The sequence below is a fragment of the Acomys minous genome, assembly GCF_964271855.1.
Source record: "Acomys minous genome assembly, chromosome: 4".
In the NCBI taxonomy this organism is placed as follows: domain Eukaryota; kingdom Metazoa; phylum Chordata; class Mammalia; order Rodentia; family Muridae; genus Acomys; species Acomys minous.
Window position 1 is genome coordinate 40,107,662 of NC_140486.1, and position 60,948 is coordinate 40,168,609.

General features: G+C 42.4%; 1 protein-coding gene across 2 annotated transcripts; it reads left to right on the forward strand.

The window, feature by feature from the left end:
• The first annotated feature begins 32,650 nt into the window (after window positions 1-32,650).
• On the forward strand, window positions 32,651-60,718 carry CCDC112 (coiled-coil domain containing 112). Of its 2 annotated transcripts, none has more exons than XM_084779961.1 (10): window positions 32,651-32,879; window positions 42,136-42,260; window positions 44,763-44,884; window positions 48,836-48,925; window positions 51,373-51,448; window positions 51,822-52,212; window positions 56,200-56,610; window positions 58,426-58,521; window positions 59,456-59,574; window positions 60,005-60,718. In XM_084779961.1, exons 1-10 carry the CDS (start codon window positions 32,763-32,765, stop codon window positions 60,033-60,035), a joined length of 1,578 nt encoding a protein of 525 aa, XP_084636087.1. In that variant the 5' UTR covers window positions 32,651-32,762; the 3' UTR covers window positions 60,036-60,718. The 2 variants fall into 2 exon arrangements, with proteins under 2 accessions (XP_084636087.1, XP_084636088.1); XM_084779962.1 differs by having other exon boundaries at window positions 42,184-42,260.
• The last annotated feature ends 230 nt before the right edge of the window (window positions 60,719-60,948 follow it).

Genomic DNA, 60,948 nt, shown 5'->3' on the forward strand with positions numbered 1-60,948 from the left:
GGTGGTGGTGGTGGTGGTGGTGGTGGTGGTGGTGAGTGTGTGTGCTTCATTCCCCTTGGTGCCAGGACACCTGGCTGTCAGCTCTGGGGTCACAGCCTGTCCACAGCCTGTGGTTGTACACAGGGAAAATGGCAGCATGCTGCTGGCTTTAGACGCTGGGCGTTTTGTGGCTTCTGCTTGAAGATCTGATGGCCTTTGTACCTGGGGTTTTTAGTCATGGCTGCTGCTGCATGTCTCAGACCAATATTGGGAGTCTTTCTAGTCTTCTGGCCAGCCACTGGGAGCCTGTCTGGACCACTATGGTTAGGAGGCAGGACCTTCTGTCGTGACGAGGTCATAAGGACACAATTATCTTTAGTGCATGATTTCCCCAATCCCTTCCCCAACATGGGCTGGGAAGATGGCTCAGCAGTTAAGATCCCTGACTGTTCTTCCAAAGGACTCTGGGATCAATTCCTAGCTCCTATATGGTGGCTAACAACAGTTGGTAACTCTGGCCTCAGGAGGTTTGTCGCCCTCTTCTGGCCTATATGTGCACTGCATATGGATGATGCACTTAAGTGCAGTCAAAACATCCACACACATAAAATAACAATCAATCTAAAAATATTTTTAAAACTATTCTAAGAGCTCCTTTCCAACTTCTGTGAAGGTTTTGGGAACAGAATATGTGTAGGAAGTAGTTTTCACCAGACAGCAACTTGCCAGTGCCTTCAGTTTCAGGCTTCCTTAGAGCAGTCTGGGAAGCCATCTTCTGTTGTGTGTTGTTTGTAAGCCACATTTTGCTTTAAAAAAACAAACAACAACAACAAACAAACAAACAAAACCTGAGTGAAATAAGAGTGCAGGAGGGTTTATGTTTCTCCCTTGGAGCATTTGACTAATACCTGCATGGCTGTATGACTTACAGTCTGTATAATGTGGGGTTACATCCTGGACCCACCTGTATGTACTTCTGATGAGCACTCATTTTCCATGCTCCACTCATACTGAAGTGCTCCTCATAGAGGCGTGACACAGTGCAATTCCCAGAACCCCTCTCTCAGCTGCAACAACGTGCTGCCTTTCTCAGCTTAGATGAAATGTACATTTGAGGCTTAAGAGAATAAAGAGAAATGGGGGTTGGAGTTCCCATGCATGAAGAAAGAGAATATAGAAAAAGAAGAAAAAGAAGAAGAAGAAGAAGAAGAAGAAGAAGAAGAGAGTCTCATCTGGAAAGCTGTTTTTGTTTGTGAGTTGTGTTTGTTTGTTTGTTTTAAGCTGTGTAACAGCACTAGCTTTTGGTAATGCACACGTATTAGAGTCAGCACTTTGCTTCGTCATACCTAGTGTGTGTGTGTGTGTGTGTAAGTTGCGTGGTACATTCTTCCTTGAAAATAGATACTGATGCCTACCTCATAGGATCTACGGGAAGAGAAAATGCCTAAACGGTGCTCCTAGGATGTCCAGTGCGGAGTTCCAAGTCCAGCTGCCAGGCTTGCTGACAGAGCTTTAGCGCTGACAGTCTTGGTGATCAGCCTCCTGTATGTGGCAAGCCTACTGCTCACCAGGGTGCTAGAGGGTTCTAGATGCCAAGTGGCGCCACAGGGTCTCTCTGACTAAGATGTCAGTCTATCCCCCGACCTCTGTGGAGCTGCATGTCTATGCAGGAGATGCCTCCAGGTGCACTTATCTGATTAATGAGATTGGATACTCATCCTGGTTCTCATTAGCACCTCAACGAAGAGATGTAATATTTAAGTAAGCCATCCAACAAAAGTCCCCAGTTAGCTCTGTGCCCGCCACACGTCACACTCCCACTAGCATCTCTCGTTCTCATCCCTGCTCTACTCATGAAGAACACGGTTTTTGTCCAAGTGGTTGTTAAGCTGTTACCTGTGAGGAGGGGGCTGAAAAGGAACACCTACTTTAACAAATTTTTACACTCTTTGAATTTCCTTGACTGTGCTGGCCAGGGGTGGCGCATGACTTTAATCCCAACACTTGGGAGGCAAGAGGCAGGGGCATCTGTGTGGGTTTGCGGCCAGCCTGGTCTACAGATTGAGTTCCCCCAGGACAATCAAATGTACACAGAGAAACTGTCTAGAAAAAAACCGAACAAATAACCAAACAAAAAAATTCCTTGACCACAAGAGGAAGCTTATCCCCAGGGTTTCCAAAGCTAACAAGATGGCTTAGCAACTAAGGGTACCAGCATCCAGCCACATGCTGTCTTCTGACCTGCGCATGCCCACTGTGGTATGCATGCCTTTCAAGCCCCCTCCTTTGCCATACGCACATACACACAACATAAATAAACAATAATAAATGTTTTTTAAAAAGGAAATGTAAGGTCCTCAAGCTCCCCCCATAACATTTCTGAGTAAGTGAATCTGGGTGATGCCTTGTAATCTGCGTTTTATTTTTTCTCCCCACCCCACAATTGGCACTTTAAAGTAACTCTCCATGAAGTTTCCTGATGTGGATGACACAGGGGCAACGCTTTGACAAATGCTGACTTAATTACTTCTATTTCTTGTCTTCCTTTTTCATGATACAATTTTGCTTTTTTAAATGAGATAGAGGATCCCAGCTGTGAGTGTGTGGGTGCGGGTGGGGCAGCAACTTGCCTTCCTGTCGGAATTCTTGCTTAGGTACCACCTGTGTGCAGAGCTGACACAGCCAATTAGAGAGGCATCCTCCTGTGATTGAGGACACTCTAATTTGGGTTGAGAGAAGAACAGGAAAGGAATTTCATGATTCAAAGTTCCCAGGAATATAGAAAATAAAAATCTAGCTCCAAATAGTGATTAAGACTTTTTCACCAAAAAAAAAAAAAAAAAAAAAAAAAAAAAAAAGCAAGCCCCAAAACAAACAAAAGCAAAACAATGACAATGATCTATGATATTCATGATGTTCATGAGCTTTTAATTATCTTACATGGTTCTATTTTCAGGAATGAACATTGAGATTTTGGTTCTAATTGTGGTAACTATAGTATCAGTACCTCTTGGACGCGGTCAGAGAAGCCTCCTATGCACATAAAAATTGATACCTCCCCATCTCTGTATGAGATCCCACTGCGCACGGAAGTGCCTGGTGTAGAATACTCAGAAGTCACTCAACCTTTTCTGTCAAGCTTGCCCACACATCTATCTAACTTCCTGTCCCACTGTCCAAAGTCATCAGTGGAAAGTGACGGATTTCAGAAAGCAGTGGTCACATCATCAAGATGCGCTGCTATCACTGCGTGACTTGGTGGAAAGCAGCGGGTTTGAGAGCGCTCAGCAGCGGTGCCTCATCAATGCCTGACAGGAGCTTGCCGTGAAGTACGCTCCCAGGGGGTGTGCTGTTGCAGCCTAGTCCTGCCAGGTACAGCTAAGAAATGAACCATTTCTGCACTAGAGAGTCTGTGTTCTTGCGGGAAGTTCCCTCTTCCTTATGCAAATCCCTGAGCGGTCCTGGAATAGGCTCAGCAACAGACCTGGTCAGGCTTTAGGATGATGGGGCAGGAACAGCTTTGGAAGGCTGAATGCTCATCTAGCTCATAATATTGAGAGTGTTGGAAAGTAGCTGTGAACTAGGTTCCAAGCTGCTGTACCATTTATTGAAGAAGAGAACAGTAGCAGCCTTTAACTCACGCATCTCTCAAAGGTTTAATGAGTGTGATTTGCTCCTAGTTTAAGCCTGGCTTCAAACAAGCTCGTGCAATTAACCTGGCGCTATTTAAAGGTGGGGGAAATTGGCAGATCTGCCAAGAAGGCAACACTCAGAACACAAAGCTGAAAACAGAGGAGTTCTTTCTAGAGTCTGCTTTTGAGAGAAGCGACCAGAAAGCCGGAAGTCTCCGGAGCATCCTAACTGGACAATGAACATGGGAACAAGGATACGGAATTGATGACTCCCTGGACCAGGAAGATGGCAGGTCTGCAGTCAGAGAGGGGGAGATAAAACCTTTCTGCCTGATGCTGTGTGGACAACCCCACACTCTCCTGGATCCTCTCAGGTGACAAAAGCCTTCCTCCACAGCTTATGGTAATTCTCTCACTGAAGACAGTTCACACGAGATGTTGATTGACAGTACCTTACAATAATTTTAAACGAAGAAAGCCCATTTTACTAATCAGTTCTAACCTGGGAAACAACTGTGAGAATCTCTGCATGCCTCTTTGCCTTTGCCTTTTGGAGACATACCTGCGCAGTCATCTGTCCACGACTCCCTCATCTTCAGAGAATATGCTCCAAGCCCTTCTTACAGGGGCTGCTTACACATCAGCTGCCAATCCTCTCTATCCAAAATAAGCTAAGGAAGCAGACAGCTTTGATGCTATCCCCAAACGCACCACAGTTCCTCTGTGGCTTTGGAAAAACCCAGATGTAAAGCAGCTAGCATGTTAGGAATGCTCATCACAACGCTTGGCCTCATTCTAAACTGTTTAACCTTCGCACCAAGCCTGTATCTGCTGTGCCCATTTTACAGAGGAATAAGTACAGCAGGAAGGGCAACTTAATTAACGGCATAGTTGCAAGCCTAAAGTCTAAGTCCTTAGCCATGCCCTAGTCTAGATTAACTGAGCATATACTGGACTCCCTCCTTCTATGGAGACCTTACATGGACCATGTGCCAGGAAGAAAAGTGAGGAAGAATGCAGCCTGTTGGTGATGCCAGGTGGCAGGACAGCCTCCAAGGTCATCACCACCTGAGAGCCATCAGCAGCTGACTCTGTGTCACAAGAGTTCCCCTTGACCTAGGCTTTGTGAAATTAGCGTCATTCTGTGCTAAGGAGATCTGTTCCTAAGGTGAAAAAGAAATAGTTTAATTTTCCTTGTAGGTATAAAGACCTCCATCCTGTGGTCAGTGGGAAAGGGCCAATTACCTTCTATCCTGGTTTTTGGGTGCCTAAATCAGAAGTGGGTGCCAGAGCCTCACCTCTGATTGGGAAGGATGCCTTCTGAGCTATGAGGTGAGACAGGGAGATTCTCCTCCTATCCTCAAGTGCAGGACAGACACCCTGCCGGGAGACATCTGCATGACTCTTGAATGCTTGCTCACTAGTCATACGCATTGCCATAGAGTATTGCAGTGAAGAGACACTGTGACCAAGACCACTTATAAAAGAAAGCACTTAGTTGGGGGCTGGCTTACTGTCCAGAGCATTAGTCCACGATCATCATGGTGGGGGGCATGTGTCAAGCAGGCTGGCATGGATCACTAGCTGAGAGCTCACATCCAACCCAAAAGTTGCAGAAAGAGTAGAGAGAGAAGGAGAGCATGATTGAGCCTGGCACGGGATTTTTGAAAACTGAAAGCCCACCCCCAGTGAAACGCCTCCTCCAAGGCCACATCTCCTAATCTTTCCTAAACAGTTCACCAACTGGGAACAAAATACTCACCTCTATGAGCCTATGGAGGCCGTTGTCACTCAAACTGCCACACTCGCTCTCACCCCAAGGGCCACTTGCTATGGATCTCTATATTGTTTAAGTTGCTATAATAAACATTTTATTGTTTTTTTTAACAGAACATTTTAAAAGGAAAAACAAAAATGAGATTTCTACCTCAAGGAAGATGGAATTGATACATTTCACCCTATTCGACCCAGAGGCGGGCGGGCAGATCGCTGTGCATTCGAGGCTAGCCTGGTCTACAAAGTGAGTCCAGGACAGCCAAGGCTAACACAGAGAGACCCTGTCTCGAAAAACCAAAAAAAAAAAAAAAAAAAAGAAAAGAAAAAGAAAAGAAATATAACTAAAGGGAAGAGAGTCATGCTATCTAGACACTGCGAGATCACAACAAACAACTTGGCATTGAATTGCTTGTGTTTTCATCAGGCCTCATTTATCACAGACTTGGAGCAAAAGAAGCCAGACACTCTCAGAAACAAACAGGTGCAGACGCAAAGATGCCTAACACGAGTCTGCTCTCTCTAGCAAACGAAAAGGATAGCACACACCATGTGCAGGCGAACTGCACAGAAACACTGTGGCCTCATTCCATCAAATGTGGAGGAGACAGCCTATACTTCTAACCTCAGTGTGCTATAATACGGTAGTGCAAAAAACAAAAAACAAACAAACAAACAAAACAAAAACCAAGAAGAAAACCACCACTTCATCTTTACCAGGCGGGAATGAGCCTTTCCACCCATAGTGTCAGCTAAGGCATGTGGGAAGCTTCCATTTCTAAGCTGTATGGACAAAGACATCACTCCCGTTTCCACTGAGGTCATGCCAGAGAGAGACCTGCTGCTTGGTGTAAACTCATCAGTCTCACCACCATCCAGGAGCCATACAGGCAATCCCTCCACCTGGGTGAGTGGAGCTGTAGCAAGGGGACTGACAAGTTCACCAGCTGCTGAGGCATCAGGTGGAGGGCTGATGGGAACCTACAACTTCTACCTCTATCCAGGCAGAATGAGGAACACCTGCAGAGACCAACAAGGCCTCACTGGAGAACATGAGTATAATCTGTAACCCTCCCAGCAACAACATCTGTAATCTGTAACCCTCCCAGCAACAACATCTGTAATCTGTAACCCGCCCAGCAACAACATCTGTAATCTGTAACCCGCCCAGCAACAATATCTGTAATCTGTAACCCACCCAGCAGTAACACTGTAGCACACACTCCTCACATTTCTGTCAATGTCAGGGATCCCAGATAAAACAGATGGTGGGCTTATAGGAAACAGTCCAAATGCCCCAGTCGCCACTCAACCAGGAACATTTTAAGTTCAGGTTTTTAAAAGTTAACACAGGGACAATGGGGATGTTTTTTGAGTGAGCTAAGAATAGTTTGAATTATCCACAGCGAAAGTGCTTTAAAAAGCAATTACATTTCTGTTTGAAACAAATAAAAACAGCATCATGAAAGAAATATTCATATTAAAATGACAAGTGGAATTTTAGAACTAACAAGTAAAAGCTAAGTTTAAATCACACTAATGGCTTCACTAGCAGGATGAAGGGAAGGGAAAGGAAGAGAGAATCGGGAGAATAGAGAGAATAATGGAAATTAGCAAGTGTGAAAGAAAAAAACCAATTAAAAAATTAAACTCTCTTCTCTTGATTTTTCTAGATTATGCTTGGAATTAAAGCCAAAAAATGACATGGTATTATCCTAAAGGTATTGGGACAATATTTTTAATAATTATGTTACACAGGAAGAATATAAGACATCTATATATATTATTGAACCTGTCAAAATGATAACATTTGTACACTCTGATAAATAACTGAGAATACAGAAAACAACCACTAAAAAAACCATAGAAGAGTACACTCAAGAATGCTACACATACACTAAAATGTCATGTCACATATTGAAAAATTGTCAAATAACTTATGGGAAGAAAAATAAAACAAAACTAAAATAAAATAAAGAAATAAATAAAATACTAAATCACAGCAAACAAAAATTTAGAAAACAGAAAATGGTAGTTATGTCTTAACAATCAACAGTTATATTAAATATAAACAGCCTAAACACATTAATTAAAAGATGTTAACCAAGCCCTATAATTTAGGAAGCCAATGAGAATCTGGAATATATAGCAGGGTCTTGTCTTGAAAATAAATAGATACATTGGCAGAATAACATTAAACACATGGCCCAACTATACATTGTGTATAAGAAGTTTACATCAAATATAACAATAAAGGAGGCTAAAACTAAATGAGCAAACTATTGAAAAGAGGTTAGCATTTAAAGATTAATCAAAATAAGGTAAAAATCATCATATTAATGACAGGTAAAATAGACTTTAGAACAAAGAAACAGAGAGACAAAGTACACTAAGAAACTGAGTCATAAATGGGTACACCTAAAACACAAAACTGAAAAATATATGAAGCAAAGTAATAGAGATGAAAACAGACATAGAAAAACTCAGAACTAACCGCGGAAACGTCATCATCCTCTTTGAACATCTGATAGAACAGATAGATAGAAAACTAGAGAGAAGAACTCAGCTCCATGAAACGATAGGATTAGTCAGTGCTGACAGAATCCTCTAACAACACAATGTTTTAGCTAAAACACGTCCTGGGTCCTATGACCGACTTCAGAAAATGTAAAGCCATTGGGAAAATACAGAATGAATTCTCAGTCCATGGTGGCATTAAAGTGGAAATTGATATGGAAGAGAATAGCAATTAAAAACCTCCAAACATTTGGAAACTAAGCAACAGACAACCCATGTTGGAAACAAAGCATCATGTTTCCAGATAAACTATAGCTCAAAGAGGAAGTCTCAAAAGTAACTCTCTGTGTGTGTGTGTGTGTGTGTGTGTGTGTGTGTGTGTGTGATGGCTCAAGGAGGAAATCTCAAAAGTAACTCTGTGTGTGTGTGTATCTGTGTGTGTGTGTGTGTGTGTGTGTTTGATGGCTCAAAGAGGAAGTCTCAAAAGTAACTGTGTGTGTGTCTCTGTGTGTCTCTGTGTGTGTGTGTGTGTGTGTGTGTGTGTTGAAACTTCTTATGCAACTGTGAGTTGTTCCCAACCCCCCTTCCCCTCTTCTTCCCAGTTCCTGCTCACTGTTTACTTCCATAAGATCAGGTCCTTGAGGATCCATGTATGAGATCATGGCACTTGTGTTTCTCTCAACCGGCTTGTTTCAGTTAACATAGTGATCTCTTTTTCCATGGATGTATCAAACTCCGTGAGTTTTCTTTTTTCTTTTTTTTTTTTTTCTTTTTTTAAATGCTGGACTTACTGTGTTTGTGAACCATGTTTTTGTTCTGAATGTTTAATATAAATGGAATCAGGTTTGGAGGCTGTTCTACATTTTAAAACAACACTTTAATAGCCAGTGGAGTGTGGTGGTGACCTACGGTGGTATAATGTGTTTACAATTCAGTACTGTTGTAAGTGTTATTATGACTGCACAGTTTAACCTCTCTCACTGTAAGACTGCTCATCTTCTGTACATGAATTCTCCAGAAATGTGTGGAAATGAAAGTTTTGGTTGATGTCTAAACGCATTGACATGTCTGACACATCTCAGAGAAGCCAGAAGCTCGACTCCTGAGTGCACCTTGCTTCCACCTGTCTGAAATCTGGGAGATTAGACTACTTTGCAGGACAGCATTCTTTCTGTCATCTCCAGCTGTGTCCCATGTTTCTTCTGTGAACTCAAACCCATACTTTCTGTTTCTCAGTGAACTTCCAGAAGTTCTACTCCATTAGTGCCAGTTTCTCTTGTTTTCCAGCTTTCCTAGATATTTTATGCTGAGTGTCATGGCACAAACCTGTAATCATAGATCTTGGGAGTTAGAGACAGGAGGATCAAGAGTTCAAGACCAGTCTTGGCTATAAAGCAAGTGGAAGGGAAGCCTGGGCTACATGAGACCTTATTTCAAATGAAAATGTGTGTGTGCATGTGCGTATGTGTGTGTGAGTATGCATATGTGTGTGTGTGCGTGTGTGTGTGTGTGTGTGTGTGTGTGTGTGCACACATGCGTGCGTGATCTTAGCCAGGCATAGTGGCATGATCCAGTAGTCCCAGCTATTTGAGTTAAAGAGGCCTGAACAAAACTATCCCAGGAACTAGAGACAAGCTTGCATCAAGACTTTGACAAAAGGAAGGAAGGAAGGAAGGAAGGAAGGAAGGAAGGAAGGAAGGAAGGCGAAAGAAAAAGAAAAAGGAGGAAGAAAAGAAAAGGAAAAGAAAGAGAAAATCCAGATAATATCAAGGGTTTGGAGAGAGAGCCATATGGGTTCAGTCTAATATCTTGCTCTGATTTCTTTTAGCTCTAAGAAAAGGGAAGGTAAGTGACTCAGAAGCATCCAAAGAAAGAAACTAAGAGTCTTTATATAGCGACACTCTAGGAAATGGTCCTCTTCAGGAATCTCTGACCCTGATGTCTGCCATGGGACCCTGTGAAACATCATCTGTGATTCTGGCTTTTCTCTTGGATGCCTCCAGCTGTGGGTCATGGGGCAGAGCACGCAGATTTTTTTATATATATATCATTTTAATGGATTAATGGCTCAAAATCAAATCCTGGCAGAATATCAAAGACTCACATCAGAGACACAAGGGTAAAAGTCCCCCCCCCTTTTTTTAAATGTAGAGCTTGTTATTTTTTTTAATGTTGAGTATATCCATCATATTCTTTTAACCTAAGAATTCAAAATAAAAGCCACATGGAGCCAAAGTACAAAAGCCTCCAAAGAACAGAGAATAATTTTGGAAGCAATAAAAATCTATTTTTTTAATTGCCTGTTTTTAAAAAGCAGTTGATGTCCTCACGTTCCCTATCAGATTCTCAGAGTTGAACACACGCTTAGTGTTTTCTATTTAAGGCTCTGTGTGCTAGTGCAGGAGATGCCTTTTCCATATGCCTTCTGCTTCTTCCCTGACTAGAATTTACTTGCTTTGGTCAGGAAACAAGGCCTCTGCCACAAACCCACACCACAGGATGCGCCTCGGTGACACTGTGATCCTGGAACATTATCTTTCATTTATTTGCTTTGCCCCCTGCCCTACTGGGAAAATATTTGCTTCTTCCCCCGTGATTGTTTTCTTTCTCCAAGCTCTCCAAATCTTTTCCATTCTTTTTTTTTCAACTGCAGTGTCAATGATTAACACCAGTTCGAACTTTAAACCTTCGTTTTGGCTGAGTGCCTTGGTGCACCATTTTTAACCCCAAAATTCAGGAAGCTGAGACAGAGGATTTTGAGTTCGGGGTCAGCTTGAGCTACGATAGTGAGATGTTTTCTCAAAAAAAAAAAACCAAAAGCTGAGAGATGAAAAGATGATTTTGCAGTTAACAGCACTTGCTGCTCGTGCAGAGGACCTGTGCTACCTCAGCCCATTCACAACCACTTGGACCTCCAGTTCCAGGGAATCCAACACTCTTTCTGACCTCCAGGCCCTTCTGCATGCACACACGTGCACACACACACACACACACACACACACTACACATACATATACTCAGTCATGTACATTTATATGTAAAATGAAATATTAAAAAAGAGTCATAGAGACGAAGAGTGATGTACTCCAACCTCCATCCCAGGTGATGGGCCTACATCTATGATTATCAGTAGAATTGATAATCAGCGTCTCCCCAGTTCATACACATACACATGTACATATAGGATGTGTAATCTTCCTTTAACAACTCATACATGTTTACCCTACCCTTTCCATTCCCCCTGGACACCCTAACACACCTCCTCCCAACCTCACATTGTCATCGTCATAGTCGTTATCATTATCCTCATCTTCTTCCTCCTCCTCTTCTTCCTCCTCCTCCTCTTCTTCTTCCTCTCCTCCTCCTCCTCTTCCTCCTCCTTCTTCTCCTCCTCCTCCTTCTATAATGCACTGAATCTAATTAGTGGTGCTTGTATCTTATATGATTGTGGGGTGGGGACATCCACTGGAACATGGGCAACTTACCAGTGGCCACGCCTGCCCCCCAACCCTTCCTGTACCAGGAGTCATTGGCTATCAGTTGCTCAGCTAGGGGTGAAAACTTATGAGCACCTCCCCTGTTAGTGCTGGGACTTTGGCCCAGCTTGATCTTGAGCTGGTCTGATGCCTATAACCTTAGCAGCTATAAGTTCAAAATGGTGATAGCCACGTCACATCTGAAGGACAGCCGTTCACAGCACCCCTCCCCATCCACCTGCTCCAGCACTCACTCTTTCCATTCCCTTTTCCCACATTCCCTGAGCCTTTGGTGGGGAGGGTTACATGTGCCCCTTTTAGGGATGTGGTGCTCCAGTTTCTTCATGCACGATCGACTTGTCTCTCGACTGGCCAGGAAATGTTGAGAAGGCATTCCATTTCTCATCCAAAATTGTCTAACTCCCACATCACCCACCGCAGTGTCTAGCACACAGTGAGTTCTCAAGTTATAAATATTGCTGCTATGGATTCTTTCCTTCTGACACACTGAAAAGGGGTCACCCTCTGTCCTCATTTCTATTTGCTTTTTATATAGAGAATGCTTGATGTACTTAAAAGCACTTAAAAGGGGCTTTTCTGTGATTTGGACTTTGTTTCTCTATATATACAAATGTGAAGGAAGAGTTATTTTTGTGGGGTTTTTTTTTTCAGATATGTTTTTGATAATCCAATAAGAGCCTGTATGAACTCTCTGCTCTGAAGCTATAAAATGCTGGACAAAGCTGTCAGTTTCAAATTACATCTTATATTTATGAAAGGAAGAGAAACACGGCATGGATACCCCCTGGAGGGCAGTGAAGGCCATTTCATTCTCATAAAAATAAAGGGATGAACATCTGTAAAGATCAATCCCATGAAGCATAGTCGTGGTGGGGAAGACGTGAAAGGCTCACACTGTCTTTGATCATTGGGTTGGTTTTAAGCTATCATGGTTTCCTGGCATGGCTTTGAAAATATTCATTTTTAGAGAAATAAAACAATAGCATACATTTTTCACATATGCATACTCTGTCATAGAATTTCTGTCCTCGTTCCCCCACACATACATTTTCAGTTCTCCACACTTCTCTGTATTTCTTTCCTTTCCATTTGGTCCTTAAGATAACTGCTGGAGCATGTAGAGGAAAAACAACCAAAAACAACCAAAGAAACAAAAAACTTAGGCTAATAATTCCAAATCTATAATAGCAAAAGCCATCACAAGGCAAGTGGACTACAGGTGTCCCCAGTCTCCCTGAGACTCCAAGAATCCAAAGAACTGAACAACGTGCAGTGATGGATGCTGCAGGTTCTCATTGGCTCGTTACTCTGGTATCAATCTTGTGAGTAGGCACTTTTATAGATAAAGAAACCAGGTATGCCGTAAAGTTGTCACGTCAGTCTACAGAGCAGAAAGCAAGGTCTGGTCCCCCTCACCTCTACACCGTGTGTGGTCGACTATGGGAGGCCAGCTTCATGACCTCTCTGCTACAGGTTTTCACCTGTGAGTTCAGGGTAGTAACAACCAGACTATCCAGATGACCAAACAAGTTAACATTGGTCAGCTATGCAGAACACGAGTCTGTATCCTAGGGGCCAAAACAACCCTGCACCTCCATCCCCCACACAACCTGATTCCGGGAAATTGTTACAAGAGTTCCTGGCTTGTTCTCTGTATGTTGCCAGTGGATGCTTTCTCATTACAGCAGCAAAACTGAGCACTCTTCATGGACACTATATGACCCACAACACTGTATAGAGTTACTCTCTGGTCTTTCACAGAAAACACCTGTCAACACCTGATTTAGGTGGGTGCTTGGAAAGACATGACTTAAACTTGCTGACTACAGTAAGTGCTACTATTGTCATTGTTGATTTTAAGGTTCACTTGAGAGTCATCCCCTCCATTAGTGCAGCTCACACTTAATACTCTACTCCTCAAGCATGGTTCTGAGGCCTCTGACCTCAGAACAAAACAGAACATGCAGGTGGGTGTTGAAGACCTGTGTCAGGAGATCATCAGCCTGGTGGAAAAGGGTCTCTTCTTCGAAAGAAAACTACTCTATAGAGCCACTGCGGTGAATCATGGGTAGCTGAGTTGTCCGTTTTGATATTTGATGTGTTTGAACGGAGGCTTTTCCAAGTCAGGCAACAAATGTGTTTCCTAGGACAGCAGGAGGCTAAGGGCCTGTTGCCCTTCTAGCCGAGGTCACTGTGGGTGTGGGACCCCTATCCCTCCAGGCACAGGCACTGCCTTAAAAGGCCTTGCTATTTCCAGAAGTCAAATCTGAGGATGAGGGAAAATGACAAGGGACATCATTAGCTAATCTGGGTTTGCAAGTGAAAAGGAAAGTAACAATCCTTGCACTGACCCAGGAAGACAAATCAGTGGTGGCCAAAATCACTGTAGTGAAATGGATCCGTTCTCTACACAGCATAATGAGTGATCTTTGAAAAGACGAATCAGATCGTGTTCTTCGTGAACTCTCCTGATAGCTCCTCTTTTTGTTGCATAAACTCCAAATTCCACGGTCCTGCTCTGTCTACATGGTCGACCTCAAATCTTCCAATTCTCACCCTCCCCCAGTGGCCAACCACAGAAGACATCTTTTGTTCCCAAGATGCCCAGGGTGTGCTCCTGTCCCAGAGAAACTGTGCCTGCTTTCTTTTCTTCCTGGGCCATTATGAGCCCACCTCTTCATAGGGCTGCTTCCTGCTCTGCGATGGATCTCAGACCCTGAGCTGTTCTCAATGTCACACCTACTCCAGCCTTCATTACATCACCCTGTTTTATTTTATTCACGGCCCCACAACAAACGAAAAATATCTTGTTTATTAATTTGTCTGATTGCAAATTGTCTACTTCTCCCATTAACAGTATTGAAGTTCTGTGACGGCCTGGGATTTCTAACCAGACATAATAGGTAGTTGATAAATAGTTGTTCATTAAATGAATGAGCCACCAGAATATATATATTTAAAGATTTACTTATTTATTATGTATACAGTGCTCTGCCTGCATGCACACCTGCAGGCCAGAAGAGGGCACCAGATCACATTACAGATGGTTGTGAGCCACCATGTGGCTGGGAATTGAACTCAGGACCTATGGAAGAGAAGTGCTTTTAACCTCTGAGCCACTTCTCCAGCCCCACCACCAAGATTTTTATTCTACAATTTAAAGTAACTGTTGCCTGGAGGTCTGAGGAAGAAAATAGTAAATCTTTGGGGAAAATCAACTTAAGCCGAGGAGGAATATAGTGTGTAGCTGGGGTTTCTGATAAGGTGGCTGAGATCCCTGTGAGACAGGCAAGATCAAGACCAGCTTTCTAACTCCATTTGTATATGTGGAGCAAGTCCAAATAGACAGCCTACTTGGAAAGCCTACAGAGGTGCATGTTAATTAGATACATTCTTTCTCATTAATCTTCACAAACTGCCTGAGGGCAGCCGACAAGGAGAATTCCCTTGAGCACCAAGGCCACCTAAAGCCCGAGGACAGTTATTCTCCTCAGGATCTCAAAGATCATAGTCAAAAGAGAACATTTCAAGCTACAAGTGGTGGACCGTGCCAGCAGTTTCAACACTCAGGAGGCTGTTGGATCAAATGGTAGGTCAAGGCCAGCTAGGCTATGCAGTGTGACCCTGCCTCAAAAACCCAAACAAATATACAATAACAAAACTATTCTGAACTTCTGATTCACTTTTTTGAAACGGATGAAAAGTTATTAACATAAAAAGCCCAATAAGAAAAATCACCACGGACCCCAGAGCAACTCTGCAACAACTTCAGAAACAAAACACAACCACAATCACCAGCTGACCTTAGGTGGGCTAGAGACGCAGTCTGGTAGGCCAGTGCTTGGCTGGTGTGGGTGAGGTCCTGCGTATTAGCCCCTGCACCACAAAACATAAAAAACAAGTTCAGGGCCTGGAGAGATGGCTCCGAGGTTGAGAGCACTGTCTGTTCTCTCTCAAAGGTCCTGAGTTCAATTCCCAGCAACCACATGGTGGCTCATAACCATCTATAGTGAGACCTGGTGCCCTCTTCTGGAGTGCAGGCACACATTGGGCAGAATACTATATAAATAATAAATAAATAAATCTTAAACAAACAAGCAAACAAACAAAAAACAGGTTCAATTAAAGTTTCTCTTAGCACTGGGAATACAATAAATATTCTACAACAGAAGTACAAATCTAAGCAGCCCCTAAGTTATCTACCTAGGCAAGTAAGAGCACCAGTGACAGCAGATGTCATGAGTATTCTATTTAATGGGTGCTGACATATATCTATTATGGTTGAAACATTGTTATATCTAGACAAAACTTACACACTTCATACATGTGAAAGGTATCAGGTTGACTTTAAGAACAGGAGAGAATTTATTGAGTTTTGAGAAAAGCTACATATAATGTGCGATGCAGTTCCATGTAAACTTTGTTTGCTACTGCTTGTTAGGCTCCACAGTTTCCTCATTTAAACCTTACAAATGGCCTGACCAGACAAGTAAGAAATTCCATGAGAAGAGCAAGTTAAGAAACTTATCGAAGGTTCATCCAGTTAACAGGCCAGCAGAGGGGGGAGACATGGCTTGAGTAATGCCTGATCCTGCAGGCCAAAAGCACTCACTCTCTTCACGAGGACCTCTTCCAGTTGAGAAATGTCATTTAAACTCAACTGTGAATCAAGAGAGTGTTATGGTCCATTTGGCTCTTTCCCTAGAGGGAAGTGGCTTGCTTTGGACAAACTTGCTTTGGGAGTGCTCATCTTGACCACACACAGCAAAGATATTCAGCCTTGGTGACATTACTTTTGCTAATGAGTCTCTGTGGGAATGGAGAAAGCTTTCTTCATCAGATTTTTACACCCTTGGGCGCCTCCCTGATGCTCAGGACAGTGAGGCTGGTGGGAGGAGCATAGCGGCAGCAGGAAAGCTAGACTTAGCCCCTAGCTTCTGCTCATCATCATATCTGTGCTCTGTGGTATAGTTCATTGCTGGTGGATGGGGCTGAGAGGAGGGCAACACAGAGGCTTCCCCACTCAGCATCATTTCCTGGAGTGTGAGAGACTTCAGCGGCCACAGCTAGGTACCAAATAACCTAGCTAGTGCCAACTTCAAAGCGATGGATTAGGAGAGCAGGCTCGTTCAGCCACACCTTACATCAAAAGAAATGCCAAGAGCAGCTCTTCTCAGGCCACCATCTCCCAGATAAATGGGCCTCCACCACACCCTTCTAGAAACTATAGTACCTTCAGAACCTGTGTCTCCTACTCTCTTAGCCCTGACTGAAAATGAGAAAGGAAATAAAACAAACCATCTACAAATTGACGTCACATAAGCATCAGTATCAAGGGGAAAGCAAAGGGCTGGCAGAAATCGTTTTAGATCTGTCTTTTTAAAAAACAGGCTTTAAAATAAGGGGAAAGTACCAACAAAACAAAAACACTTCCTTTTCAGGCAAGTACCCATCAGTCACCTCAGCGGAACTTTCTATAGAAAGTTAGTCCTGTTTGGATAATAGCGTGTGTTACCAAGATATTTTTATCTCTCTATAATTGCTGATAGTTGACAATTATATGACAATGAAAGGCATAGGAAGCACAGTTGCGAGACCACCAGCTTTCCTATTATAGTCATATATTATACACCCACCAAAAAGAAGATTCATGCGTGTCATGCAATAGCTCTAAGATACTTGCTAAATGTAAAATTGAATATGTGTACGAAGACCAAACATTTGCATAAAAGGATAGTTTCGTACATACACATAGCACATAAGAAACACTAATACTATTTACAAAAGCTGCTTCAACAGAAAAACTAAGGAGGCTAAAGGCACACAAGCTGCCCTTCATCCTGCAAGTTTAAATGCCTAGATTTGCCTTGCAAATGTGTGCACACATGTGCAAATTAATGTGCTTGTGTTTAAGTGTGAAGAAGGGTATGGTACATGCAACCATGTACTTCGTATGCAATCTCAAACTAAGGATCGAAGTTCTGTAAGCGCACTTAGTAATTACTTTTACAATTGAAGAGGGCTAGAGAGATGGCTCAGCTGCTCTACTAGAAAACCAAAAGAATTCAATTCCCAGCACCCACACGACAGCTCACAACTGTGTGTAATTCCAGAGGATCTGATGCCCCCTTCTGGCCTCTGTGGGCACCAGACACACATACACATGAGTCACAGACATACACGCAAGTAAAATAGCTATCTATACATACATAAGCAGATAAATAAAATATTTAAAAATGACATTAAAAGAAAAGCCAGAGTTTGCAAGACATAGCTTCTATTTACTGTGTTGGTCCACCACTTGAAGGAATGTGGTTTAGACATTAAAGAACAGTTGTGCTTCTATAGGGGCTTCTCAGCACCACATCCCTATAGAATCACGACAAACAAATTTGACCTTGTTCAAGGGGTTATTGATGATGAAGAATGAGAGGAACAACAAATTCAGTGAAACAGCCCTAGAAGTGCATTCCCAGAATGGGTAGCTCTAAAGAAACACACATAAAACTACTAAACACACTTTACAGATGTGATTGGCTCATGTCTCCCAGTTGATAAGAATTATTTTAATTTTTATATTATATTTTATTTATTTAATTTTATTTGCTTTTTGAAACTCAGCCTCACTATGTGGCTCTGGCTGTCCTGGATCTCACTGCGTAGATCAGGCTGGCCTCAAGCTCACAGAGATCCATCTGTCTCTGCCTCCTAAATGCTAGAATTGAAAGCATGTGTCACCATACTTGCCTTGATTCTTTTTTAAAATGTTTATTTTAATGTGTTCTATTTAGGACAAAATTCCTTGGGTTACTTAGGGTCATGCTGCCAGCTAATGAATTTTGCAATAAAATGTTTCTGATTCTCACTTAAACTTAATAAATACATAAAGAAAATATGTTATAGCCAGACATGGTAGCCCATACCTATAAACCCAGTACTCATGGAGGCAGAGGCAGGCAGATCGCTGTGAGTTCGAGGCCAGCCTGGTCTACAAAATGAGTCCAAGACAGCCAAGGCTACACAGAGAAACCCTAGCTAAAAAAAAAAAAAAAAAAAAAAAAAAAGAGGAGGAGAAAATATGCTACATATACACAATATAATAAATTTATTCATAAATAAAAATACAACTATGTCATTTATAGGAAAATTGATGTCATTATATTAACCAAAAGTAAGCTAGTCTCAGGAGAAAAAAATAACACCACCAACAAAACCCAAAACAACCCCAGTTGCTCTCATATGAGGAGCCTGTTTAAAAAAAAAAAAAAAAAAAAAGAAATAGAGAGAGAGAGAAAAAAAAGAAAGAAACAATTGAGTGAAAAGGGAGAAGCTGCCAGCTGGTTGGGAAAAGATGAGTGTGGAATCAGGGGAATTTGATTGAAATATGTGTATGAAAATGTCACGGTGCTATTATTATTATTTTACAACTCATACACCATAATTGCATTAAAAAAACACACACAGAGCTCTCTTTCTTTGCCACCCTCACCTGGTGTCAGCATTTGAAAATCCTGCAGAAGGGGAGCAGTAACATCCTTGCTCATTGTAAACCACACTTGCTATTACACACGCACAGACTCACAGGCCGACTTGCTCGCCCAGCTTTCCTTAAAGAGTTGAAGGAGGAGCTGGTGCTGGCTGGGCCGTGGGCCACTGTGACCACTCAGGAACGAGGCTGTTCGAACCCAAAGACAAGCGTCATCTGATTTTTTTTTTTAAGGCTAGTAAAGAAAGAAAGATAACCGTTATAGTCCAGTAAGCTGTATTCTTAGTATAACCCAGCTTTGACAGTCTAGGAGCAGTAAGTGAGTCCTTTTGGGGTGACGCCTTCCAAAGATGCCTCGAAATTATGACTAAGTTTCTATTATTTTCTACATAGTCACTGATTAGCCTCATCAAAAGGAAATTTGTGACATAGTTTGGTGCTAAGAGATCAGGGAACAAAACAGGGCTAGAAATAGTGACCTGGTTTCCCTGGAAACGGAAGAAAGTACTGGTTTATAGGTCACTGTTTTTTTTTTTTTCATGTTTTTTGTTTTTTTAACCAGGAGCCTCTGATTAAAGTAGACTGTAGCCTGCAGGTCATTTACCTGTTTTTTTTACATAAATAAAATCTCCCAAGAGTGCCCTTTCAGCCCTACTCACCAAATGAATAATTGACAGAAGGCCGTTTCGTTTCGACCCATATAAATTACTTTCCCCCCCTGTGTTCAGCAGAAACTTGGTTTTCTCAAATGTTGTAATGTGAAAATTTGTTCAAAGGCAAAAGTGAATGATAAAAATTCTAGGATATGGTTCTAGAATACGGTATGGGAGCTCATGAGCTCTGCCTCACATAAGCAACATAAGGCCTGTGTTATAAGCTGATGGTGATAATGACTCAAGATTTATCTTTATGTCACATGAGTCAGATTTTTTTTTTATTTTTCTTTTGGAAAACAAGCCTTCTCTAAGAGCACACACTGGGAAAGATTTTGAACAGATCTCGGAGCCTTAGTAAGAGGCCGGGGAACAGCAAATGGATGCCACTTGTGAATCACACAACAGGGTAGCTGGAGGGAATCTGGGAGCTGCTGTTCCTGAGCAGGTGCAGCCCAGCTGCCAACTGTATGCATCAGACTCCTGATGGAATCTCTGATCATGGTGTCCAGATGGTGCCAACGCTCCATATACCTGCCATGACAGATGTTCAGAGATGTCTCACACATTTCCTCCTGACATCAGATGACAGTGACTGGCAGAGTCTGGCTCCTAGATCCTGAACTCTAAGATGTCAAGATTATATATGTCAAGATTATATATGTCAAGATTATATATTCTACTTTCCCTTTGAAACATGAACTCTGAGAAATTAGAACATTCTCCAAGTATGAAATGGGCTCAAAGGTAATGAGCAGCTGCATTCATTACTTTCTGTTGCTGGGACAAAACACCATGACCAAAAGTGGCATATAGAAGAGCCCATGATGTCGGGGGTGGGGGTGGGGTGGGGTGTTGGTTCAGCAGCAGGTGGCTGTGTCAGAAAGCTGAGAGATGGACCACATGTACAAAGCAAAGTGAACCAGGCATGTGGTGAAGCTGTAAAACCTCAAAGCTTGTCTGCTTTGATGTACTTCCTACACCAACTCCAAAGGTTCTAAAAGCTTTGTAGTCTGAAGTTCCTGCCAACCTGGGACCAGTACTTATATATGTGAACCTATTGGGGACATTTCTCATTCAAACCACAGCTGACCGAACACACTAAACTAAACTGAACTAGACTAGACTAGACTAAACTAAACTAAACCAAAACCAAAAAGGCCAATGACCTATATGAAATGGTATGACCTTAGTACCTCTAGATGCCCTGGAGAGTCTGAGTCACATTTTTCCAGGAAAGTCAATGACCCTTGCTGCAGACTCTTGGCCAATGGAATCCAGACAATGGGCAGAGGCCAAAAAGATTGTTTTTCCCTTCTGTTGCACTAACTGCCTTCAGATGCAACCGCATCACCAAACACGCCCATGGGAGAGTATTAAAATTGAGCCTGTTACCAACTGTAGGCTGGCTCAAGCCTCTGTTCAGTCTGCAGGTGCCTCTCTGGCTTCTGCCTCACTCTTGTACCCTAGGTTGTACCCCCAACACACAGTAAGTGTCAGCACATGATTCTCACCCCCTTCCGGCTCTGACTCCTAAAGGAGCATGGTCTATAAGTACATCATATGGCAGATGTAAAGCTTTCTCACTACAGTCTTCTCCTGGTCTCTATGCACAGCTAGCTTCAGTTTCTATTGGTGAGTTGTAACCGGATCCCATGCTGGTTTGTAAGTCTACATTTCCATCACTATCAATTGGGCTGGAAATTTCTTTTCTACTAGTCATACTTTATTTGTGTCTTCTCTACAAAAAGAAAAATGAAAATTTTTTTAGGAGGGTTGGGGTTGTGAGAGTAGGGGTGGAGAACGGGGCTGTCAGTTCTCAGAGTTGCCGCCACACTTGGGATCAAAACAAAAACATGTTTACATGCACTGCAACTGCCTGTGTCCAGCTTCCACTTGGAATGGCACCACACTTTGCTACAGCCATGATGAGCTTCCCTTTTCCCTAAGCAGGCATCCTTGCCTGGTTCCTCCACTTTCTCCTTGCTTTATCATTTCTCTCAAGAAGTCATTTTCTCATCCCCTATTATTTATTAGAATGAACTGCTTCTTGTCCTTAAAAACCAAGCGTGGCTGTTCTGCCTTTATAAAAGAAAGGCTTCTTGAAGACGTCTCACTCATTTTAACTCAATTGAGCTGTACTCTCCTTTAGCTACGTTGCACATCATATCTATATGAGCTGCACTGGGCTCCAGCTGTTGGGTTATTGGCCTGCGTTCCTCAACTTGACAGGAGGCTTCCTCAACACTCCTTGGCTTGGCATTAAGTCCTGAATGTGATGACCACATGATAAAAGCCATCGAGTGAGTGTTGGTGGAATAACTGACGGAACTGTTCTTGACTTGGTCCCTCCACAAAGTTGGGACAGTATTTAGAAGGATGCTCTATTCAAGTAGTTCCCCAGAGATGGGGGTGGGGCATGGAAAAGCTCTAGAACATCCTGCATTACACAGCAGGACTCTGATTCAAAGAAATCATTGTAATTGTTTTCAAGGAAAATAATTCATATATTTAATATAGAATTTTAGAAACTGGATTTGTTTTAGAGACTAGCTGTCAGTTGGCTCCATTTGAAGGTGTGAATATGAGAGCGAATGTGTTTATTTGCCTGCCAGAATTCTAAGTAGAATGCTTCCTCCCCTCGCTACTGACAGATCACGACAAGAGCATTCTAATTTTCACGCAAAAAAGATGAAAAATGGTTTCTCATTTGCAAAGAATCAAATGCAGACCGTTCTTTTAAAAACCTGTCTCTTAGCTGACATCTGGTGGATAAAATCCAAAATGCAGTTATAGAAATGAAAGATGGTCCTTAGATCCCACAGGAAGAAAATCATTAAGGACTTAAGCCAAATGGGCTGAAGGCTAATTTTGCTTATATTGCTGGCACTGAGTTATTCCTAACTGGATGGTGTGATGGTGTGAGGTTTGATGGAGAAACGCTCCGGTGCTTGCAATAACAGCTGACAGGCTGTAAATCCTGCTCAAACTTCCGGCCATAGTGAGATGACAAAGAGGTTAAAGCGAAGAGATACATTAGCCTTAGAGGGATAAAAGGGGGATCCTATTGGAGTTCTTCATGTCAGTACAATATGGAAAAAACAAGAAAAATCCCAGTTCTTTGGTATGTGAAAGTTTGAGGGGCCGGGGAAGTATGAACATGGACAGAAGTGTCCTGCTTAGCCCTTTCTGTCAGCTTCACACAAGCGTGGGTCATCAGGGAAAAGAGAATTTCAATTGAGAAAAATGCCTCCATCGGATTGGCCTGTGGGAAAGCCCATGAGGACATTTTTCTTGATTAATGATGGATGTGGGAGGGTCCAGCCCATGGTGGGCATTGTCATCCCTGGCCAGGCGGTCCTCGTGTGCAAGAAGGAAGCAAGCTGAGGAGGCCAGGAGGAGCCGGTAGGTACTGTGCCTTTGTGCTCTCTGCTTCTCCCCCTGCCTCCAGGTTCTTGCCTTGACTTCTTGCCATGATGAACTGTGAGCGCTAAGATGACATAAACCCGTTCATGCTCAAGCTGCTTTTGGTCACAGTGTGTAGCAAGCAATAATTAAAAAAAACAACTAACTAAGCCAGGTGGTTATGAGGGAAGATGACTGGGGCTGTGAGGAACACGCCAAGAGCGGGTAATGGAAGGGCGGATGTGATCAGAGTACGTTGTGTGTACTTTAGGAAAGTGTCACAGAGGACCCCACTATGTCATAGGATTAACGTATACTAGCCATGCATTCAGGATTCTGAGGGTATTTTATTTCTGACTTGTGTATGTTTCTACCGAGCAAACTTTCCTTCTGGTCTGAGTAAAGCAAACGTATTTTCAGACTTGGGCTGCGTGAATGTCAACCTTGCATGACCCTCTCCTGAAGCAGCAACTGAGGTGAGGTGCCATATTTATTGATCCCTAATCTATCACATTTCCAACAAATCCTTGCTACAGCCACTCAGAATTACAGCATGGCAGTAGCACACGCCTATAGTCCCAACACTCGGAGGCAGAGGCAGGAGGATCTCTGTGAGTTCCGGGACAGCCTGTTCTACATAATGAGTACCAGGATTGTCAAAGCTAAGTAGAAAGGACATGTCTCAAATGTTTTTCCAATACTGCATTGTTTTATGAAAAAATTACTGAATATTTTTTGTTTGAATGTTTTTTTATGAGTTGTAGACCAGTGGTTCTCAGACTTCCTAATGCTGCAGCCCTTTAATGCAGTTCCTCATGTTGTGGTGACCCCATAAAATTATTTTTGTTTCTATTTCATAACTTTGGTTTTGCTACAGTTTTGAATTGTAATGCATATGCCTGATATGTAGGGTTTCTGATATGTGACCTCTCTAAGGGGGTCACGACCCACCGGTTGAGAACCGCTGCTGTAGACCAACTTGTCTATTTGCATTTCTTTTTGGGGGCTGGTACCATGGCTTAGTGGTACAGAATTTGCACAGTATATGTGACGCCCTGGATTTGATCCTTTAAAGGGATCAAATTAGGTATATCAAATTGGATCTTTATTCCAATTATATTTTTATAACAGTGGCAACTGATTTTTCTTTTTCTTTCTCTCTCTCTTTCCTCCTTTGAGATGAGGGTCTCAGTATGTTGCCCAAGACGGTTTCAATTGTATAGTCCTCCTATGTCAGACTCCTAAGAAGCTGGGATCACAGACACATACCTGGCTTTCAGGCAATTGACTTCCACACGCAACTTTGTTTCCATTGACTCTATATGTTCTTGCATTTTTTTGTATTTGGAGAAAATATTTTTTTCACTTTTAGTAAATTTTAGCAGGCAGATTCGTTGCAGACAACAGAGCTGGATTTGCAGTTGTATAAATAGTATACAACTGTTTATAGACAATGACCACTTCACAACCTCCAGTGTTTACACTCTTTTCTTGCCTTATTGCTTAAATTTCCAGAAGTTTGCTAAATGAAAGTGGAGACTGTATAATAATTGTCATGCTGTTGGTTTTAGTGTTTTGTCACTGAACAAAATGATGGCTTTTGACAAATATTAATCTTTTCTGCTTTTTTCAGATCGTTAGCCAAGTGGTTGTAGTGCACACTTTAATCTCAGTACTTGGGAAGCAAAGGCAGGCAGATCTTCAAGTTTGAGGCCAGCCTGGTCTACAGAGTGAGTTTCAGAATACGGCCAGGGCTACACAGAAAAACCTTGTTTTGAAAAAACAAAAACAAACAACAATAAAAAGATTGTTATAAAATCAAGTATGTCAACATTTGTAGAATACTCTTTTGGAGCATATTTTGAGAAAATGCCCTTTTTCACCTCCAGTTAATTTTAGCAAGCTGATTCAGTTGCAGACAACAGGAAGAGATTTGCAAACTTGGAGATATAAGCAGAGATTCAATTGCTTTTGAATTGAAAGTGAGCAGAAGTAGGCTGTCTATACTGTAGAATGGGCCTACCAGAGAAAGATACTCCTATCAGAATAAGGAAGTTGTGCTCCTAGCCAGTATTTGCTGAGTGTGCCATCCTTGTGTTGTCTAAAAACAAGAACCTGAAAATGCCCTCTCAGCATATAATAAGCCAAACACCAAGCGTACAGGGCTAAGCAAGAATACTTAAAGCTGTAAGGGGAAAAGACAATGTTACATATAAAGGCAGACTTAATAGATCAATACCTGACCTCTTTCGGAATCTCTAAAAGCCAGAAGGAACCTGATAGTTGTTTTGCAGACTCTAGATACCAGAGATGCCAGCCCAGAATACTATATCTAGCAAAATTTGCAAACACAATAGATGGAGGAAATAAGACATTCCATGATAAAATCAAATTTAGGTAGTATCTATCTATAAATCCATCCCTATAGAAGGCACCAGGAGAAAAACGTAAAGAAGTTAATCATGCTGAAGAAAACATAAGGAATAAATAATCCCAGACCAGCAAATCAAAAGAGGAGAAACACACACACACACACACACACACACGAATGTGTGCCCCACTACAACAAAACAAAACAGGAATCAACAAACACTGCTTATTGATATCTTTCTACATCAGTGATCTCAGTCCCTTCCCACCCCAAGATACAGACTAACAAAATGGATATGAAAACAGGATCCATCCTTCTGCTGCATCCAAGAAACACACTTTAACATATAGAACAGACATCACTTTTATGGTTCTTCCTGATTTATTTAGTTTATTTTATTTATGTGTAATAATATAAGTGTATCTGTTAAAAAAGAAACAATAAAAATGGGAAAAAAGAAAAAAATAACAGATATCACCTCAGGGTAAAGGGATGAAAAAATATATTCCATTGAGAAGCAAGCTGGTGTGGCAGTTTTAATAGCTGACAAAATAGACTTTAAACCAAAACTAATCAGAAGAGCTAGGGAAAGACACTAAATATTCATCAAAGGAAAAATTCACCAAGAAGACATTTTAATTCTTAACATCTATGCATGAAACACAAAGGCACCCAAGTTCATAAAAGAAACACCACTACAGCTTAGATCATACACTGACTGATACACAGATAGTGAAACTTCATTACCCATCTCTCATCAATAGGTCATTCAGACAAAAAGTAAGCAGAGAAATGACATATGTAATTGACATTATAAATCAAATTGGCCTAACATATTAACAGAACATTTCACCTAAGCACAAAAGAATATACCTTTTTCTCTGCATCTCATGGAATTTTCTCTTGAACTGACCACATACTCAAATACAAAGCGAGTGTCAGCAGATGAAAGAAAATTGAAATAACACACTGCATCTTGTCTGCTCACCATGGATTAGAGCTGGAAATCAACAACAGAAACAGCAGAAAGCTTACAAACTCATGGAAACCCAGACAGAAATTAAAGACTTTCTAAAATAGAATAAAAATGAATCCACAATGTATCCAAACTTATGGGACATAATGAAAGTGGTTCTAAGAGGCAAATTCATAGAACTAAGCACCTACATTAAAAACAAAACAAAACAGCTGAGCATGGTGGCACATGCCTTTAATCCCAGCACTCAGGAGGCAGAGGTAAGAGGATCACTGTGAGTTCGAGGCCAGCTTGTTCTACAAAGCCAGCCCAGGAAAGCCAAGGCTATGCAGAGAAACCCTGTCTCAAAAAACCAAAATAAAATAAATAAATAAAAAGTAAAAAAAGAAAAAAAGCCTGGAGAGATCTCATACTAGCATCTTAGCAGCACATGTGGAAGATCTAGAAAAGAAAGAAAACTCACACCAAAAAGGAGTACATAACAAGAAATAATCAAACTCAGGGATGAAATCAATAAAATAGAAACAAGAACAACAAAACAATACAAAAAAAATCAATGAAACAAGGAGTTGGTTTTTAAGAAAATGATATGTAAATCAATAAATTTAATCTACCATATAAACAAATTGAAAGACAAAATCCACACAATCATCTCATTAGATGCAGAAAAGACTTTTGACAAAATCTAGCACCTCTTTGTGATAAGAGCCCAGGATAGATTAGGGATAGAAGAGACATACCCCAACATTATAAAGGTAGTTTACAGAAAGCCTATAGCTAACATCAAATTAAATGGAGAGGAACTCAAAGCAATTCCACTAAAATCAGGAACAAGATAAGGTTGTCCACTCTCTCCACACCTATCAGTATAGCTCTTGAAATCTTCGCTAGAGCAATAAGGCAACTTAAGGAGTTCAAGATGATTCAAATTGGAAAGGAATGAATGAAAGCATCTTTGTTTGAATATGATACAATAGTACATATACCTGAAAAAAAATCCATGGGAAAACTCCTACAGTGGATAAACACTTTCAGCAAAGTAACTAGATACAAAATTAACTCACATAGGCCATTGTGTTACATCTAATTGAGTTGTTGGCTGAAGGGGTCCCATGGGAATCACCAGACAGGCCAGGCTGTTGTCAATACTAACAATGCGAAAGATCCGGGTGTAAGAGACCGTGGACACTGAAGTGAGGGACAGCAAAGGACACAGCTTATTTGGGAAGCAGAGTGCATATTGTACTGTTACAGCTCTGATTACAAAATGCATAGTCTGTAAGATGCCAGTCTGTAATGCTTGTTATTTCTTATTGTGCAAGGAGCAGCTTTTTATATGTTACTAATTGTACTATTTTCCAGAAGATAAATGCGAAGAATGTGATGCCTGTCCAAGGAGTGTGGAGTGTGAAGGTAGTATTCTGCCACAGCTATGCAAACATCCTCTTGTTTTCAGGACATGCCCAGCAAGTGCTTTGTCTTGACCTCATGTCAGTTCAGCAAGTCTCCTTCATTTAATCCTTTTTGTTTAGTCATACTTTGCAACAGAACATCCAATACAGCTGTTCAATATTTGCTGAAATTTTTAAATGTTGGGAGTTCCCCCCCCCAGACTATTATAATAACAAAACCCAACAATCAATGTAAACATATAAGCATAAGAGGGGCTTGAAGTCTTAAATTGATTAAACAGATTTAACTGCCCCAAGCCATTGGCCATACCCTCTAGTAATCACCAGGCAGCCCATTCAAGTGTGTAACTAATATCAGACTACAACTGCAGTATTTCCTGAGTCACATCGCCACAATTTAATAAATGTTTTCTAACCTTATCCCAAGGGAACAAAGTCTCATTCTAATACACAGGAGTAATACAGAAGTGAGTCACATTCCAATCACATGTCAGTGACAATGGTCTTTGTAAGCTAACAACTCAATTATATAACATAACCACCGCAGATTTTAAATCGCTGAGGTCAGCATGCAGCATGCTATCTATGTGCTTTTGAGGGTTGCATAACTTTCCTGAATCAGAATGCCATCTTTGAACATAATGCACATTTTGGATGGTTTGATGTAGGGCCACTGTTGCAGTGGTAAATATGACAATGATTCTCAGTACAGTGGCATTAATGAGTCCATGAATTCTTTTAGTCCTTTTCTTCACTTCATCCAATATATGATAAAGCATAGACGTGGAAAGGGATTCTTCCCCCAGCTTAATCTGTCTGTACAGTCAGGCATCCAAACAACAATCTGGGCTTGAAGTACATAAACCCTCTGGAATCTCAAGTTAACAGGAGCACTAGTATTTAAATACATATACAAAGAACAATAGAAATGCCACAAATCTTTCACATTGATTCCAAGTAGTTTCTCCAACCAGAAACAAATAAGGAATACAAACATATGCTATAATATCATGAGATACAGGTTTGTTTGTTTGTTTGTTTGTTTTTTGTAAAAGAGGACATAGTCTCATTTCTGGAAGTATTTTTCCATATACTCCATTTCCAGACCCAAGTGTTACCTACCCAATGCTGATATTAAGTCCCAAAGTGTTCTTGAATAGCTCCTTTCTCCATATGAAGAGGGAGAGGAGACATCCCGCTCCTATGCTATACTAATCCCTCAGACCCATTATTACGGATGGTATTATTTTTATTATTATTATTATCCTTATCATTATTATTTCTTTGTCTTTTTGTTTGGTGTGAGCAGAACATACAAGGCTCCAAAGAACGTGTTGTTGTTTATTACTCAAAAGGACAACTATTTGAGCACGGTCTTTTCTTAACAGAGAATGGCATCATAGCCTACCTTTTAATATTAATGGGGAATTTTATCAGTATTAAAGACTATTTTTGACCATTTTATTACATAAAATAACCACTAAATTATTGTATCATAATTTTAGTAAAATATAATGATGGAGAATGATGAGATGGAAAAACAGTGTCCTCTGATTCTCTGTTGTTCAGTGGATAGTCATTTGTAAATGTTTAATCTCTTAATCTACTGACCCACTACTACTAGAAAATATTTTTCACTCTCTCTAGTAGCATTTTTGTCATAAAATCTGAAGTCTATTTGACTGAAATTAACATAGCCATTCCAGCCTTGTTCTGATTGCTATTTGTCTTACAATTCTATATCTCTGTTCATCATTAAAAGGGAGAACAGAAACTGAAACAGCATCAGAACCTGTAGGCAGGAGCTGATGCAGAGGCCATGGAGCGGTGCTACTTACTGGTTTGCCCTATGGCTTGCCCAGCCTGCTTTTTAAATGAACCTAGGACCACCAGCACAGGGATGGCACCACCCACAAATGGGCTTGGTCCTTTCCCATCAGTCACTAAGAAAACCACTTACAGTTGGATCTCTCTCTCTCTCTCTCTCTCTCTCTCTCTCTCTCTCTCTCTCTCTCTCTCTCTCCCTCTCTCTCTATGCATGCTCACATGCTGAAAATGTTTTTATTTTTTAAGGATCATTTTTATTATAATTTATTCAGATTACATCCTGATTTTTATCCCCCTCACTTGTATCTTCCCACCTCCTCCCGCCCTCCCTCCCTCCCTCCCTCCCTCCTTCTTTTGCCCTATTCCCCTCCCCTAGACCTCTGACAGAAGGCGACCTCCTCCTCCACTATATGACCACAGCCTATCAGACCTCATCTGGATAGCCTGCTTCCCCTTCCTCTGTGTGCCAGCAGGCCTCCCTACCAAGGGGAAGTAATCAAATCGGGGGCACCAGAGTTCCTGTCAGAGGCAGTTCCTGCTTTCTACACAACCATGGAGAATGAACTGTCCATTGACTAGAACTGAACAGGAGGTCTAGGTTCACTGCATGCATTGTCCCTGGTTGGTGCATGGGTTCAGATCCATCAGCTTTGACGGTCTTCTTGTGGGGCTTCTGAACCCTCTGGGTCCTTCTCTGCCCCCATTCTTCCATACTTCTCTCACCTGGGGTACAGCAGTGAGTCCCAGCATCTGTCTGAATCACCTGATGAGTGAGAACTCTCAGAGGACATCTGTGTTGGGCTGCCTCCTTTCAGACAACTCTAGTGTGTGTCAAGTTGACATGAGACTAGCCAGCACAGCCTCCATTGCTGAGGACAACACCTATACAACTCACTGGACATGGAGAAGTCAAGTTGATGCCTGCATAGAGTCTTCTCCCCAACATTCTAGCATCCTTGGTACAGAAAAGTACTCTGCAGATTATGAAAAGAAAAAAGAACATAAACACCAACCCAGCCACAAACCCTTTGATCTACAATGGTGTCCTGGGTCCAAGATATGCTAATGCAGTAGCGGCACAAAGCTTGTAGACATAACCAACCAATATCTGACTTGACTTAAAGCCAACTCCATGAGATGGAACCCATACCTGACACGGCTTGGGCCATCATAAAACTAACACTAGATAGCTCAGGGACCTAGGATAAAATCAAATACTACTGTTCAAACAGACAGACAGACAGACAAACAAACAAACAAACAAACAAAATGGCTTCTAATGACATCGCATTATAGATCAGCACCTTGCTCAGCCATCATCAGAGAAACGTCTTCCTGTAGCAGATGGGAACCAACACAAAGACCCACAGCCAGGCATCACGCAGAGAGTGAGAGACCTTAGATTTCAAAACAAGGCAATAACTAAGAGTTGATATTTGGGGCATCCATTCTGAAAGAGGAACTGTCTAGATCAGATTGGTCTGGGGCGTCTCTGAGTTGGGGTTTCTTGGCTAGTAGTGGAGAGCCCATTTCACTGTGGGCAGCACTAGTCTCTGGCAGGTGGTCCTGGATCATACTTGAAAACTAGCTAAGCACGGTGTCCGTGAACAAGCCTTGACCGTGTCCTGGCCTCCACCCCTTTTGCTTTCCCACGGTCTTGGGTGCATCAAACTTCTGCTCTTTACTGGGTCATTTGCAGCAGTATACAAATGCTCTCTACTAATCCTAGCCCAAACCCCCAGCAAAGTCTCTCCCATGGCAACACATCTTCCAGTTACACCAACACTGGGATCACCTCTACCCCCAGGCACAGGCTTTGCTCTCACTCATCTGCCCTTATCAAGATGGCCACAGCCTCCTCCTTTTTGACAAACCCAACCGTCGTTACTCTGTCTTGACACTAGACTTCCAGGCAGCAGCTGTTAGGACTGATACACCCTCCTTCTATGGACTCTCCAAACCAGTCACTTTCGTCTTTCCCCGAGCCCATTCCCCTCCTGTCTACAGCAGCCTAGATAGAGGGTTCTAGACCCAGGCACCAGATCCAGAAATTTCATCAAATCTTACTAAAAATAATCTTCGGTATATAGAGGAAGGCTAAATCCCCACCTTTGGAAATGCAGATGCGTCTCACTAGACAGCCTGTTTAATGTCCTCCTGTATATAATCTGGAGCCAAGGGCCTTGGTTTGCATCTTAGTCTCTTCCTGTGCAGCCTTCCTTAATTTTATTCATGAAATGGAGATGATACTCACACTACATAGCTAAACCTAGTCATTTGTGATAATTAAATGGCAATGCATATTCAAAGCACCTACAATGGGGCTGCCAGAGTACTTGCTGTTAAACACAGGTTTTGTTTACTTGCTTATATTCCTTCCTAGAAGTCATGAGAGGAGAAATCTTGCATGTGGAATTCAACCAAGAGTTCCCGGATCTAGAACGGCTCCTGGCCTACAGCAGGAGCTAGAACGAGGAATGCATATTCATTTAAAGGAGAGGCAGAAGTACGTATGGAAGATGGCTCCATTGCCACTGGTTGCTTCTGAGAGGAAGATCCTATTTTTCTCAACTTCCCACACAGAGTCTTAGGAATCTCTCATCCCGCGAATACAGTCCTATGAAAGCAGCTATGGCGTTCATGGCTCTGATACCCGCTTTTGCGGGGAAATCGCATGCTTTGTCATTTACTAAGTTTCACCACCATGTGAAACAGAAATAGAAAACAATTCTATCGTATGAAAAGTGCATACGTTGGTATAACACGAATGCAATTTAAAGGAAGACAATGCATTCCTCAGCAGTTATGGGCGTGAACGAACAGAACAGATACCAGCACTAACAAAGCTCATATACATACAAAACTGAGCAGAATCACGCTGTGCCACACCACCCCATGTCCATCTTGCTCCCAAGTCAGGTCCAGCACCATCATCCCCCCCCCTCCCCCAAGCCACAAGCCGGCGTTGGTCCCGCCCATTCCGAGCCCCGCCTTTAACTCTGTCCTGCCCAGCGCTCCCACCGGAGTCCTCAGCAGCCACGCCCCGGCAAGCCCCGCCCCCTAGCTGCCCGTCCTGTGTAGCTACGCCCCTCCCAGCCACGCCCCGCTGGGCTGGGCGGGGTCGGCTTCGCGCTCCGCCCCAGTGGTCCAGCGGTTCGGAACCGCCTGGAAGCGTGGGAGAGCGTCTACGGGAGCTGATCCCGCGCAGGGGCGCGGGAGTCTCAGCGAGGAAACATGGCGGCCTTGACAACGGTGGTGGTGGCGGCGGCGGCCACGGCAGTGGCCGGGGCGGTGGCGGGGGCGGGCACAGCCGCGGGGACCGGCGTGGGAGCGGCGCCGTCGCCGCAACAGGTAACGGCGGAGGCTCGGGCCCTGCTCCGGGCGGGGCTGGTGTTTGATGAGGCTTAGAGTCATGGCCGTGCTGTGCTGGGTCAGGCCTCAGTGGATGTCCCGACCGCTGCTTCCTCGCGCAGAGTGAGGATCCCCTTTCTTCAAAAATGGAAGCTGGTGATGGGAGTTATGAGTATTATTAAGTCTGCAGTGCCCAGGGCCCCAAGCTGGCTTGGAGAGCGTCCGAGCGCCAAGAATTGGATCTGTTGATTGAATAGATGCTAGAACACAAGGACGGACCGGATAGGTGTTTTCCCAAGATGGGAGTCCTAAGGACCCCAGTCTCTACAGGGTGGATTGGAAATCTTTTTTTCAGATAATCAGACCCCTTTTCTGCTTCAGTTTCCCTCCCTCCCCCCATAGCACTTAATACCACAGGGTAGATCGCATATTTTGTTTCTGATTTGCAATTGTGTTTCTGCCTCCATGAAAATGTAAGTACTAGGAGGGTAGACATTTTCGGAAGCTTTAGGCAGTTTTATTCCTAGTGCCAAGAACTGCGCCTGCTGTGTGCCCAAGATAGTGCCTTCGAGGTAGTAGGCACTTGCTAAGGTATTTGTGGTTCAGTCCAGACGTGAGGGAAAGCTACTGTGAGTTGAGGACTGGTTCCACCTTCCTTTTCTAAGGGAATACCACGTTCTTTCTAGTGTGAAGTTAAGGAAATTCCATCTAGGGAAGATGTTCTTACACATCCTTTGTTCTCCTTATTTTCCCTGTATCTATATTGCTCGATGACTCCCAAGTATATTAAGAGAAACTATGGAATACATTTTAAAATTAGAATATATATATATTCTACATATATATATATATATATATATATATATATATATATATATATATATATATATATACACATATATATAATGGATGACCATTCGTTGTGGTGCATGCCTGTAACCCCAGCATCTAGGAGAGAGAGGTGCCATTGTCAAGAGTTGGAGGCCAGTACAGGTTGCACAAATGGAAACTTTTCTTTTTTGAAAAACAAAAATAAGAAAATGGTCTGATGTCAGTGGTGTATGTTAAATGTCTTTTTCCATGAAAACCTTCTGCCGTACTGTAGTTCAGCATGACTCCCCCACCTCATCGTTGCGATGTTTTGCGCCCTGCTGTACCTTACCAACCAGCTTCCTGATGCTGCCGTTGGCCTGCAGTATCATGGTTCTGCCTCAGTGGTTTGCAAAGGTCGCATTTGCCTTTACAGGGTGGGTGTACTTCACTGTACAGCATTTAGCGATCCCTGGAGAGGTCTTCGGTTGTCACAAAGGGGAGGGTGGGCTACCAACTACTAGAAGAAGGTGCTGTAGCACCTAGTAAAAAGGCTGGAAGGCAGTCCCTGCCTGGAGAGTTATCTGTTCAATAATGTCAGGAGACTGAACGTGAAGTTAAAATAGGGCCTGGGAGTGGCGCAGCTGGTGAAGTGCTAGCTGCGTTACTCTGGAGGCCCAAGTCTGTGCCGGGCGCTACAGCACACACACACCTGCAGTCCTAGTCCTCCATGGAGAGTTGGAGTCAGCCTGGCCTAATCAGTAAGCTCTGCGCAGTGAGAGACTCTACCAATAAATAAATAAATAAATAAATAAATAAAAATAAAACCAATAAAAGGGAGAGAAATTAAGAAAGACTCCTGACATCAACCACTGACCTGCACATGTATGTATACCAATACATAAACCACACACGTATGAAGAAGTGAGAGTCATTGAAGTTCTAGGTTGTGATATTTTGGACACGTTTATGTGTTGTCTGTCCTTCATACTTCTCCCAGTAGCTCCCCAACACCACCCCCCAATTTAAAAATGTTTAAAAATTAAAAACAAAATATACATTCCAGAATTCTCTGTTTTTTTTTTTTTAAGATTTATTTATTTATTATGTGCACAGTGTTCTGCCTGAATGTATACCTGCGGGCCGGAAGAGGGCATCAGATCTCATTATACATAGTTGTGAGCCACCATGTGGTTGCTGGGAATTGAACTCAGGACCTCTGGGAAAAGCAGTCAGTGCCCTTAACCTCTGAGCCATCTCTCCAGCCCAAATTTTCTGATTTTTAAATGAGCTTCAAAATTGATTTCCTATAAAAAGTCATGCACGTGTATGGGTCTATGTGGATGACCAGGTGTGTAATTCGGACTAATGGTTTTCAAGGCTCTGCATAGCCTAGTGCCCAGCACCTTTGAGTACATGATTTTCTATTATAAAAGAGACTTGGCAGCTGTGCTCAAAGACCTTAAGATGGGAAAATTATCCGGGATTATCTGAGTGGACCCAGTTAAGATGGGCAAGGGAACCAGAGTTAGCAGTAGGGAATACAATAACAGAAGCAGGAAAACACAGTCATGTGTTCCTGAGCCAGGAAATGAAGGCAACCTCTCAAACGTTGAGGAGAAGGATTCTCCCTGGAAGGCTCTAGGGTGGACACAGCCCTGCCAACACCTCAGATTAATATTTTATTGAAAAAAATTATGTACTTATGTGGCTCAATGGGACACTTTGATAAATGTATATAGTGTAGCATTATGGAATAAAAGCTAATTGTGTTCATTCTGTCTTTTCTTTTATAGTCAGACATTTGGAAACTTGTTTTTAAATTTGATACATGTTTTTACCGACTAGAGTCAACTTATTGTACAAAGCTTGAAACTGACTCCATGTCCCAGATACCTGCCATTGCTGTGACAGAGTACTTGACAAGTTGAGGAAGTGATTTGTTGGTGCTCAGGATTTGAGGGGCGACAGTTTCCTGTGGAGGGGAAAACATGTCAGTGGGAGTATGAGGCAGCTGGTCACATTGCATCTATGGTCAGGAGCTGAGAAAGATGAATGCTGGGATTTGGCTCCTTGCCTTTTCTTTGTTCTCAGACACCTGCCCATAGAATGGCGCTACCCACAGGCAGGACAGTACACCTAACCAGCAGTCACTCATTCCTCTACCCTCCCCCATACAGTCCCTGGTAACCATCTTTCTACTGTCTTTTTCTATGAAGTCAGCTTTTGTTCAAGAATCTCCATATAGTAAGGTCATGTGGTATTTGTCTCTCTGTTTGCTGTGTTACGCTTAGTACAGTGTTCTCTAGGGTCACACTTGGATTTTAGACCTGATTTGCAGAACTGTGAGGGATTAAACTTGTGTTGTCAGACACTAAATGTGGTAGACTAATGTGCGGTTAGTTTGTACAGTAGCAATAGGAAGCAGGAAGAAAGACCCGAGAAGTCTTCATCTTTGTCTGATTGGAGTCCTCTGCTGGCTTAAAAGATGGAGTGTAGGGGCTGGAGAGATGGCTCAGAGGATAAGACCAGTGGCTGCTCTTCCAAAGGTCCTGAGTTCAATTCCCAGAAACCACATGGTGGCTCACGACCATCTATAATGAGATCTGGTGCCCTCTTCTGGTGGGGAGGTGTACATGCAGGCAAAACCACTGTATACATAATAAATAAATCTTTAAAAAAAAAAAAAAAGACGGTACGCTGCTGGCTTGAGTGTTGAACATGTGCTGCAGCAGCGTACTTATGTATTCCTCTCCCCAAAGGGCTGAGGAACTCGTTGCTTCAGTGTCCAGGAGAGTCCATGGTCACTGGTAGCTGACAGCTAAGCTAGCCAAGCCGACTTCATAGTGCCACAGGAAACAAAGATAGAGACTTTACCACATTAGTTCATAAATTGACTAAACATACACAACAAAACAAATTCCAGAAGCCGTACTTTTGTCTTTTGTCTTTGCCACAGTATATTGCATTCAGTTCTTTTGTTGTTGTTGTTGTTTTGTTTTTTGTTTTTTGTTTTTTATTTTCCAGACAGGGTTTCTCTGTGTAACCTTGGCTGTCCTGGACTCGCTTTGAAGACCGGATTGGCCTTGAACTCACATCGATCTGCCTGCCTCTGCCTCCCGAGTGAGTGCTGGGATTAAAGGCGTGAGCCACCATGCTGGGTCTTTACATTTAGTTCTTAACAAAAAGAAATGAGATGTAGAGAGATGAAGCACAGTTCACTCCTAGCAAGAGAAAAGCAGTGAAGAGGAAGACAAGACACTGGGTGTGCTAGACAGACTTTATATTAATTATATTGGGCTTTTGTGTTTACTTTGAGATGGGCGCTTGCTGTGTTGCCCAAGCTGATCTGAAATTCAAGGGTTTAAGAGATCCTCTTGCCTTGGCCTCCAGAGCAGCTGGGACTACAGAAAAACTGCCATGCACAGCCTTAATCTATTTTAAATATAGTTTAATTTATTTTAAATATTAAAATACTTAAGACATTTCAATCTATTTTCAATATATTCAACAACCTAAAGGGAATTGTTGCTTTTAAAACAAAATCCCAGATGTCCAATTTTCCCAATAAAGACTCAAGAACAAGATGTCGAGGTGAAAGCCTGCTAGCTCAGAGAGGCAGAAAGCACCCAGCTGCCCTTCCTACTCAACTGATGTCCCAGGAGGAAGACGCCCCTTCTCCTTCCCTACGCTGTCTTTAAAACTCTTCAAACTGAATGTCCTTCCTTTCTACTTCCTGTGCGTATCTCTATCATCTATCCTCCGCACGTCCTCTCACTCTCTATGGTTTTTTCCCCGTGTTCACTTCCTGTCAACCTGTCGCTTGCTCTGCCTCTTGACCTATGATTGACTTTATTTAATCTCATTTACAGAAAGCTCTTGGATTAAAGGTGTGTACTAGGGCTGAGCCACACCACAACTAGAAACAGGTTTTTCCAGTATATAGTCTTGGGATTTACAGTGTGATCAAATATCCTGCAACAGGGAATCATACCAAAAGAAGTAAAAAAAAAAAATGTGCGAACGGTAATTCATTAAATAGGATACACATACACACAGAGAGAAATAAGATCAAATCAAATTTGGGAGGTTACAAAGTACATGAAATGGAAACTTTACAGAAGGAAGAGGAAGAGAAGATGATGACGATGACACTGTTGAGCGGCTCAGTTCATGATGATGAAAACGTGATGGAAACCATTCTCATTGCAGAAGACCAAGAGGCAATGTGTGAAGTAGCAGCTAGAGGCCAGGCTATCTTCTTCACATACCTGCCCTAGTGACCCTCTTCCACCACTTCCCACTTCCTGAAGGCTCCACGGCCTTTCAAAATAGCATCACCAATTAGTGCACAAACATTGAGAACATGAGGCTGTTGGAGCTGTTTCAGATTCAGACTGTACCGTTCCACTCCTAGCCCTCAAGACTCATGGCCGCCTCATGGTGCCAAACGCATTTAATCTGACTTTGAGAATTTCAGTACTGTGCAAAAGTTGAAGTCCAGTGGCACAGAAGAGACATTCCCATTCCAAAAGGGAGTAATGGGAGAATGAAGTAAGGGGTAGGATCAAAGCTAGACTGAAAGCTAAACCCTGTGACTCAGGCACCAGCATCTAGGGCACATGGCATCATGGGTTTGGGTAGCTACCTCCCCATGGAGGCCTTTTTCTTGGGCCGCCTTTACTTGGCATCTAGCTTTCTTTGGCACATATGCCATATTTCTATAGTCTACAGCATCCTTGACTCTTCCTTATAGCTTAGGCTTCAACCTCAAAGCTTCATACATTCCTCACTCCTGGACTACTGGAAGGGAATATGACTCTGCTCCATATTGCCTGTCCTCCTAGGCTTTTCTCTAGAATCTTGTTGGAAGCCCGCATGGCCCTGTAACTCTCTGTGGCTGCACACAGCATCATGTGTTTGATGCCAGGTACTGCTGCTAGGTAAGCATTAGCCAGATAACCACGGGACTGTGGCTACAGTGGTGTCATACTTTTTTGTCAGTTTGATACAAACCTAGACGTACCCAGGAAGAGGGAAGCTCATCTGCAGAATTGCTCTCATCAGCTTGGCCTATGGGCATGTGTGTGGGAGCATTTTCTTGATTGCTAATTGATGAAGGAGGGTCCAGGCCACTGTGGGCACCTCTGTCACCAGGCAAGTATAAGAAAGGTAGCTGAACCTAAGTCTGGAGAAAGCCAGGAAGCAGCATTCCTCCATGCTACAGTCTCTCTTACAAGGTGCTCTGACGCATCGTCAGAACCATGTGAAATCTCTTTCCTGGAGACAGGATTCTCCTGTGGCTGGCACCAGTCTTCAGCCTTTTCCTCCTCCTAGCATGAGATTCCCCGGGAAATTCCAAATTCTTGGGGTCCATTAGCCCTCAGTATCAGGCTCTCAGTAGCTTGATAGCTGAAGGGAAGGACTCAAGTGGCTCTTTAGACATCTTTGCTGCTGCCGGGATAGGTGGAGTAAGTCGTCACTGTCGTCATTTCTGCTGGCATCTGTTTTTCCAAGCTCCCGTCACGTTCACACTTTGTCTTTAGAACATTCTAGGACTTCCACAGCCCAGATCTCCAGGCACTTGCTCCTTTTACATGGGGCCGGGGGCAGGTTATATAGCGACTGTATTTCTCTGGTGCTAGTTTTCTTCCTTAGCTATTTCTGTGTTGTTGCCACCACAATACCTGAGGAAAGGTGTATTCCGGCTGATGACTCCAGGGGCGTTCGATCTGTAAACAGGAGAGGGAGAGCTGCTGCTTGGGGCAGCAGGAGTGTGTAGGGGTGGCTGTTCACAGTGTGTCAGGACCAGAGAATGAGGCAGGAACCAGAGGCAAGTATATAGCCTTCGGAGGCCCGTCCTTTGTGACTCACTCCTGCTGTCCTGGTCCCACCTCCAAAGGCTTGGTGGCTTTCTGAAAATGTGCCCAGCTAGGAGACAAAGATTCACAGCATGAGCTTCTGTGAGACACTCCGGAATCAAGTCATAATATAGACAAAGGAAGTGTTTGGTTAAGTCGGTTTCATGGCATTGTGACAAGAATATAAGGAAGGAAAGAGGTATTCGGCTCATGGAGTCAGTTTGTTGTCCGTTGTCATTGGCACCATTGATTCTGGACTTGTGCTAAGGCAAGATGTGGTGACAGGAGCAAGTGCCAGAGGCTGTACACAAAAGACTATATGTTCTATATGTCCATTGATCCAAAGCAGTAGAAAGCCTGGAGCTGAGAGGCGGCATCATGAAGGAGAGCCTGCATATGGGAATGAGTTTATTCTGACACAATGAAAATATTCTGGAGCCAAACAGTAGTGGTATTGCATGACTTCGTAAATATCTAGAAGACCACTGGGTTGTCGACACACTTAACAAAAAGTGTTTTATGGTATGCAATTTTTGTCTTAAAACCTTGTTTTTTGGGGGCCAGAGAGATGGTTCAGTGGTTAAGAGCACTCGCTACTCCTCCAGAGGTCCTGAGTTCAATTCCTGGCACCCACATGGCAGCTCACAACTGTCTGTAACTACAACTCCGGTTCCAGAGGATGCAACACCCTCTCACAGACATACATGCAGGCAAAACACCAACACAAATAAATAAAGTATTAAAAAACAAACAAACCTTGTTTTTGCTCCCAGAAATAGAAAGTCTTGCTCACCTTCCCACCTCGTATCTCAGCAGCTCCTCTTGGTCATAAATATCTTTCAGATACACATTGCCTTTTACTTTTCATGGCCCAGGCACTTGTCACACTGTCACCCCTGGCCTGTACTACTACGCTACCCTCTTACTGTGCCTCCCCCAGCACACTTCCTATCAAGCTATTGTTCCCAAGGCCAGACACATTCTTTTAAAGAACTAAGTGTGGCAGAATTTCCTAAGCATTTTCTACTCATCAACCCCACTGACCTGAGAATTTTTTTTTCAAGATTTATTTTATTTTTAAGTATGTGGGGGTGGGGTGGAGGTGTGCGTGCATGCACATGAGTGCACGTGTCCACAGAGGCCAGAGGCCTAGGGTCCCCTCAAGCAGAAGTTACAAACGAGCCTTCCGTAGTGGGTGCTGGGAATTAAACGTAGGCCCCCTGCCTGAGCAGCATGTTCCCTTAACTTCTAAGCCCTCTCTCTAGTCCCTGTGTGAGAAATTTTTATTTGAACTTGGGTGTATGGGTATATAAAATGGGCCTCCAAATCAAAAATTTATTGATAATAATTCATCAATTTGTTTTTAAACAATTATTCGATATATACATAATTTTACCATTTATGTATTAATGGTAAAAACAAATTTAGAAACTGGTAAGGTTGAAGTAAATCATGTGATATGAAACTGACTGCCACTCCTAAAAGGTTGTTAAAAAGTTAGATTTCTTTGGAGATTGGTTTGCTGTACCGCAGAGGGAATGCTGGGACGGTTGATTGCTCTGAAGTGTTGAGGCACCCCTGGCTTACCCGCTCCAGGCCTCTCAAGATGGCCCCCTTTCTTGTTCTCACTCTTTCTTCAAGACCCCATCATGTGTATATCTCCATGTGTGTGTCAGCTCCCTTTCCTGGCTGACTGACGCCCTCCTTTGCACTCAACAACATACAGCTATACTGTTCAGTAAGATCCACTGGCTCTAAAATGTGTGTGTCTGGCACATACTTCCCTTTCCACTTTCTAAGCTCTTGCCAGTCTTTCTGGTCCTCAGAATCCACATAGCTGATGCCTTGACCTGGTCACCTTCCCTTCTGATTGCACAGTGGCCATCTCCCTCTCACACGAGCCTCTCAAATAGACCCTTGGGGGTGATCTAACAGAATACAAGCACCCCCACCTCAGCCCCTATATTTCTTTACTAGCACTTACCACACCTTCTGGTTTCTTGTTTTTCGGTTTGCCTACTTTTTATTGTTTATTCTTTTCTCTCTAAATCTGTTTTTCCTCAAGTGACTTTAATATCCTGGATCGTGCTGGTAGAGAATCATTTCCTGTTGTACCCGTCATATCACAGTGTTCAATCTATGCATGATAAGTGACTTGTGAGTAAATTACATAGTTTGTCAACAGTCCCTGGACACAATATTTCATGCTCAATTTAGCTTTTTAAGGTACAATGTATTTTGTCTACAAAGTATAGTTTTATTTTATGTAAATAACTTGCCTACAAGTGTGTGTGTATGTACACCATAAGCATGTCTGGTCTCTGCGGAGGCCAGATGAGGGTTTCAGAACTGGAATTGGAGCTACAGTCAGTCCTAAGAGATCACCTGGGCACTGGGAACTGAACCCAGATCCTCTGTAAGAACACTAAGTGCGCGTAACTACTGAGCAATCTCTCCTACCCCGAAAATGTTTTTTTTTTTTAACCTAGACTGACTACACGATTACTCCAGAAAACTGTCGATGCTTTCTTTCTCTAGTCAGCTCTTGGCACTTTTGTCACCGATGCTTCTTGTCCTTTGTACAGAATGATGGTGGCTTTAGTGCCTCACTGAAAGGAATTCGTCCTTTTCAGCTTCAGAACTGGAAGCAGAAAGTTAGTCGGACGAAGAAAGCAGAATTCATACGCACAGCAGAAAAGTTAAAGAACCAGTGAGTATAAGAATATTGCCTTCAAATACTATCGCCAGCTGTTTTACAATGAAGAATATAAAATTAACTTAATTCCTCCTTCCCCTGACCTCACTAGCCCCTTCTAATCCCTAGCCTGACAAACATAACAAGAAAAGGGAGGGAAGAAGGTATGAAATGCGCAAATAGACTATTTAATATAAATTAATTTTAAGTGAAGTAGTTTGTTTTTTTTTTTTACCATTTTATATTAGTGTATTTTAAGGAAAACAAAACAATTATGTCTTTACATTTCATATATATATTCTACAATTGGAGGTAGGTACTTTATATATATTTTTTGAGTGAGGGTTATAGAGAATAAGTATTTTAAGTATATGCTCATAGGTTATGAAATTGGTAAATGATTGATGTAGGGCCAGTCCCTCCCCTTTCGTTCTTCTCCTGTCTCCTCACCACTTTTCCCTCTCTACAACATGTGATTTCTTGCTCTCTGTTTTTTCAACCCACTGAGTTCACTTACTGCTGCCTCTGTACTCATGGGTAAGGATCATCTGTTGAAGCACAGGTAGGTAACCTTTCAGGAGCCACACCCTGGAAGAAACCTCAGTTTCCCTCCTCCAGGAGCCACCAGTTGCCGATAGCTTCTCAGCTAGAAGTGGAACACCATTCATGACATGCTGGGGTTTTGGCTAGCTTGATCTTATTTTTTTAATTTAATTTAAATTTTATTAATTTATTCAGATTACAACTCAATTGTTATCCCATCATTTGTATCCTCCCATTCCTCTCTCCCACTTTCACCCTATTCCCCTCCCCTAGGTCTATGACCAAGGGGGACCTCCTCCCCTACTATATGGTCATAGGATATCAAGTCTCATCTTGGTAGCCTGCTTATTCTCTCTTTGAGTGCCACCAGGCCTACCCACTAAGGGGAGGTGGTCAAATATGGAGCACCAGAGTTCATGTCAAAGTCACCTTGCTCTCTACATAACTGTGGAGAATGTCCTTTCCATTAGCTAGATCAGAGTAGGGGTTCAATGATTACTATTGTATTGTCCTTGGTTAGTGCAATAGTTTGAGCAGACCTACTGGGCTCCGATCCACCCATCACAATGTTCGATTCCATCTTACACCCATTAGAATGGCTAAGATCAAAAATTCAAGTGACACCACATGCTGGTGAGGATGTGGAGAAAAAGGAACACTCCTTCATTGCTGGTGAGAATGCAAACTTGTACAATGACTTTGGAAATCTATCTGGCGCTTTCTCAGAAAACTGGGAATAGGGCTTCTTCAAGACCCAGCTATTCCACTCCTTGGAATATACCCAGAAAATGCTCCATCACACAACAAGGACATATACTTAGCCATGTTCATAGCAACCTTATTCATAATAGCCAGAGCCTGCAAACAGCCTAAATGTCCTTCAGTTGAAGAATGTATAAAGAAACTATGATACATTTACACTATGGAATACTACTCAGCTATTAAAAACAAGGAAATCCCAAAATTTGTGGACAAATGGATGGGACTAGAAATGATCATAATGAGTGAGTTAACCCAGAAGCAGAAAGACTCACATGGTATATACTCACTTATAATTGGGCACTAGCCCAAAAGGCACGTCCCATGAAAGTCTTCACTTACCAGGAGATTGGGATAGATGTGAGGACATCCTACTGAGCCTTTAGGTAAGAGAAATATAGGAGATGGGGAAATAGAAGGACCCAGAGGGTCCTAGAAACCTACAAGTAGCTTGATCTTATGCAAGTCTCATGTGAGTGCTTAAAGCTGCTGTGAGCTCATGTGAGCAACATCCATGTCATGTCCCGCAAATAGCGTTTCACTGAAGACACCTTCTACTTACAACTCTTATAATCTTTCCCCTGGTCTTCCCCGGTAATCCCTAAGCCTAGGGGAAAAGAGTTGTAAACTGTTGTCCCATGGACACCCAAGCACTCCACAGTCTGCTAATCTCTGTATGTTGGTCACTTGAGGATCTCTGTATCCATTTCTTTCTATTGCAAAAAAGGTGTCTCTGATAAGAGTTGGGAGATAGACCTATGGGGATGAAGGTAAGAACTTGGCAGGGCAGCTTAATACTATGTCTATTTAGCAGAGTAATAGCATTCGGTTCTCCTGTAAGGCCTATGATGTAGCCAGTCATGGGTCTTGGATTTACTCGGTAGACGAGGCTGGCCTTGAACCCAGAGATCTGTCTGCTTCTGCCTCCCAAGTGCTGGGATTAAAGGCCTGTGATAACACCACCACCCAGCTTGCTTCTGTATTTTCAAAGAAAATATGTAACAGTTCAAATTATAGTTGGTTGAAAATGGACGTAACTAGTAACCTGTACTTTAGGTAATATTTTGACCCCTTACCTTTATTAGTCTAAATAATTACACTGTTACTTTTTAAGTGAATTGAACATAAAGAACTAGTTATTTTGAGTGTCTTCACATATTAAACAATTAAAATATAGTTAAACCATATTTATGCCACTTGTTTCTTTTCTTATAGAGTTATTGTCATAGAAAAAGATAAACACAGTCATTTCTACAACCAAAGAAGTGACTTCAGAGCAGAGCACAGTATGCTGGAAGAATTGGAAAATAAACTGATAAACAGCAGGAAGACTGAAAGTAAGTTGGGTTCGTGATGGTTTACAAACTGCCGAGTGATCTGGAGTGTACTGCTGCCCTGTGTGGTAGCCTTATGGAGATGCACAGCCGGATATAAGTCTGTCAAGGACATGGATTTACTTTATTTCTGAGTTACTGTTTAGTCATTTAAACTCGATTGTTTTCTAAGTCTATTTCTTCCATATTTCTCGAGTTGATAAACCAGCAAATGCTATTAATATTTGAAAAATAAAAATACTTCATTTCCTGTGCTGTCTGATAGTAGCTCCTCACTCTGGCATTGTTGACTGAGCGCTAGACCCAGTAAATAAATGTCAGTGGAGTCAGAGCCTACACCACTGTTTGTGCAAAGCAATAACGCTGGGCTGTGCCCAAGTCTGTTTTCCTTTTCTGTGTTCTGAAGCCTACAATTTCCACCTCAGGAGAACTGTTCTGTTCATTTCATACTGAGGTGAAATACAAGAAATGACGTACAGGTTATGCAGTAAATATGTTCTGTTGTTTGTTATGCAGATTAATCATTGTCATAGAGTGTGAGAATACCTTGTAGAATTAGATTCTGTATGTTGCAATTCACAAGCCTTGCTACAGAAACCACTGTGGCTGTCACTAAGCTTTACAACATACTGCTTTGCTAGGTAGAGATTAAACTGCTTATGATGCTGTCTTAGCACCTGTGGGGCATTGCTGGAGGAGGTCAAAGTCCACCTCCCTCTGGAAAGCTGGTCTAATGTGCTCAGGAAACAGGGCCCCCCCTTTTGATCTCAGCAGGCCCCTAAATCCCATCTGGTGAGAGGTGTCACTGACCTGGTCCTGCTTTGATTTAAAAACAAAAAACAAAAAACCTCCAAAGCCACCTCCAGACTACCAAGAGATTGATTTTCCAGAGATAAGGCTCTCAGGATATTTACTATAAACAGAAGCTTAAAGACCCCCAGGTTCTAGAGAGGGGGTCACTCCCTACGCTCCTTCCCTCTGGGGCCTTCTGGGGCCTGCCCTTCTTTCTCGCCCTGCTGTTTGCTCCCAAATCCTTTGGCCTTTTGGCTCAGGTTCCCCTCTACACCAAATGTGCGAGCCTTAGGATACACAGTACAGTTTAGCTCCTGGCTTTCCCGGCTGCCTCTTTTTTGGCCCAGCTGCTGCTTTCTGCACTCTCCAAGCGTGGGCTTCCTTCCCTGCCTGAGAGACGTGGTGGCGGTCTCTTCCTGCAGAGAGACACATGAGAACCTAGATTCTCTGCCTGAGAGTGAGAGTGCGTGAATTTGGGTAAAACCCTGCACTCCCTCTAGGAAAGTTGCCGCAGCGCTCCATATATATAGTCCCTCGGCCTAGGACGCCGAATCCCCACCCCTGTCCATCCCCTTTGTCCCATCTCCCAGGCTGCGGAGCAGCTCCCCAAGACAGCTCCTCAGGAGTTTGGAGGAGCAGAGGACAACAATCACCAGTTAAGAGAAGTTTCTAATAATTTCCCCTTCTAAATATAAGCTCATACCATTTAAGAAAGTCATGGAGAAGCAAGACTCCCTCTCCCTCATCTGCTGGCATGAGACTCGGGTGTAATGAAAATTCCACCTGTGGAGTCTCCGTGCTTGAGTTCATAGAGAAATCTAGATGGTGACAACTCCTGCTCCTTTTGCTTTTGCAGACACTGGCAGGGTAATCTTTCTTCTCTCGCTTATATCCGCAAACAGAGGATCCACATGTGTTTATTTTTAGGTGACTTGTTTTGCCCTTTCTTTTTTTTCCTCTGAGACTGACTGTGAGCACTCAGTATTGCCAGGGTCGTGACCTCACACTCATGAGTAGGCACTTTCCCATTGTGGGCATATAGCACCGCATCCAACTCCCTTTTCAGTACAACTCTAATTTTCTTTACTACATTTTGTTCTTCCATTTTGTCGTTCCTTTTTGATACTCTGTGCTTGTGTAAGAAAGGAGGGAACACATGGTCTTTGTCTTAGGGTATCTATAGCCGTGAAGAGACACCATGCCCACAGGAACTGTTATTAAGGAAAATATTGAATTGGGGCTGGCTTACATACATGTCAGAGGTTTAGTCCATTGTCACCGTGGTGGAAGCATGTTGGTGTGCAGGCAGATGTGGTGCTGGAGAGGGAGCTGAGAGTTCCACATCTGGATTTGGAGGCAGCAGAAAGAGAGAGACACTAGCTTCTGAAACCTCAGAGCCCACCCGAAGTGACACACTTCCTCCAACACCTACTCCAAAAGGCCACATGTCCTAATAGTAGTACCCCTTTGAGCCTATGGGGGTGCATTTTCATTCAAACCGTCACAGTCTCTGTGAAATAGGCACACTTTTCTCCATGGATCACAGCTCTGAAGAAGTAAATAGCTATTTCTTTTGATAAATTTGGTCCCTACTGATAAACGTAAAGAGGCAAAAACAACAACAACAACAAAAAAACCAAAAAAACAAAACAAAAAAAAACCCTCAGGGTTTTAGTACTTGCCTTATATGTACAAGAAAACCTGGGCTTGATTCCCAGCCCTGGAAAAAGTTGCCTTTAAGTATTCTTATAATGAAGGCTTTGTTGTTTTAAGCATGTGACAAGTTGTAAAAACAAAACAACAAAAAAAGGAGGGTAGACACACTAGTTGATACGCATGAGTGTAAGCGTTTATGCCATAGGCCTCCTAATGTAAAGTATCCCAGCACGGCTACTTCAGCACACGAGGGAGGAGTAAGCCGGCCTTTCTGGTCCTGCGTCATCTGAAATTGTCCCAGGTCATGATTTTGTTCTTATACTTTTCAATATGGACCTACCATTTTACTTCTGGGTGGTTCTCTGGTTATTCTTGCAACCTATGATATAGAAACCAGTAGATACCACACGTACATATGAACGACCGTGTGCTTATGTGAAGCCAGTACTCGGTGAGAAGTTTGTCAGTCTCCACAGAGTCAATACTAGTTACAGACTGAGGAGAAAGTCTGAGACCCAAATTCAGATCCCTAGTATTTATGTAAAAATCAGGTGTGATGGCAGATCCCTGTAACTTCAGTGCTGTGCGAGTGGAGACAGGCAGATTCCAGAACTCACTGCCGAGCCGAGTTGGCCCAATTGATGAGCTTCAGGTTCACCGAGAGACCTTGCCTCGAAAAGTGCCAGCTGGAGGCCCAGCAAGATGGCTTGGCAGAGTGAGGTGCTTAACTTATGACTGGAGTTTGATATCTGTGACCCACATGGTGGGAGGACGGCACTAACTCCCCGAAGTCGTCCTTTGACCTCTATATATGCAGTGTAACATGTAACACACATATAATAAATATACTACAGTTTTTTGAAAAAATGATGTAGGTCTACCCTCTTATTAAAAAGTTAGTAAGTTAGAGAACAGCGGAGTAAGACATCTGACATTGTCCCCTGGCCTCCACTCACATGTCCACACAGATAAAATCACATTCAGCATACATGCGTGTATGTTCACACACACATGCTCACACACACACACACACACACACACACTCACTCATGCACACGCTCACACATGCATGCACGAGGGAGGGAGAGGGATTAATATTGGTTAGACAGTTTTAATATTTCCAAAATAAGGTTAAAGGCAGTTTCTGTTTCCAGAAATTAAGACATTAAAAAGAAAGATGCATTTAAAGAATACAATGAGTTAAGCTTCAGTTGCTTGTCATGCTTTTAAAACAATAGTTAGTAACTCAGTCTCCACAGAAGGAAAAAGGGTGTATCTCCATGGCTCAGGCTTCCAGTAAAGCAGAACCAGCACTCCTTTCAAATACTGGGGACGGAAATGGTCTAGGTAGAGCAACCACCCAGTGTTCAGATGGTTCTGACAGAAATGGCACTGTTAACTCATTCTTGGCTGTCTTTCAACTAAGGAACAGTATGGAGTTTACCTGTAGAAACTTAACTGTAGCCCCACTCATCTCAGAATTAAAGTACGGACTTTCCCTTACAGGAGCAAAAATCCAGCAGCAATTGGCCAAGATACATAACAATGTGAAGAGGCTTCAGCAGCAGCTGAGAGATGTGAAGCCCACACCTGACTGTAAGCAGAGCTCACTACAAGAGTCTTGTAGGTGCTCTTTCTGTTAGCGCACTAGAAAAATGTACGCTTGTCTAGTAGATGTCCTCTCCTGTCCGTAGGGTGAGTGCACCCTGCCCTACCTTGCTAGGGACTGATGATAAGAGCAGAGTAGAGAAGTATTGTATTAAGAGCGTATGTAGCACTTGCATTCTTTGAACTGCCGTTCGGTCCCTAACCATTGTAAAGTAGGCAGAAGAGACACTGTCAGGTGGAAACACCATAGCCCAGGAAGGTTCAGATTTAGCCGACTAAGAAAAAGGCTGGTTTCCCAATTCCTAGCCCAGTGCTTATCCTGTCATTTGCCTTTTGAAAGAAATTACCTTTCAGAAGTATTTAAAACACATAAGAAATGGTTTGACTCTACTGGGATGAATGGTAGTCTGGGGGAGGAAGGAAAAAGTGACGTCTCTACTTCCTGTTTCAAAATTCATTCCTGAAGTCTCAAAGAACAATGCTCAAAATCTGTGGGCCCAAAATGTTCTGGATAAAGCCTTGATCTGCCATTCATTAATTAGGACATTCTAAGCAGATTATCAGATTTCTCTGAGCTTGTTTGTCTTTAGCTGTGCACTGGGTCCTAGACCTTCTCCTAGCGCTGGGGGCAGGGTGGAGGGGACCAGTGCTCTAGAATATGCTGTGTTCAGTGCTCGGAGCAAGGCAAGCTCTAAAACTGGCAAATGAGAAAAGAATGGAGAGTATTCATTACATTAAACAAACTAAAGAGAACGTGTGTCAATTTTCTGATAGAATTCTGATGTGTAACAAGAAAAGAACAAAAATCCAAAGAAAAGATGGCCATAATTGATTAGTTTAAATACAGTTAAACCAGGGCTGGAAGGATGGCTCAGAGCTTAAGAGCATTGACTGCTCTTCCAGAGGTCCTGAGTTCAATTCCCAGTAACCACATGGTGGCTCACAGCCATCTATCTATAATGAGTTCTGGTGCCCTCTTCTGGCATGCAAGTGTACATACAGCCAGAACACTGTATACATAATAAACAAAAACACTTAAACCTATAAACACTGTTGAAAGACGAATTAGAAAAGTATATCTACGGATGTAGTTTAATAATTCATAAGATATATAGAATGCCTACAAATTAGAGCAACAGAGTTGACAGTGATAGGAAAATGGACAAAGGTTATAAGGCACACAGTGTATCAAAAGGAATAAAAAACTCAGGTGAAATAAATGTCGATGCTTATTAATAGTCACAAAGTAGTCAGTGAAATTGGTGACAGGTTCTTGACTTACTTTGGAAATGACTGGGAGTCCTTGGAGGAAGGCCGTGAGGATGAGTGGTGGAGCACAGGGACAAGTCTAGCTAGGTGGACTCTCCATAGTCAGCACTTCAAATTTTATTGGTTATCTTATAAAAATACTTACTTGGACATGTTAAAAATAGATGTGCAAGGATTTTTAGTGCTCCATTGTGCTTATTTAAAGGTTCATCAACAGGAAAAGTAAATGAATCAAGATGGTTTTAAACAATGAAATGCCATATGTAGCCATAGAAAATGTGAGGTAGTAGTATATATACTTACATATTAGGCTAAGTATAACTTTTTTGTTGGTTTGTTTTTTTGTTTTTGTTTGTTTTTGTTTTTGTTTGTTTTGTTGTTGTTGTTGTTGTTGTTGTTGGCCTCATTATGTAGCTCTGGCTGTCTTCCAACTCAGATATTCATGTGCCTCCACATCCCAAGTGCTGAGATTAAAGGTGTGCATCACTATGCCTGACTGTCCACTTTTTTTGTTGTTGATTTTTGTTTTTGTTTTTGAGACAGGGTTTCTCTGTGTGTAGTCTTGGCTCTCCTGGACTCACTTTGTAGACCAGGCTAGCCTTGAGCTCACAGCCATCCACCTGTCTCTGCCTCCTGAGTGCTAGGATTAAAGACGTGCACCACCACGCCCGACACTATCCACATTTTTTAACCAAAACATTTTCTTGAATAAAAATTGCAAATCAAGAGTTGGAGCGATGGCTCAGAGGTTAAGAGCACTGACTGCCCTTCCAGAGGTCCTGAGTTCAGCTCCCAACAACCACATGGTGGCTCACAACTATCCATAATGTGATCTGGTGACCTCTTCTAGGCCTGTAGGTGTACATGCAGGCAGAGCACTGTATATAATAATAATAAATAAATAAATCTTTAAAAAATAGTAAATCAAGCGGTAGTATGTGGAGTATGAAATAATTTTTTACAAAAGTTATATTGATTATAGGATTTAATAATATGGGTATGTAGGAAAATACCTTTAATCAGAAAGAAATGATAGTCACAAAATATACTTGTGAGCATTTTTCTTAATTGCTTAGGTTAAGAATGGTGTTTAAATTAGGGGCAGTCTATATTTATTATTCTCTATTACTAACTCAGCTATATTGAAATATGACTTTTTTTTACAGTTGTTGAAAAGCTCAGAGAAATGATGGAAGAAATTGAAAATGCAATCAATACCTTTAAAGAAGAACAGAGACTAATGTATGTTTTAAATTCATTGCACCTGACATTTTGACCTTGATTTTCCAATAATTCGCCCTTAGGTTGTTGCTGCAAATATACTGAGTCTTATACAAAAGCAGCATAACGCTGCCTCTATCCTACAGTCTAAATGGCCTTTCATGCTGAAAGTAAAATTTCATTTATCTTGGACACCAGAAGATCACAAATAAAATTTTCAAGATTGTTTATGTTTGAGGAAACATGTTGCTTTTAAGGCCTAGATGTGAATACGAATATTTGAAATACAGACAGAGGAGATGGAATAGTCAGGGATAATTAAATTTTCAGGAAAGTGAAGAGTTAATATGGATTGGTCATTATGCTATCCAAACCATATTTTTCTTAATTTTAGATATGAAGAGCTTATTCAAGAAGAAAAAACAACGAATAATGAGTTGAGTGCCATCTCCAGGAAAATTGACTCATGGGCTTTGGGTAATTCAGAAACAGAGAAAGCTTTCAGAGCGATCTCAAGCAAAGTTCCCATAGATAGAGTGACACCAAGTACTCTTCCAGAAGAAGTGGTAGAATTTGAAAAATTCCTTCAGCAAACAGGAGGGCGACAGGGGGGCTGGGATGACTTTGACCATCAGAACTTCCTGAAAGTGAGGAACAAACATAAGGGGAAGCCAGCATTTATGAAGGAGGTCGTCGAACACCTTCCAGGAAGAACCCCCGATGAAGTTCAGCAACACGAGAAGTGGTATCAAAAATTTCTGGCTCTAGAAGAAAAAAAAAAGGAGGTAATAGTAATTTCAACAGCTGTTGTGCATCGTGTGTGTCTGTTTTCTGGGCGTGCAAAACTCTTAACTGTATCATTAGCTTTCCATGAGCAGTATAAAGTCAGTCCACCGTCTCTTACAGCCAATTGGAGCCGAGATGTTGAAAAGCTAGGGAATTCTTACCCAATGGTACCACTTCAGTTGGATTTCCCAAGACCAAACATTTCTTCCACACAGTGTAGAACGTACACAGTGTACCTAAGACTCTGTCTCTATATGCCCAGGCGATGGTTGATTCAGAGCAGCTATAGACAGCAGGAAAAGGTCATCTTAGCAAAGGCCACAATAGTTTCTATGGGGAATAGATTCTTTAAAGTTTCTAGCTAGGCATAGTGGCTCCCGTCTTCAATCCCAGCACTGGGAGAGGCAGAAGCAGGCAGATGTCTATGAGTTTGAGGCCAGCCTGGTCCATGAAGTGAGTCCAGGACAGCCAGGGATTACACCCTGTTTCAAATGCCAAAAAATTAGCTACCCTAAGGGGATTGTAGCAAATATCCCAAAAGGTTCGTATTTGAATCCATATCAGCCTGGCGTTGACTTAGGCCAGGATTTGTCAGCCTCTGTCAGCATGTGGTGCTGAGTAACTACACTGTGGTGGCCATCCTGTCCATGGTAGGATGGCCAGTGCTGCCCCTGGGCCCCATCACTGGGTCCTTGCAATGTTCCCTTCATTGTAATCAGCAGACGTATCTCTAGACAGTGTCACATTTGCCCAGGGAACAAAATCACCCTTAGTTGAGAACCTTTTAATTTACATCTAAAGACATGGGTCACCTGCTGAAAAGTCTGAGCTGTTTGTGGTAGTTCATGTGTGCTTGCCACTGTTGTTTGAGGGCAGCTAAGGTGAACTTTAACTTGTTTGGTTTAGCAAGAATAAATGCCTTTCTGCAAGTGATATACCTGAAAAACATTAAAAAAAAAAAAAAATGATCTCATGTGTAATCTGAAGTTTAGAGAAAGCCATGGGTCTTTGTGCTGTCGCTGTCACCGGCTTACCCCATCTAAAATAAGAAGACTGACTTTGGGAGTCTTATGAAATTTCTTAGCATATAAATAACTTTTAAAGACTCAAAATCATAAGCTACTAAGATATATGCAGACTTTTCTTCTAGCACTGCTTAGAACAGTGATCCCCAACACAGAGTCAGCATTGCCTGGGGGCTGTTAGAACTTAGCAGGCCCCAGCCCCCAACCCTACTGGAACCCTAGGCCCAACAACCAGTTTGTTAGCCAGTTGTCTAGATGGCTTCCCAGCTTAGTGAAATACCCTGTGTCAAGAAGGAGCAGACACAGTGTTCCTTATAGCAGAAGGAGCAGACGCAGTGCTCCTTATAACAGACGGAGCAGACGCAGTGCTCCTTATAGCAGAAGCAAGCCTCCCCAGTTCCATATTCCTCTTAGACCAGAGCACTGTTTCCCGCTGTTGGATAGCTGTGAGGTGGAAGGCAGTGTGAACAGGAGTAGTTTGCATGTTAGAGGGAAATGGGGGAAACACAAGGACTGAGTGTTAAATATCCTGAGTTTAAGATGTTGAGTAAGGAATTTACCATTTCTACACCCAATTCTTTAGTACAGCTTGTGTTTTGCATACATGAGGACACCTGGCCATCTCCAGACGTGCTCTGAGTGCCCTTGAATACCTTCTCTTTTATGTGCATCTCCTTTCCCCGTCCATTCCCCAGCTGACAAAATATTCCTAGGTGAAAGGCGACCTTCTTCTTTTCAAACCCAAATAAGTGCCCTGTGGTGTGCCCATGCCATGCCTCACCCAGAACTGTGCCACTCAAAGCTGATCCATGGGCTTGATGCCAGTCTGTAAACCGTGACCACTCTATCATGAAACAGTGACTGTGTCATAGTCAGTTGCCCAGTAAGTGTGCTTTTCATTTTACTTGACTTTTTCATAGATATTTTTTGTCTCAGTGAAGGAAGAAGTACATTCTGTCACAAATCCTGGATACATTTGAGGACTATCATATAGCACGGTCTAGTTGGTATTTGGTATGGTTAATTATCTGTGGAGCCTACAGCTTTGCTTTTCATATTATCTCACGATGTAGGGTTTATTGAATCAATGATACACTGTAAGGAAAGGCTTCCTGAGCAGGAAGATGGAGATGGAACTTTTAAAAACTCTTTTCCCCCTGCAATTATGAAACATCATGTACCTAGCAGTAACTCATTTAATTGTCACAATAATTCTGTGTAAGGATTACTTCCTAACATTCTATGGATGTCTTAGTTACTTTTCTGTAGCCGTGTCAAAACACCATGACCAAGGCAGTTTCATAAAAGAAGGCATTTATTTGACTTGGGTCTTACGTTCTAGGTGGTTAGACTTCATGACTATCCTGACAGGGAGCATGGGAGGAGACAGGAAGGCGTGGTCCTGGAGCAGTAGTTGAGAGCTTACACCTTGTTCCATAACCACGAGGCAGAGAAAGGAGAACTAACAAGGAATGGTGTTTGCATTTGAAACAACAGCCTAGAACATTCTTCAACAAGTCTGCACCCTTCAATCCTTCCTAAACAGTTCCACACACTGGGGACTGAGTATTCAAAACTACGGGTCTCTGGGGGCCATTTGCCACAGTAGCTGAGCAGAGGACACACTAGTGACTCATCCAGACGCACACCCAGTCAACGGGAAAGCCAGAATTTGGTCCCAAATAATGTGGCTTCAAGGCTCACAGGCTCCTCTACCCCATATTTAGTTGGTCTTCTGATACCTGGTAAAAGAAAGATCTTAGAAAACACAGCATGTCTAGAAAGAGAATCTGGACACAAGTGTGAGGTGATGAGAGAACAGCAGTGGCCGAGAGTGATGGAGGAGGCTCCTCCCTGCAGAGCGAGGCCAGTGCAGAACTCAGCCCAGAGCCTTCCAGGCTGCAGTACTTGGTTTTAATGTGAGTAGAAAAAAGTTGCTTCTGAGGGGGACCTCCTCCCCCTGTATATGCTCATAGGGTATCAAGTCTCTCCTTGGTGACCTATTATCTTTCCTCTGAGTGCCACCAGGCATCTCCATCCAAGGGACATGTTCAAATATGGGGCACCAGAGTTTGTGTGAAAGTTAGATCTCCTTCTCCACTCAACAGTGGAGAATGTCCTGTCCATCGGCTAGTCTGGGTAGGGGTTCGAGGTTTACTGACTATTTTTTCCTTGGCTGTTGCCATAGTTTGCGGAGGACCCCAGGGCCCAGACTCGCCTGTAGTTTTCCAGGACCCGCTGGATCCTTCTATTTCCTCTTTCTCCCAGGCTTCTCACACCTAAAGTCTCAATAGGATGTCCTCCCCTCTTACCCACTTTCCTGGTAGGTACAGTTTTTCATGGGGACGTACACCTTGGACTAGTGTCTCGATATAAGTGAGTATATACCATTTAGCTCTTTTTGCTTCTGTGTGAACTCACTCATTATGACAATTTCTAGTTCAATCTATTTGTCCACAAATTTTGGAAATTCCTTGTTTTTAATAGCTGAGTAGTATTCCATAGTGTAAATGTACCACAGTTTCTTTATCCATTCTTCTATTGAGGGACACATAGGTTGTTTCCAAGTTCTGGCTATTATGAATAAGGCAGCTGTGAACATGGTTGAGCATATGTCCCTGTTGTGTGGTAGTGCATCCTCTGGGTATATTCCAAGGAGTGGAATAGCTGGGTCTTGAGGGGAGGGGAGGGGAGTAGGGGGGAAGTGGGAGGAAGGGAGGAATGGGAGGATGCATGGGATGGGCTAACAACTGAGATGTAATATGAATAAATTAATTTAAAAAAATAAAAATTAAAAAAATAAAAAGAAAAAAGTTGCATGGGCTTAAGCCCTAAAACCTAAACATCAGCATCTACAAATCAACACATTTCTAGGAAAACAGAAGTGAGGTTGTGTCTTAAACGCCGTGGACTGATCACAAGCATGCTTGTTTCTGTCTTGTTTCCCTCTGATCATCTTAGTCCATTCAAAATTGGAAAAGCAAAAAGCAGCAAAAGAAAGAGGAGCTACTCAAGGTGAAGGAAAAGCCAGCCACACCCCCGCCTTCTCACGGTAAGCCAGAAGATAACCAAAAGCAGAGAGAGGAACAGAGAAGGAAGCAGAAGTTGGCAGTTGAAGCTTGGAAAAGGCAGAAGAGTCTGGAGATGTCGGCGAAGCATGCCTCTCAGCTCCGAGAAGAGGAAGAGAAAGAGAGGAAGCAGCAGAGAGAGCGCCAGCGGCAGTCCAAGTTAAAACTGCTCCTCGAAAGTTACACCCAGCAGAAGAGAGAGCAAGAAGAGTTCCTGAGGCTCGAGAAGGAGATAAAGGAAAAGACAGAAAGGGCAGAAAAAAGGAAAACCGCTGCTGATGAGATTTCCAGGTTTCAAGAGAGAGTGAGTAAACACCCTCGTTCTTTACGGGTGTGATCCATGATGGCATTACCTCGGGGGCTGGTCACACACACTGAGTTTCTCCCATATCTTCCATATCACGGCAGCACTGGCATCACTAGAACAAGATGCGTACATTTTACCCCCTAACTTAGTAAGTTATAGTTCAGTGGAAAAGATAAATGCAACTAAAGTGATAGTGTCCTGGTTAGGTTTTGTTTGCTTGTTTGTTTTGTTTTTTTCAAGTTGATACAAACAAGGGCCATCTGGGAAAAGGGAGCTTCAATGGTGAAAACGCCTCCATTGGACTGGCCTTTAGGCTGATCTATGGGCCTTCTCCTTTGTTGCTGACCGATGTGGGAGGGCCCCGCCGTGGGAGGGCCCCGCCCACTGTGAGCCATGCCACAGGTGGTCCTGGGCTGAACACGCTGCGGGGAACAAGCCAGAAGAAGAGCTCTTCTCTGGCCTCCGTTTCAGTTCCTGCCTCCAGCTTCCTGCCCTAACTTCCCTCAGTCAGTGATGAACTACAACTGTAAGCTGAAATAAACCTTTCTCTCCCAAATTGCTTTTGGTTGTGGTGTTTATCACACTAGAAACTTAATTCTGACAAATGGTGTGGTAATTAAATTATAGACAGAGTAGCGTGGGCAGGGAGCATAGATAATTCAGAAGATGCTTACCAGAGCTGCAGGTGTTAGAGAAAGTGATGCTTGACTTGAGTCTTGAAGGAGGAAGGAAGGACAGCTCTCCTCTAACAGAAGGGAGACCATGCCTGAGGGCTTGGAGGCGTGTCAGCAGTGTTGTTTGTGGAGACTATAAACACTACACTACACTGCTGGAATGTTCAGTGGAAGAGCATTGGCCTAGCATGTTGGAGTCTCCAATTCCTAGTCACACACTCACACACACCCTCACACTTCACACACACACACACATACCTCACATACACTACACACTCACACACTACACAACACACTCACACTTCACACACTCACCACACTTACACATATACTTCACATACACAGTACACACACACTCACACAGTACACACACACACTTCACACACACACACACATACCTCACACACTACACACTCACACACTACACAACACACTCACTTCACACACTCACCACACTTACACATATACTTCACTACACAGTACACACACACTCACACACTACACACACACACACACACACACACACACACACACACACACACACGAGTTTGTGCTGTCTAAGCAAGACAGGCAAGATTATCTTAAGATGCACAAAGTAGCTGTCAGTGAGTAAAACTGTTAGGGATTGTTAGTGGCATCGGACTGCATAGCAGTCACATTCATAAAGGGAGCTACAAAGGAAAACAAAGAAAGACCAGTGCTGTGAAATTTAGTTCATGTCTTTTAGCTTATTATAAAAATCTTACTGCATAACAAAAGATGTCCTGTTTACTCCTTCCCCCACAAAGTAGGCTCCATAATTTTAAAAAAGATTGAGAAAAAGAAAAAAAATTAAAAATATGAAATCATATGAGAGACTCCACTAGACATCCTTTATTGATAAGTGAAAAATGGGCTTAGTTTACTTAAGAGATTTAGACTGAACCTTTGAGCAGAGTAAGTGACATGTAAAAAGAAAGTAGTGCAGAAAGACTGTGCATAGCTGCAGTCGGGGACCTGCGGCTCTTAGCCTTCATTTGAAAACATCACCTTCGAGGAACATTGGCAGCTGATGTAATTTAAACTGTAAACACTTAGGGAAGCAAATTTCAGTGAATTTTGTTTTCTTAATGTAATTTTTTTGTTGGTACTTTCTTAGGATTTACATAAACTTGAATTGAAAATTCTAGATAGACAGACAAAAGAAGAGGAAAAAGCAGAAAAACAAAGGCGACTGGCAAAATTAAAAGAAAAGGTATTCCATTCTGTTTGGTTTGTTTCTGAGACAGAGCTTGCTATGTAGCCAGGTGTGCGCCATCACGCCCTGCTTTAATTTATCTTTACTTTTTAAATTTATTCTCTCAACCAAGATGTAACCATATTTTTTCACATTAATGAGGTATTCATTTCCTCGTGTATGTAACATGTATTTTGTGATATTTAAATCGGATCAAGATTAGTCATCGCTTCAGACGTTTGTCTTTTCTTTATGGCAAAACCAGTGAGTCCTTTCTCTTCGCTCTCTGAAGTCTGCGGTAGGGAACAGCTGTTGTCAGGCCAGCAGCAGCACGCAGCTGAGCTTCTGTCTGCTGGCTCGCTCCTCCGGGCCCTGGCTCTGAGGGCAGGAGAGTGGCAGGTCCACGCCTTTGTACTCACTGTTCCCTCTGCTTTACGGTTCACACTTGCATAGTGCAGAGCACAGCTTACTACATTCTTAGCAATTATTTGAGTTCTGCATGTTACTTTTCTTTCACCCTCAGTTTTTCTCCCTCCTCATGCCCATCGTTGTTTGCGTACCATAATTTCTGAACCTCCGTTCTGCGTCTGTGCAGCTGTGGGCATCGCTTAGTCTCCCCGGTAACAGCCCAGAACCAATGTGGGTGCCCCCGTGGGTCAAGGAGACAACTTTTTTGGTGTTATTTACCCTACATGTACTGCCTGGTTATAATTCTCTTATATGAAGCCATAGTCTATTATTTCATAGTTAAAACAAATGAAATAATAGAGCTAGGAAGGGATAAATTAGCAGTTTATTAATCGATGCTAGCAGAATAAGCACAGTGGGGCTTATTTTGAACACAGTCTTCTATTCATGTTTGGCTAATGCCATGTATAGTTTTGAAACCTCCTTTGCGTTACTCTGAATTGTTCGTTTATGTTAACTGATACTATTTGACTTCTGATCACAGGTTGAAAATAATGTCAGTAGAGATCCCTCTAGGCTTTATAAGCCTACTAAAGGCTGGGAAGAGCGAACCAAAAAGATAGGCCCATCAGGCTCTGGTCCACTTCTCCATATCCCACACAGGTGAGAAGGTAGTTGAATTTATAGAAGGTGTTCATTTATAGAAATTTATAATTTTTTTTATCTCATGCAGTTTAATGCATGATCATATTTCGCTAACAGATTGATAAAGCAAATCTGTATTTTTAACTTTTTATTGTGTTTGCATTGTGTATGTTCTGTGCATGGGCATGCCAGTGCTAGGGTTCCTATATATACAGGTGACTATCCGAAGATAACTGGGGCTTTTGGGTCCCACCTTCCACCACGTGGGTTTCAGGAATCCAACTTGCGTTGTCTGCCAGGTTTGATTGCAAATGCCTTTACCCACTTTACCCTTAGAGCCATGACACCAGCTTCAGTGTGTGTGTGTGTGTTGCCAGTTAATCAGTGTTTTTGTTGTTGTTTTGATCTCCCTACATATTTAGAATTGATTTTCTCTTTTTCTCTTTAGGGCCATTCCCACCTGGCGACAAGGAATCTAGCGGGACTATGAGATAATGCAGTTGTTAGTCACTGATGAGACTGTTAGGATATTGCTATTTCAGGAGCAGGTGATTAAGTATGCTATTTAAATATCACTAGCTTAGTCAGGTGGGTTATTGTGCTGTTTATGAATTGAGAGGTTTTAAGTGTCTTGTAACATTGTCAGAATTTTGTTTCTATAAAGATGGTATATGTTGGTCTGTATTGATATGAAAGTTATTTAAATAGACTTATGTTTCAAATAATATTTCATTTAAATACTCAAAATATTTCAGATGTTTTTGTTTTGTTTTTATCATGGCTTAATGACATAATTTGGAAGAATTGGTCTTTTTTAAGCCAAAATTTTGTTACTTTTATAACTTGGAAGTAACTAAGCTTGAGTAAAAAAAAAAATGTAAAGTGTCCTTTTTTTAAAGAGTTGTTTAATAACATAGTACTTTTTCTAAGTGTAACAAGGTGGTAGTTTGACAGTTGTTTCATTTTGTGTAATGAATATTTTGTATTTGATTAAGCATGCTTTGTTTTATATGGAGACTATTTTAAATAACCTCCCTTGCTACATGTACCTTATTCATATCGTATGATGTCATACCCTGGGTTTCCTGCAAACTATGTCAAATCTCCTTTCAACCTTTTTGATCTCCATAGATTTATAAAATCTTCGTGTCTTTGTATCTTACTGGCTGGTACAGTTTTCTTCTGCTGCTTATCTTACCCTTAAAGCTAGTTTTAAACAGGATACTGATGTGTTTGGGCTGAAAAATACTTTATGTGTGAAAACAGATCTTAATTCAGCTTTTCAGATTAAAATATTTAGTGTCATCCTAACTTTAATTAGGTTTCAACTTATAAGGAAAGAACTATTTACATAAAATACAGGAAATTGACTTCTTACAAACTGTATCTTTA

Bases quoted from the DNA above. Each gene is read 5' to 3' on its own strand.
- CCDC112 (XM_084779961.1), top strand. From the start codon at position 32,763: ATGGCGGCCTTGACAACGGTGGTGGTGGCGGCGGCGGCCACGGCAGTG. The intron at 51,449-51,821 runs GTATGTTTTAAA...TCTTAATTTTAG, and splicing joins AAAGAAGAACAGAGACTAAT to ATATGAAGAGCTTATTCAAG. The intron at 59,575-60,004 runs GTGAGAAGGTAG...TTTTCTCTTTAG, and splicing joins CTTCTCCATATCCCACACAG to GGCCATTCCCACCTGGCGAC.